Source organism: Lactuca sativa, chromosome 3, assembly GCF_002870075.4.
Source record: "Lactuca sativa cultivar Salinas chromosome 3, Lsat_Salinas_v11, whole genome shotgun sequence".
In the NCBI taxonomy this organism is placed as follows: domain Eukaryota; kingdom Viridiplantae; phylum Streptophyta; class Magnoliopsida; order Asterales; family Asteraceae; genus Lactuca; species Lactuca sativa.
Genome location: NC_056625.2, coordinates 40,141,687 through 40,213,775, shown reverse-complemented (window position 1 = coordinate 40,213,775; position 72,089 = coordinate 40,141,687). Strand labels below are relative to the sequence as shown.

Below are 72,089 nucleotides of genomic sequence, written 5' to 3'. Positions count from 1 at the left end.
GTCCAACTGACTTGCGGCTTAGGGTATCCACCACCACGTTCGCTCTACACGGATGGTAAAGGATCTCGCAGTTATAATCCTTAACCACGTCCAGCCACCTACAATGCCTCATGTTTAGGTTTGACCGATCTATAATATGCCTCAAACTCTTGTGATCTGTGTAGACAGTACAGTAGACCCCATAACGATAATGCCTCCAAATCTTAAGAGCGAAAACCACCGCTCCCAACTCAAGATCATGCATGGGATATCTCGTCTCATGCGGCTTCAGCTTTCGCAAAGCATAATCTATCACTCCCTCTCTGCATGAGGACTCCCCCCAAGCTGGTGATGGATGCATCACAGAAAATCACAAAATCCTCAATTCCCTCCGAGAGGGTCAAGACCGGGGCCTCACAAAGTCTCTACCGAAGGGTCTCAAATGTGGACTGCAGCTCAGGGCCCCACCGGAAATCCACCCCCTTCCTCGTCAAACGAGTGAGGGGTACTGCAATCTTGGAGAAATCCTGAATGAATCTCTGGTAGTACCCTGCCAAACCTAGTAAACTCCTGATATTCGAGGGAGACTTCGGAACCTCCTACTGCATCACCACCTGGATTTTGGCCGAATCGACCAATATCCAATCTTGGTTATTGAGGTGTCCAAGGAACCGAACCTCTCGCAACCAACATCACACTTCGAGAACTTAGCATAAAGACGTTCTCACCTCAAAACCCCCATAAGCTCGCGAAGATGCTCCTCATGTTGCTATCTGGTCTTGGAATATACCAAGATATCATCAATAAACTCGATAAACGAGCGATCGAGCATCAGCCTGCATACCCGCTTCATCAAATCCATAAATACTACAGGCACATTGGTGAACCCAAATGGCATCACCAAAAACTCGTAATGCCCATAACGAGTCCGGAACATGGTCTTCTCCATGTCCTCATGCCTCACCCTGACCTGATGCTACCCAGACCTCAGATCTATCTTAGAGAACCAAGATGCTCCCTGAAACTGATCAAAGAGATCATCAATACGTGGAAGGGGATAACGATTCTTAACCGTTAAATTGTTAAGCTCCCTATAATTGATGCATATCCAGTGCGAACCGTCCTTCTTCCTAACAAATAAAATCAGAGCTCCCCATGGAGAACTGCTCAGACAGATGGATTGCTTTCCTAACAGCTCCTGCAACTGAGATGACAACTCCTCCATCTCATGAGGTGCCAATCCGTATGGCGCCTTGGCAATCGGGGTCACACATGGCACAAGGTCGATCCTGAACTCGACCTGCCTCTCAGGAGGCACACCGGGTAACTCCTCTGGAAATACATCAGCGAACTCCCTAACAACCAGAACATCAACAACTGATACCTAATACCAAACCCATATATCCACCACATAAGCCAATAACCTGGACACGCGTGCTGAATATACTGGTGAGCCCTGGCTACCGAACAAAATCTTGAACCTAGCCTCGTTCCTTCTCCATAAATAACCAGTTCTCCTCACTTGGGGTTTGAACTACCACCCACTAAGCCTCGCAGTCAATTATGGCACCGAAATGGCTCAACCAATTGTAACAGCCCGGATTTCCAGGTATCTTTTATGCTTATATTTTTGGTGTTTTGTGAGGGGACTCGGCGAGTTAGAGCTCAAACTCGCCGAGTAGGATCGCGATTCTGGACGCGGGTTTGCGCTTGGACTCGGCGAGTCCAAGGAATGGACTCGGCAAGTCCGCGCTGTTTAATGAAACCCTAATTTCTCGGGTTTGGGACCTATTTAAAGGGCCTTAAGGCCGTCATTTGTGCTCACCAGACCCCTGAGTGAAACCCTAGCGAGTTTGAGCGTTTCGAGCAAAGCAAGGATCCATTATTGACCTTGGAGGTGTTATTTTGCAAGGGAAAGGAAGCAATAGCTAAGGGGAATCAAGAGGAGCCACTTCCTGAAGATTTGAGGTCCAGGACATCACATTTGAGGTACTACCTTCGAGCTATTCTCTGTTATGTTGATGAATATGTTGATGTGGGGCTTATTGAGCCCTTTTGTGGCTAGATCTAGTGCTTCCTTGGTCCCTTAAGCGAGTTAGGTTCTAGATCTGGACCTTTGGAGGTCCAGAGTGTCCCTTTGCCCAAGCTTTTTATGAATCCATGGGGGTTTTGAATTGGGGTCTTTGTGCTTAAGGTCAAAACACCATTTATGAGTCATGGGGTGTGTTATGAGCACCAAGATATGGACTTTACGTGATGAATAAGCTTTGGAGGGCCAGATCTATGAGTTGTTGGAGCGGATCTGACCTCAGAAGCAAGTTTGAGTTGATGCATGGCATGGACTCGCCGAGTCTGAAGAACAGACTCGGCGAGTAGCATGAAGATTGTCCTTAACCACTCGGTGAATGGTCCAGCCGAGTTATGAGTTGACTCAGTGAGTCAGGGAGAGTTAGAGAGGGTTGACAGGTGGATTGAGTCGAACTGGAACTCGTCGAGTTGTTCTTGAGACTCGGCGAGTTGCGTCGGGGTGGCCCCGCGATTCATACCAGGTGGAACTCGTCGAGTCAGGGGAATACTCGACGTGTCAAAAAGGGAATCCTAGAGAGTTGGTGAAAACGCTTAGACTCGCCGAGTCGCCCTAGTGCACTCGCCGAGTCCGGTCAAAGTTGACCATTAACCAGAGTTGACCAGTGTTGACTTGATAGGGGTAGTCAACCTTAGTGGTAAAAGTGTTAATTAAGAGACATATGATGTTATAGGAGGATTATAGCTCGAAGGATCGAGCACGAGTGATTTCCAGGATTCGCGAGTTATCGAGATACACGAAGTAAGTCTTCTCACTATACTTTACCTTGAGTAGGTAATCAGAGTTATGTGACAGAGTATTTGTATGCTATATGTATGTGATATGTTGCACTGCATTATTTCTATGTGATTTATGTTGTGCATGTTTATAGAGTTGGAACCGGAAGGTTCACAGAGTTAGAACCTGAGGGTTCACAGAGTTTGGGTGCACGGACCCATAGAGTTACAGCCTCGAGTGGCTAATATGTGTTATGTGTGGTATTTTGGGGAACTCACTAAGCTTTGTGCTTACAGTGTTAGTGTTGTTGTTTCAGGTACTAGCGATGACCGTGGGAAGGCGCCGGCTTGATATGTACACACGCATGGGATTTTTGATATATATATGATCTTGGGATTTTGTATGATGTGAATTGGGATTTTAAACTTAATGTTTTTATGAAAATTAAATGAGAAATGTTTTTATAATTTGTGAAAAATTATTTTGAAATTCACGGTGTTACAAGTTGGTATCAGAGTCTTGGTTTGAGGGATTCGAGTACACCTTCGGGCGTATTTGAACTCAAACTGAGGATTTGAGAAGTATTTTCAAAAAGAATAAAAGATTTTTGAAAAACGAAGAGCAGAGTTGTGTGTACGATCAGTCCGCGCCCGAACGGTGATTTCCCAAAATACCCTTATGTTATGTGATATTGATACTGATATGATGTATTCGCATGCTAGAGTAGGCTAGGTATTCCTATTAGGACTAGAGTGGCCTGATTTGTGATGCCTTAGCCTAGGAAGAGGTGAGCTGCTATGAGATGCTTGAGATTGAGTAGGTAGCAGCGAGGGGCTTATGAGAGATCTATTAGAGAGTGGTCTATGCATGATAGAGTACTTGGAATTTGGGATCCGAAGAGGAGGACTTGGGGTGTATTCTGATACGGTGCGGACAGTAGTATTGGGCCCGTACTACTGAAAGCACCGGAGCGGTGTACAGCCCAAGTAAGAATCTTTGGAATACCAAGGATCAAGGAGGAAAGATTTGACGAGTGTGAGTATGCTCGTATGGGTTCTAATTTATCGTATGTTGTATTTCAGAGGTAGATCATGGTGAGGACACGCTTGATGCCTGAGAGCAGTGGTACCAGTGATGGAGATGTTTGGGTCTATAAAGACCACGCTGATTGAGACCTTTGACGAGCGTTATGCCGCTCTTTTTTAGGCTGCTGTTGCAGCAGCCACCGCAGCGATTGCTGCCGCGAGGCCGCAAGGTGGTGATGCGTTGCTGTTCCGGGAGTTTAGCAACACAAAACCACCAGAGTTTGATGGGACCCAGGATCCGGTGGCAGCTATGAGGTGGATATCTGATATAGAGGGGTGTTTCTTCACTTGCTCATCTCCTGAGCATTTGAAAGTTCGGTTCGCGCTGAACCAGCTTCGCTTGGGAGCGAAGGACTGGTGGAAGTTTGTGACGGCGCATTTTACGCCTGCTGAGCTTGCGGCAGTGACCTGGGAGAGGTTCACTGCCATGTTTCGAGATGAGTACGTTCCCTGGGTGGAGAGGGAGCGTTTGGCCCAGGATTTTCTGACCCTCAAGCAGGGTACTAAGTCAGTTACAGCGATTACCAGGATGTTCCATGAGAGGGCGATGTTCTGCCCTGAGCACGTGTCCATTGAGCAAGCACGTATGAGCCGATATTTGAGCATTTTGAGGCGAGATATTCGGGAGTTCGCGGCGAACTCCTCGTACCGGACATTTGCTGAGCTTCAGGCAAATGCTCGGAAGAGGGAGATTGAGCTAGAGACTCAGGCCAGGGAGGAGGCGGAGTCTCAGGGGAGGGATCGACAACCGGCACAGTCTCAGCCGGCAGCCAAGCGGGCCAAGCCCACTAATCCCAAACCAGGGAGCCAGAAGGGCCGCACTTGTGGGAAGTGTGGCAAGGGTCATGATGGATTCTGCAGAGCGGGATCTTGCTACAAGTGTGGCAAGGAGGGGCATATGGCCAAGGACTGCCCCAAGGGGTTTGCGGTGTGTTTTCACTGCAACCAGACCAGACACCTGAAGGCGGAGTGTCCTCAATTGCGGGGATCAGCTCAAGGAGCACCTCAGGGATCCACCCCTTCCGCCATCAGAGCTACAGAGAGTCGGCCAGTGAAGGCCGAGGCGCCGAGGGCACGAGGGAGAGCTTTTCAGCTGACCGCGGAGGAGGTCCGCGCAGCGCCCGATGTCGTGGCTGGTATGTATTCTTTCATGTATTTTTTTGATGTTGAGATATTATGCTTATGTTATGTTATGCGTAGGTACTTTTCTTGTGAATTCTGTACCTGCCTTGGTGTTATTTGACTCGGGTGCGAGTCGGTCTTTTGTATCTTTGGCTTTTAGTCAGCATATCAGTGTTAGTCGTGAGGCGTTGAGTCGGCCTCTGAGAGTTTCCATAGCTGATGAGAGAGTGATATATGCCACGGAGGTTCTCCGAGGTTGCGTAGTCGAGATTTTCGGTGTTGAGTTCCCGATTGATCTGGTTCCTATTGCGATGGGTGATGTCTGTGTCATTGTGGGCATGGACTGGCTGAGCAGATTCGGTGCGGTTATCGACTGTGAGCGTCAGCTGGTGACCATACGAGACCCTAGTGGGGGATTTCTTTCGGTGTACGGCGAGGCTACATGATCAGGATCAGCGTTTTGTTCGGCCGCTAGGGCGAGGCAGTGTCTACAGCAGGGCTGTAAGGGTTATGTGGCGTAGGTGATGGATACGCGGGTGGTTTCCGAGAGGCCGAGTTCAGTTGAGGAGGTTCTGGTGGTGCGTGAGTTCCTGGATGTATTTCCCGAGGAGTTGCCGGGTGTGCCTCCTGTGAGGCAAGTGGAGTTCAGTATCGATTTGGTTCCGGGGGCTGCGCCTATCGCTAAGGTGCCTTATCGCCTTGCACCTCCAGAGATGCAAGAGTTATCCTCACAGCTTCAGGAGCTGCTGGGGAAGGGGTTTATTCGGCCGAGCAGCTCGCCGTGGGGAGCGCCTATCCTGTTCGTCAAGAAGAAGGATGGTTCACACCGGATGTGCATTGATTACCGGGAGTTGAACAAGCTGACGGTCAAGAACCGTTACCCGTTGCCGAGGATCGACGATTTGTTCGATCAGTTGCAGGGAGCATCTTGGTTCTCCAAGATCGATTTGAGGTCTGGATATCATCAGGTGAGGGTGCGAGATGAGGACGTCCAAAAGACAGCGTTCAGGACGCGTTATGGGCATTATGAGTTTGTGGTGATGCCTTTTGGGCTCACCAATTCCTCGGCGGTGTTCATGGATCTCATGAACCGAGTGTGTAGGCCGATGCTGGATCGGTCGGTGATTGTGTTTATCGACAACATTCTGGTATATTCGAGATCTAGAGAGCAGCATGAGGAGCATCTGAGAGAGGTTCTCGGAGTTCTGAGATCGGAGAGGCTTTATGCCAAATTCTCCAAGTGTGATTTCTAGTTGCGGGAGGTCCAGTTCTTAGGACATCTTGTTAACCAGGAAGGGATATTGTGATTTCTGAGTTGGGAGGTGCCGAAGTCACCCTCTGAGATCAGGAGTTTCCTAGGGTTGGCAGGGTATTATCGGTGATTTATCAAGGATTTTTCCAAGATCGCAGTGCCACTCACCAGATTGACCCGGAAGGGTGTTGCTTTTTCATGGGGCCCCGAGCAGCAGGCCTCCTTTGAGACTCTTCGCCAAAGGTTGTGCGAAGCCCCGGTATTAGCTCTCCCGGAAGGGATGGAGGACTTTGTGGTATATTGTGATGCATCGATTTTGGGGCTGGGAGCGGTGCTGATGCAGAAAGGGCATGTGATAGCATATGCATCGAGGCAGCTGAAGCCTCATGAGACGAGATATCCCACCCATGATCTAGAGTTGGGGGCAGTGGTGTTCGCCCTCAAGATTTGGCATCACTACTTGTATGGGGTTCGGTGTACGATATACACGGACCATAAGAGTTTGAAGTATTTGATGGATCATCCCAACCTAAATATGCGTCAGAGAAGGTGGTTTGATGTGGTCAAGGATTATGATTGTGAGATCCTGTACCACCCAGGAAAGGCTAATGTGGTAGCCGATGCGTTGAGCCGCAGGGCGGAGAGCACTCCACTGCGGGATGTATGTTTGAGATTGACTGTGATAGCTCCGGTATTGGACGTCATTCGTGGGGCACAGGCCGAGGCTGTACAACCTAAGATGCAGAAGAGGGAACGGGTTGTTGGTTTGGTTTCAGAGTTCGTTACCGATGGTCGGGGGCTTATGACTTTTCAGGGGCATATCTGGGTGCCGTTTGTGGGAGGAACGCGTACCATTTTGATGGAGGAGGCTCGTCGGTCGAAATTTTCGATCCATCCGGGGGCCACTAAGATGTATTTGGATTTGAGAAAGGAGTATTGGTGGCCCTGTATGAAGAGGGATGTTGCGTGGTTTGTTGAGAGGTGCTTGACCTGCCATAGGGTTAAGGCTGAGCACTAGAGGCCGCATGGCAAGTTGCAGCCATTGGAGGTTCCCGAGTGGAAGTGGGAATAGATCACTATGGATTTCATCACCAAATTGCCGAGGACTGCCAGAGGAGTTGATGCAATTTGGGTGATTGTGGACAGGTTGATGAAGAGCGCTCACTTCCTTGCCATCAGTGAGAGTTCTTCAGCAGAGAAATTGGCAGAGGTGTATGTGAGGGAAGTGGTATCTTGGCATGGGGTGCCGATCTCGATTGTTTCAGACCGTGATATGCGCTTCACTTCCAGATTCTGGAAGAAATTTCATGAGGAGTTGGGTACTAGACTGCATTTTAGTACCGCATATCATCCCCAGACAGACGGTCAGAGTGAGCGGACGATTCAGACGCTTGAGGACATGCTCCGAGCATGTGTGTTGGATTTCGGGGGTAGCTGGGATGCGTATTTACCCTTGGCAGAGTTTTCCTACAACAACAGCCATCATTCGAGCATTGGTATGCCACCCTTTGAGCTGTTGTATGGGAGGAGGTGTTGGACCCCTATTTGTTGGGGAGAGGTTGGGCAGAGGGTGATAGGCAGTACAGAGATCGTACTTCAGACGACAGAGCATATTCAACAGGTCAGACAGAGGTTGTTGACAGCTTAGAGCCGACAGAAGAGTTATGCAGACAGACGCCGGTCCGAGCTTGAGTTTCAGGTCGGCGACTTTGTTCTCCTGAAGGTCTCTCCTTGGAAAGGAGTGATTCGATTCAGGAAGAGGGGCAAGTTGGGGCCCCGGTATATTGGTCCATTCCGTGTGATCGCGAGGGTAGGCCGGGTAGCCTGTCGTTTGGATTTGCCAGCAGAGTTGGGGCAGATTCACGACACTTTTCATGTGTCGTAGCTGAGGAAGTGTATAGCCGATGAGTCGGCAGTGGGTCCATTAGAGGATATTCAGGGGATGCGAGCCTGAATTATGCCGAGAGACTAGTGGCCATCAGAGATTGGAAAATCAAGGTTCTGAGGAACAAGGAGGTACCCCTGGTGTTGGTTCAGTGGCAACACCGGAAGGGATCAGAGATGACCTGGGAGCCGGAGCGTGAGATGTGTGAGCAACATCCGGAGCTATTTTCAGAGCGAGACTTCGAGGGCGAAGTCTAGTTCTAGTGGGGGAAAGTTGTAACAGCCCGAATTTCCAGGTATCTTTTATGCTTATATTTTTGGTGTTTTGTGAGGGGACTCGGCGAGTTGGAGCTCAAACTCGCCGAGTAGGATCGCGGTTCTGGACGCGGGTTCGCGCTTGGACTCGGCGAGTCCGCTCTGTTTAACGAAACCCTAATTTCTCGGGTTTAGGACCTATTTAAAGGGCCTTAAGGCCGTCATTTGTGCTCACCAGACCCCTGAGTGAAACCCTAGCGAGTTTGAGCGTTTGGAGCAAAGCAAGGAGCCATTATTGACCTTGGAGGTGATATTTTGCAAGGGAAAGGAAGCAAAAGCTAACGAGAATCAAGAGGAGCCACTTCCTGAAGATTTTAGGTCCAGGACATCACATTTGAGGTACTACCTTCGAGCTATTCTCTGTTATGTTGATGATTATGTTGATTTAGGGCTTATTGAGCCCTTTTGTGGCTAGATCTAGTGCTTCCTTGGTCCCTTAAGCGAGTTAGGTTCTAGATTTGGACATTTGGAGGTCCAGAGTGTCCCTTTGCCCAAGCTTTTTATGAATCCATGGGGGTTTTGGATTGGGGTCTTTGTGCTTAAGGTCAAAACACCATTTATGAGTCATGGGGTGTGTTATGAGCACCAAGATATGGACTTTACGTGATGAATAAGCTTAGGAGGGCCAGATCTATGAGTTGTTGGAGCGAATCTGACCTCAGAAGCAAGTTTGAGTTGATACATGGCATGGACTCGCCGAGTCTGAAGAACAGACTCGGCGAGTAGCATGAAGATTGTCCTTAACCACTTAGTGAGTGGTCCAGCCGAGTTATGAGTTGACTCAGTGAGTCAGGGAGAGTTAGAGAGGGTTGACAGGTGGATTGAGTCGAACTGGAACTCGCCGAGTTGTTCTTGAGACTCGGCGAGTTGCGTCGGGGTGGCCCCGTGATTCATACCAGGTGGAACTCGTCGAGTCAGGGGAATACTCGACGTGTCAAAAAGGGAATCTTAGAGAGTTGGTGAAAACGCTTAGACTCGCCGAGTCGCCCTAGTGCACTCACCGAGTCCGGTCAAAGTTGACCATTGACCGTTGACTGTTGACCGTTGACCAGTGTTGACTTGATAAGGGTAGTCAACCTTAGTGGTAAAAGTGTTAATTAAGAGACATATGATGTTATAGGAGGATTATAGCTCGGAGGATCGAGCACGAGTGATTTCCAGGATTCGCGAGTTATCGAGATACACGAGGTGAGTCTTCTCACTATACTTTACCTTGAGTAGGTAATCAGAGTTATGTGACAGAGTATTTGCATGCTATATGTATGTGATATGTTGTATTGCATTATTTCTATGTGATTTATGTTGTGCATGTTTATAGAATTGGAACCGGAAGGTTCACAGAGTTAGAACCTGAGGGTTCACAGAGTTTGGGTGCACGGACCCATAGAGTTACAGCCTCGAGTGGCTAATATGTGTTATGTGTGGTATTTTGGGGAACTCACTAAGCTTTGTGCTTACAGTGTTAGTGTTGTTGTTTCAGGTACTAGCGATGACCGTGGGAAGGCGCCGGCTTGATCTGTACACACGCATGGGATTTTTGATATATATATATATATATATATATATATATATATATATATATATATATATATATATATATATATATATATATATATATATATATATATATATATATGATCTTGGGATTTTGTATGATGTGAATTGGGATTTTAAACTTAATGTTTTTATGAAAATTAAATGAGAAATGTTTTTATAATTTGTGAAAATTTATTTTGAAATTCACGGTGTTACACCAATCCATACCCACTATCACACAAATGTCTCCTATAGTAATAAGAATCAAATCGATCGGGAAAGATACTCCGAAAATCTCCATAATGCAACCATGATAAACCGAAACAGCAAAAACCGTATGTTCGTTGGCGATGGAAACTCGCAACGGACACTCCAACTCCCTAAGGGAAAAAAAACTCCTTACTAAAAGACTGAGAGACAAGGACCGACTCGCACCCGAGTCGAACAAAACAAGAGCAGGCAAAGAGTTCACTAAGAACGTACCTAACAGAGGTACAAACATATGAGCATAAAACAATCGTAATCAATAAGATAAGAGATCGAAACATACCAGTCACAACATATGGTGCTGCTCTGGCCTCCTCTGTAACATCCCAAATTTCAAAAGTTTGAGTTAAGGGCTTAAAGTGTAAATTGAAGAAGGGACTCGACGAGTAGGTATACTTACTCTCCGAGTCGGAGTGGGGTTTGGGTCGCGAATTAAGTGACCAACTCGCCGAGTCGGAAGCTGGACTCGACGAGTTGGTGCTGGAATGAGAAAAACCCTAATCTCGAGGGTTGCACCCTATTTATAGGACTTTATGTCCTTCTCTCAGCCTCCTTATTGCCCTTGAGAACCAAAAAACCCTAAGCTCATGTGTGTGAGGCCTTTGGAGGAAGATTGAAGCTTTGGAAGTTGTTTCTAGTGGAAGAAACTTCTAGATCTAAAGGGCATGAATCAAGAGAGTGGTGTAGATCCAAAATCTACCTCAGTTTGGGCACATCTTGGAGGTAATAAGCTGTTACCTTCCCTTTCTTGCATCTAGATCTATTCATGAATGAGATTTGGAGCAATTTTGGTATGTTTGAGATCTATTTCGGGTTTGGAGTTTAGATCTGTGGTTGCTACTCCAGATCTAGACTTGTGTTGGTCTAGAATGTCATAAAGCATCAGTCAAAGAGTTATTAGTAAAGCCCCTTTGTCTTAAGCCCTAGCCCTAGAGTGATTTGGACCTTTAACTCCTTCGTTTCACGTAAAGTTTGCAACTTTATGTGGGGGTTATGCCCCAGAAGAGCGGATCTACAGTTTGGAGCCCCTGCATGGTTCAAAAAGCCTCTGAATAGATGAAGGACTAAAGAGACTCCGCGAGTTCCTTGGGTGGACTCGGCGAGTCATATGAAGATCGGCATGGACTCGACGAGTTGGAAGAACAACTCAACGAGTTTGTTGAAGATTGCCTTGGACTCAGCGAGTCTGTTCTTGGACTCGGTGAGTCAGGTCGCAGAACCCCAACCTCTTCTGGTTAAGTCTCAGAGTAGTGAGTTGAGTAGTGATTTAGTGAGTTGGACGGGATAGGACTCAAAGAATGTTGAACTCGACGAGTCATGAGGTGACTCGGCGAGTAGAGTCAATCGGAAGGTTGACGTTGACCAGGACTTTGACCAGAATTGAATTAGTTGACCTCGGGAGGACAGTTTAGTCTAAGTGTTATTGTTGGTCTTGGTTGCTCAGGGAGATAGAGGAGCAGCATTTCGGAGAGTTGTCGGTTAGCAGCTAGAGGATTATCGGCCTAGTTCAGCAGTTCAGGTGAGTTTCCTTCCAGTAGGAACAGTTCTACGACCGCAGTGCCGACTTGTCTAGTTAGCAGTAGTTTCCGGACTTTGGTCCGATGCAGTAGTTCAGTGTGCTTGGTGTCTTTCTGATTCAAGCATGTTTTTGTGTTATGTGTTCCGGACTTTGGTCCGAAGCAGTATGCAGTATATGTTTTTATGCTAGTGGTTAAGGCTATGATATGCTATGTTCAGCCAGTTAGTCCGGACTTCGATCTGATGCAGGGGGCAAGGCCCCAGTTAGTCCGGACTCTAGTCCGATGCAGTTAGCCGGACTTCGGTCCGATGCAGGGGGCAAGGCCCCAGTTAGTCTGGACTCCGGTCCGATGCAGTTAGTCGGACTTCGGTCTGATGCATGGGGCAAGACCCCAGTTAGTCCGGGCTTTGGTCCGATGCAGTTTACGGACTTCGGTTCGATGCAGGGGGCAAGGCCCCACTTAGTCCGGATTTCGGTCCGATGCAGTGGGCAAGGCCCAGTATGTGTTTTATATGTTATTGTATGGTATGTGGTAGTTTGGGGGAGCTCACTAAGCTTTGTGCTTACAGTTTCAGTTTTGGTTTCAGGTACTTCCGCAAGCAAGGGGAAGAGCTCGAGTTGATGGCATGGCACACACCACAACTGCAATTTTATCCTGGGAGTTTTATACAGATATTTTGATATGATATTGACTTTAGTTTTGGAATTGGTTCATTTTCTATGGCATTTTCATACATATGATTCATGGCTTTATTTTATAACATATGATATTATGGTTTTTAGTAAATATTAAAATAAAAAATTTTGTGTTGTATTTTTGGGATGTTTCAAGTTGGTATCAGAGCCTTGGTTTGAGGGATTTGGGCACGCTTTCGAGTGTGTCTGAACTCAAACTGAGGAAATGGTAAAAGATTTTCAAGAGAGAAACATTTTCGAAAAGAATTTTTGAAAGAAAAAGAGTTTTCTTAAAAAGAGAAAAGGGTGTGGTGCGTGCGATCAGCCGAGCTCAAGTCAGTACTCCCAAATTACCCATACAAGTTTATGTTATGATTATCAGTATCAGTTTCAGTAGAACAACATGCTAGAGTAGGACTGAGGACCTAGGGATGATGCCTTATGTGCCTGCTATATATGTGTTTCAGTTTTATGAGAATTGCATGCTAGTATAGAGTAGACAGTAGTAGGATCGCCTATTTAGGTTATGCCTGATAGTATGAGCTTAGCATTGTATGCCAATACAGTTTCTTGATATGAGGATATAATTGCTTGAGTAGTTTCCTGTGTCTGAATGTTGCTTGCTTTGTGCTTTGTGGGACTCCGAGTGATGGGAGTTAGCCATTAGGTGAATACGTCACGTCACATGTGATTGGGGTTGTATAATCTCAGAGTGCTGGATTTTGCCCTACTACGCAGCTCTTGTTTGAGTCTAACGGTTGTAGGCATGATTCTTTTACTTAAAGGATTATCTAAGCCTCATCACATGTGATGGTATTCAGGTGATGGCTAATTAGCATTATAAGGAGGCCTTCAGCAGCTGAGGACTGGTTTGGGTAGAGTCAGAGATTTCCCGAGGGCAAGCCTAGGATGAGAGTAGCAGAGATCAGTAGTAGTAGAAGGGACTTGGTTGAGTCAAGGTAACTCTTGAGGAAAGTACGGATATATGTGGAAGGAAGTATGGGCCCGTACTACCAAAAGCAGAGGATCCGTACTCGATTCAAAAGGGGCCAAGACGAAACCATGGAATGGTGGAGTGTGTGTGAGATCCCTCAGTAGCAATGAGTATTTTGACAGTTATTGTGATATGTTTTCAGCATGGTGACGTTACACGAGATATCAGTTGGCAGTTCAGGTGTCGGGGAGGGATCTAGCTTAGGCTCTAGAGCCAGACAGTTTGATGATCAGATGAGAGATGTCATTTCCACATATATTATGCGCAACATCATTGATCAGACTCCTGTGATATTCAGTTCAGTTAAGGAGGCCATCGTGGAGCTTTTGGACATTCGTCTTGAGGCCTTTAGGGCTGAGATAGTTTCAGGGCGGTTTGGGGCTCGTCTAGAGCCCGGTTCTTATGGATCCCAGGGATCCATCGGGGAGGGGAATCCCATTTGTAGCTCTTGCCATCAGGGGATGGGAGTGAGTGGGGCACCTTGTCCCCAGGAGAGTCCTCTATATGATTGGGTCATTGCGGAGGTTTCACGAGTCGTTCGCAAGGAGCTACCCGACATCGTCAAGAGGGCCACTGATAGGTTGACTTAGGAGCTCCAGAATCAGTCAGTGGTTGTTCAGACGATTGATGGGGACAACGAGGTAACACATGAACAAGGTATTGACCAGGAGTCAGAAAGGAAGAGGAAACCGGATGAGGTTCAATGGACCAAAGGTTCGGGTAAAAGAACCAAATGGCCGAGTTAGAGATCTAGAGACTTCTAGGGCCACAGCCGATGCGGTAATTGTGGTAGGACGCACGGGGGTGCGTGTAAGAGTAGTAGAGGTGGCGATCCTTGCTGTTTCAAGTGTGCCCAGACTGGTCGTTTTAGCAGAGATTGTACTACTACCATCGCCTAGGGGCTTGACCCAATATGTTTCCATTGCATTCAGAGGGGCCACAAGAAGGCCCACCGTATGAGTTTGTATATAGCAGGGAAGGTGCCAGCTCCTGCCCCTGGAACTTCGAGAACCACTATTAGACATTAGGGTCGAGTAAGGGCGCCCACGGTTCGGAGCAGAGTATTCTGGTTGATTTCAACAAGGATTCGAGTAGCACTGGATGTTGGGGGTACGTATCTTTTACCTTCCTGTCAATTATGATTTATGATGTTGTTGTTACATTACTGCACCGATTTAGTAAGTACTTATATTGGAGTATTATATTACCTATTTGGGATTGAGTCATATGTCATCTGTATACCTTGGAATCTAGAATGATAGTTGAGGACGTTCCCCGTAAAATAGGTCACCTCAGATGCAGTAATTGTAACAAAGTGTGAGTGAGACTCGGTGGTGTCCTGCTATTTTCGGGAAGGTGTTAGTTGTGTATAGATCAGTTATATTTTCAACAGTGGTAAGCTTGAGTTCCCAGTGGAGTAACCAGAGGACGATAGGATAGTAGTTCGAAAATGTCCTCCTTATGCGTATGTTATCAGGATGCAGTCACTAAAGCAGGAACAATCGGGGATTTAAAGGTGCTCGATTATTCGATAAGATTGGTTTAGGTCTGATGAAGGGTTAGTTGAAGCGCCAGCAGAGATAAACATGGGTTGTCCAGATCAACCCCTTTAGATGATGGGAAGGATGTGGAATCCTTTTCAAGCTGTGAGATGTAAGAATTAGCCGGATGAAAGTGGGGGAGAACCCTTCAGGTATTCAGGGTCGGTAGTATGCTAAACTTAGAAAGGGTTGGTAATCTTGTGTAGGAAGGGGAAAGCAGCCCGAAGTGTCTAGTGGGTTCAGGAGTTCAAGATTTGGGAGTTTGGAAAAGTTCCTAATGTTGGTTTCATGTATTAGGGATTAGTAGACAATTGGTTTGGAAAAGCAAACTGAAGAATTTCTCGATGGAAAGCAAGTGTAGCAAGGATGTAGGACTACAAGATAGCTGTAACATTTGATAACCGAGGGCTTGTTTTGGAAATCAGGTTGAGGGAATCGCTAGCAGGACTCGGGTGAGTCAGGGTGTCCTCGGAATAGTAGTTAGTGATAGAGTCAGCAGGGAGAGTGTTGTAAGTCTGTGGGTGTAGCTATAGCATTCAATAGCATCCAGATAGTATTAGAGTGTTGTAAGTCTGTGGGTGTAACCATAGCATCCACTAGCAGCCAAATAGTATTAGAGTGTTGTAAGTCTGTGGGTGTAGTCGTAGCATTTACTAGCAGCCAGATAGTGATAGAGTGTTGTAAGTCTGCGGGTATAGCCGTAGCATCCACTAGGTTGGTAGATAGCTTGAGCACGTTGTTAGGACATGGAAGGAACATTAGCTCCCAGATTGGGCGTAGCAGTAAGGATATGGAAATCCACGAAGTGGATTTCGGAATTATCTGGATGGATTACACCTAGTTGATCTAGAGATAAAACTGTAGGAATGTCACTGCAGTTTTGAGATCAAGGAAGCAATGGATTGCTTCAGGTTACTTGTTATATAAGGCTACAATTGGTCATGTAGCAATCACGTTTAGCCGCAATTTGGTAACATCAGGATTCGACGCTTGGACCCGATCAATTGGATCAGGAGGTTGTTAAAGCCTCAGTGACATGATAACTAGTGGCAACTAGTTCCAGAGAAAGATTTTGTTCGGAAGTCATGGGAGACGACTAAAACAGGGAGTCCTTTCCCAAATATTGTCCCTTTCCTGACAGGGCCTCAAAGTCAACACATAACAACCAAGTGGCCTCAAAATAACTTCTTCTCATGTGGCATACTTGGTTGTTATGTGTTGACTTTGAGGCCGGTGGTCGGCATCGATTTTTGGCAAGGATGCCACATGAGAAGAAGTTATTTTAAAAAAGGGGTGTAGTGGTAGGGTTTGGAAGGACCTGAGTTATTTGGGAATTCGAAGTCTGCAGTGCAAGTGGTTAGTTTGGAAGCGTATACTCTTTATGTGGGGGAGAGTTGTGACATCCCAAATTTCAGAAGTTTGAGTTAAGGGCTTAAAGTGTAAATTGAAGAAGGGACTCGACGAGTAGGTATACTTACTCGCCGAGTCAGAGTGGGGTTTGGGTCGCGAATTAAGTGACCAACTCGCCGAGTCGGAAGCTGGACTCGATGAGTTGGTGCTGGAATGAGAAAAACCCTAATCTCGAGGGTTGCACCCTATTTAAAGGACTTTATGTCCTTCTCTCAGCCTCCTTATTACCCTTGAGAACTAGAAAACCCTAAGCTCGTGTGTGTGAGGCCTTTGGAGGAAGATTGAAGCTTTGGAAGTTGTTTCTAGTGGAAGAGACTTGAAGATCTAAAGGTCTTGCATCAAGAGAGTGGTGTAGATCTTGAATCTACCTCAGTTTGGGCACATCTTGGAGGTAATAAGGTGTTACCTTCCCTCTCTTGCATCTAGATCTATTCATGAATGAGATTTGGGGCCATTTTGGTATGTTTGAGATCTATTTCGGGTTTGGAGTTTAGATCTGTGGTTGCTACTCCAGATCTAGAATTGTGTTGGTCTAGAATGTCATAAAGAATCAGTCAAAGAGTTATTGGTAAAGCCCCTTTGTCTTAAGCCCTAGCCCTAGAGTGATTTGGACCTTTAACTCCTTGGTTTCACGTAAAGTTTGCAACTTTACGAGGGGGTTATGCCCCAAAAGAGTGGATCTACATTTTGGAGTCCCTGCATGGCTCAAAAAGCCTCTGAATAGATAAAGGACTGAAGAGACTCCGCGAGTTCCTTGGGTGGACTCGGCGAGTCATATGAAGATCGGCATGGACTCGATGAGTTGGAAGAAAAACTCAGCGAGTGCGTTGAAGATTGCCTTGGACTCGGCGAGTCAAGTCACAGAACCCCAACCTCTTCTAGTTAAGACTCAAAGTAGTGAGTTGAGTAGTGATTTAGTGTGTTAGACGGGATAGGACTCAGAGAATGTTGAACTCGACGAGTCATGAGGTGACTCGGTGAGTAGAGTCAATTGGAAGGTTGACTTTGACTAGGACTTTGACCAGAATTGACTTAATTGACCTCGGGAGGACAGTTTAGTCTAAGTGTTGTTATTGGTATTGGTTGCTCAGGGAGCTAGAGGAGCAACATTTTTGAGAGTTTTCGGTTAGCAGCCAGAGGGTTATCGGCCTAGTTCAACAGTTTAAGTGAGTTTTCTTCCAGTAGGAACGGGTCTACGGCCACAATGTCGACCCGTCTAGTTAGCAGTAGTTTCCGGACTTCGGTCCGATGCAATAGTTCAATGTCCTTGATGTCTTTGTGACTCAAGCATGTTTTTGTGTTATGTGTTCCAGACTTTGGTCAGAAGCAGTATGCAGTATATGTGTTTATGCTAGTGGTTATGATTATGCTATGCTATGTTCAGCCAGTTAGTCTGGAGTTCGGTCCGATGCAGGGGGTAAGGCCCCAGTTAGTCTGGACTCCGGTCCGATGCAGTTAGCCGGACTTCGGTCTGATGTAGGGGCAAGGCCCCAGTTAGTCCGGACTCCGGTCCGATGCAGTTAGCCGGACTTCGGTCTGATGCAGGGGGCAAGGCCCCAATTAGTCCGGGCTTCGGTCTGATGCCGGGGGCAAGGCCCAGTATGTGCTTTATATGTTATTGTATGGTATGTGGTAGTTTGGGGGAGCTCATTAAGCTTTGTGCTTACAATTTCAGTTTTGGTTTCAAGTACTTCCGCAAGCAAGGGGAAGAGCTCGGGTTGATGGCATGGCACATACCACAGCTGCAATTTTATCCTGAGAGTTTTGTTCAGATATTTTGATATGAGATTGACTTCAGTTTTGGAATTGATACATTTACTATCGCATTTTGAGACATATGATTCATTGCTTTATTTTATAACATATGATATTATGGTTTTTAGTAATATTAAAATAAAAATTTTTATGTTGTGTTTTTGGGATGTTTCATCCTCAGCGGTGAGCTGGAAAGCGCGACCTCGAGCCCTCGGGGGCTCTGCCCTGCCATGAATCCCTTCGGTGATCCTCAATGTAGTTGGTGCAGGAGCGTACGTCGGCCTGGTAGCGAATAATACACAGTTGGACTTCACATGGCCAACCTGGTCGCAATGATAAAAAAATCCTGGAATTGAGTGTTGGAGTCTGTTGGCGGCAATCCCTCGCCATGTGACCCTATTGGCCACAATTGTGGCACCCAGAAGATGACCGACAAGTACCCTCATGCGCCTTGTCGCACTTGCCACAAGTTTGGCCCTTCCAGCCCCTAGATCTGTCAACAGCAGTCTTAAATCGCTTTGGCGCAGGCTACGACTGCGTCGGGGCCTGCCTCTGCTCTCTTAACTGAAGCTCTATCTCAAGCTCACACCGCCTAACGGCCTCCTCAACTCCAAAAAAGTATCACAACGCTCGGTAGAAACAAATTGTCAAATATCCGTAGTGAGCATGCTCAAGTAATGGGTCATCTGAGCCTGCTCCGAAGCAAACTCAGGGAAAAACATGTCCCTCTCAGTAAACATCCGGATGATCTTCGTCACCGACTTCGATCTTTGCCTCAACTCCAAAACTCCTGAGCCAATCTATCACATCTCTATGAACTGATCCCAAGATATCGCAACCCTCTGATCATCAGAGTACGATCCCATAACAAGTCTCCACCAATCCTTCGCTCCGGACTTTGGAAGGTTCATAGTGCACCTGACCTTCTGGTCAGCAGTGTAGGAACAAGTGAAGAAACACCCCTCCACATCAGATAGCCACCTCATGGCCACAATCGAGTCTTGGACTCCATCGAAAGTCGGGTGTTCATATTATCGAAGTCTCGATACTGAAAGGCCCTCCCTGGTCCAGCACCTGTAGCAGCTATGGATGTGGAGGCTGCAACAGCAGCAATCTCGGTAATGGTTGCGTATCTCTCATCAAAAAGCTCCATCATAGCGGTCTTGATAGACTCAAACATCTCCAGAATCTAACCCATGCCGATGTTCACAACCTTCTCATGGAGGATCCTCATGATACTGGCATCCAAATCCTCTGACATCATCTGACTGTCAGCCCCTGATCTCGACCCGGATCCAATCTCAACTCACCTCGTAGTCACCATACTAAAATTAGACCAATAAGATATCGATAATCCACATAACTAGTGGGGAATCAACTCCTAGTGAAGCCCTAGGGGTTGTGACTTCCTCGCTATGTGCACAGGTCCTGTGCTTTCGTAGTATAGACTTATACTACCGTCCACACCTACCAGTGTTTGTCTCAAGGATCATCACAACACCCTAACAATACTCATAAGCGTAGACGAATGCTCAGTCCTCACTCCTAGAGGAAAACCTAAGTATCTCACTACTGGCTGACTGACCTCTCATGAATCATCCATGAAACTTCCACCAATCCTGCAGCACTCGTGTATGCTATCCACACATAACACTGGACCCTATAGACATTTGAATATCTGATCCTACCTTAAGCCCTTCATCAAACAAGAACAGGAAATAAGGCCAAAGAAAACATTCTTAGGCTATAGGATCTTAGTTATATATATAATCGTGATGCATACACTAAGCAACTATAGTAATGATGTTAATTTCATAAAAGAAAGTCCCTAGGCTATCAGGCATCATATAATCAGGCAATTCTATCATGCAACTCCTGAAGATCCCTAGCCTATCACTAGCATGCTTTTCTAACATATCACAATATCAAATAATAGTATGGTATTTTGGGGTCTACTTGCAGGCCCCGGCTGATCGTACACTTCACATCCTCCTTTAATGTTTTGAAAACCGTCTGAAAATCATTTTGAAAATCTTTTCCTTAGTTTGAGACTGGATTCACATGAGTGTTCCTCCAATTCACTTAAACCAAGGCTCTGATACCAACTTGTAATACCCATAAAATTCATTAAAAATTTAAACTTTTCAAAACATTCAACATCATCATTGTTTACAAATTGTTTCCAAAATAAGATTCATATTAGAGATATCCCAAAATCGTGAAATAAAAACACGAGGAGGTACACGATCATGCCTTTGCCTTCCCGCAATCATGAGAAGTACCTGAAACATAATCCAACAACTGTAAGCCCAAAGCTTAGTGAGTTTCCCCAAAATACCAATATATAACAAATAACACCATATAATAACAACATGCAATGGATCTACGGGTTTACCCCCGAGCCCACATCATAAGTTTGGGGCCTTACAGGCTCACATCTTATGTTTGGCTTGCTCCTCGGCCTGATCAGTCAATAGACCGAATACTGCCAAGCCCAAGGAGGTCACAAAACATCCAAATCTGTAGTTATAACTTCATGACATGCTCAAACCAATAACAAACCCAAAAATGAGCCAAAATGACAATAAACTTCCAAGTAAGAGATCTAAGCAATAGATGAGCAAGTTTTTCACTTTTTACCTCAAAAGAGTAGCTAAACTCAAGAATATTATAGATCTAAAGCTTCCCCCTTCAAGCTATGTACCACTAACTTCAATCTTCTTCAAGAGAACACTAAGGAAACACTCTTTAAGCTCACACACACACACTCAAAAATGGGAGAGAAAACACGAGGCTAGGGTTTCTGGACAGAGGAGGCGATTAGGGAGGCCAACAATGGGACTTAAGGCCTTTAAATAGGGTGCAACACCTTAAAAATTAGGGTTTCATATTCATCCACCAACTTGTTGAGTTTTCTTCTCCAACTCGTCGAGTTGGTCCAAAAAGATTTGCGGCCCACAGACTTTCAACACGTCGAGTTGAGGCCATCAACTCGAAGAGTTCCTATGAAAAATTGCCTTTTTAAATAAAATTCTCATACCTTGGAATCGGGATGTTACACATAATCGTTAAGGGAACATAGTGAAGTCTTACTATCTCCTTCACGTAGACATCTGCAAACTTATCCATAGACCATCTCTCATTGACCGCCATGAAATGTGCACTCTTTGTCAATCGATCTATGATTACCAAAATCATGGAGTGACCATTCTTTGTCTAGGGTAGTTTAGTCACAAATTCCATGGTGACGTCTTCCCATTTACCCATGGGTACCGGTAAAGGATCCAAACTCCCATACGGTTTTTGATGTTATGCCTTAACTCTTGTGCATGTCACACACTCAGCCACATACTTGCCAATATCGAGCTTCGTCATAGGCCACCGGTGGTAAGGTTTTAGATCCCTATACATCTTTTTGTTGCATGGATGAATCTAGTACATGGTCTTTTGAGCTTCTTCCATGAGAAGATCTCTCATTCTACCCATCTTTGGCACCCAAATCTTGTTTTGGAATACCTACACGCCCTTCTTTTCGATTATCTCCTTCCAAAGATTCCTCCTGAGCCTTCTTGATACTTTCAACGATTGATGAGACAATTTCAATCCTCAATGCTCTTGGCCTTTTCGTGTCCTAGTTTATCTTTTTACTCAAACCATTCGTTATGGCATTAGATTTATCAGGGTGGTAAAGTATCTCACAGTCATAATCATTGAGTAATTCTAGCCAGCGTAGTATTCTCATACTCAGCTTCTTTTGACCAAAGAGATACTAGAGACTCTTATGATCAGTGAAAAGCTTACACTTCGTTCCATAAAGATAATGCCTCCATATCTTTAATGCAAATACTACCAATGCCAACTCCAAATCATGAGTGGGATAGTTCTTCTTGTCTTCTTTCAGTTGTCGAGATGCATAGGTGATTATTTTATCTCGCTGGGTTAGAACAAAACCTAACCTAACTCAGGATGCATAACTATTAATTGTGAAGTCTTCAACTCCGTCAGGTAAAGAAAGAATCAGTGCTTCACATAGCTTTTTCTTTAGTTTCTTGAAAGCTTCTTCGAGCTTCTCACTCCATGTATATGTAGCTCCTTTATGTTTCAAAATTGTCAATGGAGTAGCTATCGAAGAAAGCCTTGGATAAACCTTCTGTAATATCCAAATAATCCTAGAAAGCTTCGAATCTCGGTGGGGCTTTTTGGTCGTTCACACTTCATCACAACTTCGATCTTTTCTAGGTCAACCATTATTCCTTCCTAGTTAACCACATAACCCTAGAATTGGGCTTGTCGAATCCAAAAATCACACTTAGAGAACTTTACTTACAACTTCTCCTTCTTCAGAATCAGAACTTCTAACACTTTGGGCAAGTGTTGGCCGTGATCTTGATGACACTTCGAGTATATGAGAATATCATCTATGAACACTATTACAGATTTTTCGAGGAAAGGTTTACAAACCCTATTCATCAAATTCATAAATGTTGCTAGAGTGTTGCTTAGTCCGAATGACATAACTAAAAACTCATATTGTCTCTTGTTCTGAAAGTAGATTTCTCTATATCCTACTATTTCACCTTTAGCTAATGATATCCCGACCTAAGATCGATCTTTGGTAAATAGTTCACACCATGCAGCTGGTCGAATAGGTCATCAATCCTTGGAAATGGGTACTGGTTCGTCACCATTTCCTTGTTCAACTCTCTATAATCTATGCACATCCTCATTCTCCCATCCGTCTTCTTCATGAATAACACCGGATCTCCCCAAGGTGATGAACTAGGTCTGATGAAACCCTTATCCAACAACTCATGAAGTTGTATCATAAGCTCCTTCATCTTATTTGGTGCTAATCGGTAAGCTCCTTTTGCTATAGGTGTGGTTCCTGGTAACAAGTTTATCCTAAACTCTACTTGTCTATTAAGGGGAAATCCAAGAAGATCTTCAGGAATGACTTCCAGAAATTCGCACACCATCGGAATACGCATCTCCTTCTTCTCTATCTTTGCATCAATCACGAATGCTAGGTACGATGTACATCATTTGGACAAACACTTACTTTCTTTCATAAGGGATATGATTATAGAATTTACTCTATGTTTGTCCCTATACACCAAAAATTGTTCTTTTCCAGGTGATGTCGGCATCGTTTACTGTAAGCCAATCCATTCCTAAAATATGTCAAAGCTGTTCAACTAAATGGGTAACAATTCCTCGTGGAATTTATTCCCATTCAAATCCATGACGATATTCCTAATGCAATCACTAATAGGTACGAATTTTGCCACTAGCTACCTCTACTACTAGAGTACTATCTAGTTTATTTACTGATAATGTGTTGGGTCAAAATATGGTTTATACTTTGCTTTTCTGGGCAATTGTATTTTTCTGTAATATTTTTGGAGTTTACGGTCATGTTTAGGGTTGAGTTTACGGTCGTAAACACCTTACGGTCGTAAACTCATTTACGGCCCATTTGTTTCCGGCCCATGTTCCCCTAGTATAAATATAGGTATTAGGGTGTGAGGAACAGATTGATGAACCCTAAGGAGTTTACGGCCAGAGAGAAAGGAACGTTTGTGTGGATGAATCTTGTGTAAGGAACTTAATTCATATTATCAATAAATTCAAGATTCATATTATTCTTCTTCTCCTTCTCTTCTATTTTATCTGACATCATCCGTTTGATTGGGATTTCGCACCATCAAACGGATATGATTGATACACGGGCAGATTAGGGACTTACAATTGGTATCAAAGCCAAGTTATATCAGTCAAATTTCTCAGATTTGGGGCATTATTTGATCTTATTTTCGAAATATTTTTGCGTTTTTGGATAGATCTCGCAAAAATAAAGGGGGTTTGTTCTTTGTGTTTTTCATAAAAAAAAGGTTTTTGATCGAGTTTTGGAGCAAAAAAGTCGAAAAATCGGTGTTTTTTGCGAGGAGTTTGCGGCCGGCGGCTAGGGTTCCGAAGGTTCACGGTCCGAGCTTGCGGCTCGGAGTTTATGGCGTCGGACTCGGCCTCGGTGGTTTACAGCCTCGTCCTCGCAACCTGCTTCGCTTCGCTTATTAAAAAAAAGATGGGATTGATTTTTAGGGCTGAAAAGGATCGAACACGCAACCTCTAGCTCCTCCCTTTAGCACTTAATCAACTCATCTATCTTGCTAGATGATAAACTCTTTCCGAATTTAATTCATAAAGCGACTTTCTCGGTTCAAATTTCTCATTTTTTACACTTTTAACCCCAAAACTCAATTTCTTTTAATTCTAAATTCTTTTTCATCCAAAATAAAAATAAAAAATAAAAAATAAATTATAAAAAAAATAATAAATAATAAAATAATAATAATAATAAATTGTTTTTATTTTTTCTTTTATTTTTGACTTTTTATTTCAAATTTTGATTTTGACTTTCAGGTTTGACCTTTGATTTTAAACTTTGACTTTTTCGTTTAACTTTTAAAATTTCAAATTTAACTTTTCGGTTTGACTTTTAAGTTTGACTTTTAAGTTTGACTTTCGAGTTAAATTTTTTAAATTTGACTTTTAAGGTTGACTTAAAAAAAAACATTTTAAATTTGACGTTTAATTTTTATCTTAGCTTCTAGTTGTGCTTTTTTAATTGATTTTAAGGTCTACGAGGGAGTTGAAAACATGAAAGAGAGTCGTCAGGATATCTTAAGACAAAATTTCAACATGTTCGATTATATCCCTGGAGAAACCCTGGAAGCTCAGTTGCAGCGATTTACCACACTCACTACTGAGATGAATATTGCTGGGATTTTTTTGACCAAATCTGAGATAAACAAAAGGCTATTGAATTCACTTCCAAAATCGTGGGATATGAATGTAGCTGTTATCAAGAAGACAAATGATCTCAATCGTCTTAGTATTGTTGAAGTAATTGAAGAGCTTGACGCTTTAAAGAGTTTTGTAAACCTTTCGGTCAATGAAGTGTCATGTTCTCATTCATGTGAAGTTTCATGTTCTCAATCATGTGAAGATATGATTAAATTTCTTCGGGATCAAATTGATTTATTTAAAAGAGAAGTTGAAGACCTGAGATATGAAGGATATCAACTCAGGAAAGGACAGAAACCCCTGAAGGCTGAATTAGAAGCAAAAACCAAGGACTTTAGGAAACTTCAGGAAGAGTATAGCAACAAGTGTGAAAATTATGATTATGTTAAGAGACAACTTGCTGCTGTAACTGAAGAACTTGACGCTCTCATATTCATAGTCCCTCCAAAAATGTGATATGCAGTAAAGCGTAGAGGATCTGTAGGCCCTAACTCAAGAACCTCTAACTTCTATAAACATTGAGGAATTGTATACACTTTAGTCAAATGTTGTAGAGATTTTTTCATTTCAAATGCTAAATCGTCAGCAGTAATAAAAGGTTCGTCGAGTGAGGCACTAGGAGCTCTAGGAGTTGAGGGTTTAGCCCTTTTGTTGGGGTTACCAAAGGGTGAAGCAGCAGAAGGTGGCGGATCACAAAAAGGCTCACTAGCATGATGGGAAGTGTAGTCATCATCATCATCATTTATTGGAACAAAAGGGGTGTTCGTAATCTGAAGTGGTGGAACATGACACGAAGATGATCCAGCTCCTGATGATGTTTGGATTGAGTAACACTTGAAATTACCAGTGGAACTATTTCCATCAAAAGAACGTACACAAAGATCTAGAAAAGGCAGTGGAATTGTTTTCAATGAAGTCGCCTTTGGATGCCCCTAAACCGAAATGTAACAAAAACTAGTATAAGGACATTTGGCAACTTCAAATGTTTAATATATATATATATATATATATAACTTCTTAAAATATTTCCACTCCTCGGCTGTTAAGCTAAAAGTGTTTGTTTGAGAATTGTATATATTGTCAGTTTTATTTTTTAAACATAGTCATCCTGTGTATTTGGCTTTCAGATTGTCATATGCATTTTTCATTTGTTTTTTAGACAAATCCACGTCAAATTTTTCCTTAAGAACTCTTTCAAGCCTAATCCACGAATCTTTGTGCAAACTCAATCATTTTCTACCCACATTCTCTACTTCTTCAATACACGTATCCAATAAACATTTTAAATGCTCATTGGTCCATTGTTATTTCTCTCCCATTTCTAATAACAATTATATCGTAAGAACAATACATATCATGATTGTCAACAAAAAAAACAACATATATCATGCACATTTCACCAATAATAGCCCATATCATGATGTTCAGCAAAAAAAAAAAAAAGCATATATCATATATTTTTCAACAAAAACAACACATTTCAGCAAAAAAAAAAACAAACAAACAAACAAACAAACATAAATCATACCCATTTCAGCAAAAACAACACAAATCATACATATTTCAGCAGAAAAAAAACAACATATATCATGCACATTTCAGCAAAAACAACTCATATCATGCGTTTCAACAAAAAATATATGATACATATTTCAGCAAAAACAGCACAAATCATACACATTTCAGTAAAAAAACAACACAAATCATACACATTTCAGCAAAAAAAACAACATATAATGACTATTTTCAATAGTGTTTTCAGATTTCCAACAAAATACATCAAAGAACATTGATTGTCAGCACATACTTTCATATTTTAATCAAGAAAAAGCTTGATTTCACCAATGTTATGGAATTTCCAACAAAATACTTAAAAGAATATTAACAAGAAATTTAAGCAAGTTATTTTCAACAATATTTTCGAATTTCCAACATCTAACAACAAATTTAAGCAAGAACAAACATTTTCAGCAAAATTAGACAACATATTTCAATAAATTAGAGACTTTTCCAGCAAAAATATCAATTTCATGTTGGAACTGAAAAAAAAAACGAAACAAAAGAGCAAACCTTTTTCAGATAGTGTCATCGTCTGGTTGGCATCTGGTCGTTCGGTCGATCAGATATGACGTTCGGAGAGGGGGATACGGCGGATGAAGAATATCGGTGGTGGAGTGAGGCAGGGAGCAGTCGAGGGTAGGAGGCATTGAGTAATCACAATCAAACATAACCTAAACATGTCATCATATCACTGAATGGGCAGTACTAGCATGCAAGTCCACAAGCTCATATAGTAGGCATACAAAGGCATCTCTCCTAGCATTTTATCATGCATATCCTGAGCAAATCCTTATCCCTAACTAGCATGCGATTCACAGATACTTTAATCAAAGCATATCATAAAACATGTATGGGTATTTTGTGAAAACTTACTTGAGCTCGGTTGATTGCATGCACCACACCCTTTTCTTTTATTAGAAAACCCCTTTTTATAAAACATTTATTTTTGAAAAATTCTACCAAACCCTCAGTTTTAGTTCCTACACACCCGAGAGTATGTCTGAATACCTCAAACAAAGGCTCTAATACCATCTTGTAATGTCCCAAAATTAAGACTAAAAATTTTCATTTTTAAATTAATAAAACTATTATCCAAAACATCATCATAGAAATCATGGTGAATCAAAGTGTATCAAAAACATCCCAATACATCAGAGTAATATAAAATGCGGAACGAGGTGGTGAGTGCACTGCAACCCAACTATTCAAAAAGCTCAAATTCCTAAATGGCAACCTGAAGCCCAATATGGCCCAATTTTCCGAATTCGGCTCAAAACCCATCATGGGCATAATCCAAGAGATCCCAATATACTAACAAAAGCGCAAAATTCAAAAGTCTAATGGCCCAACAAGGCCCAACATTAAAAGTCCAAAGCATGGCCCTATCCGTAAACGTCAAACCCAAGAGTCTATCTGCTAAGTACGCGGGGTGTACTCAACTCGTACGCTTAGTGTACTCCGTACGTGTCACACCCCCGAACCAGACGGCGGAAACGTCCGGGGGCTGTCGTGACTCAATTGCATACCATAACATTGAATATATATGAAACATAACAACATTCGTCACCATTCATTACATAGTACAACCAGCAGTGTTTACATTGTCATACATTGTTTACACATTACATTCCCAAAAATTAATTTGTTCCATTCATTCAAAAATAAACTGCAACCGTCACTGATTATGATTTCCCTTGATTCACTGGTTCCCTGAGAATACAAGTATTTTGAAAAACGTCAACATATGAAATGTTGGTGAGTTCATAAGTAGTGTTTGAAATCGAATGTTTGTATTGTTTGAGAAACCACCAGAAAATCCGATATTTTCTGAAAAGAAAAGCTTTTGAAAACATTTGTGAAGATCCATAGGTATGCTTGTTTGTTTCTATACTTGTAAAAAAAAATGTTCATTGAGGATGTATGCATTTCAAATCTGTATGTATTGAAAACCCTAGGAAAACCCGATGTTCCCCTAGTTCCTTTGGAATCCATTAAGTTGCGTTGAAACCATTACGAAGATAGCAGTGTCAGTCCCAGGCGACGTTGGAAGGTTCTCGAGCAGGATTATTTACTACAAGCCCGCGTTACGCAAACGCCCAGTTTGTAGATATACTAACGATTCCCGAAGGCGTCGTCAGTACTAATCGCGTTATCCAATCGCCCTGACTAGGTGTAGCCCCACATCCGAAGAGAAAGAGGTCACGAAGACCCCGGTGACTCCATTAACCGGTTGGGGAAAATATGCGTGCGAGGGGTCCCCGACCCGCCTCGTAAAATATGCAGACTCTTCTAGCAATACCAAGGACCCTTGGGGACCAGTGGTACAAGCCATTGAAAGTCACTCTACGTTGTGCCGAGTCGGTGAAACTCAACACTTCGTAGAAAATATGTGTCTTCGGGCCTTAAGATCAGGTCATTGGGCTAGCTAGGCCCAACAAGCAAGATTTTACACTTTTGGGGCCCGAAGATGGTGCGTAGACGTCTGTGCACACTCGTATGTATATGTATTACCAAACGTTATTTGTGTGAATCGTAGTATCGAAGAGTTAGTAGTTGTAGATTTCCATTGGCTCGAGACCGAGCCAATTCGTTTAACAACGACTTTTGGTATTGTAATGAGTTGTATTTCATCGATAGTCGCGGTGCCATTATTTGATCAAATTGTACATATTGAATTAGTCTTGAAATATTTCTGTTTTTCAGCCCCTCATTGTTTGTAAAATTTACATTTTCAACCCTTTTATTAAATACTTCCCGGTTTGGTCCTTGAACTATTTTTCTTGACATTTTAACACCAAAAATTATTGAAATTAATATTTTTCAGCATATTTTTCATAGAAAACAGTTTAAGTCCCTGAAAATGCAGTTTTTCTCGGTTTTAGCCCTCCTTTTCGCAATTTTGACAATTTTGGCCCAAATTGGAAAATTTTTGCAACTTTGGCCCTTTTTAAATTTAAAAAGCATTTTAAACCTTTGAAAAGGATTTGGGACACTTATAGTCCACTGTTTTACAGAAATTCACAGTTTTGGCCCTCCAAAACAGAAAAATTCTCATAATGGGCCTCATTGGGCCGAAATTTTCATTTTTAGCCCATTAAGCTTGAAATTTATGTTTTTAATCCTCTAATTGAGTATAATTCCAGAAATAGTTTTATGGAAACTGTTTTGGCACACTTCGTCCATCAGAATCTGTGAAATGTCAATTTGGGCCCTTAATTTTGTATTTTTCACATTTTTGGCCCAAAATTTGTGTTTTTAGCTTAAAGAAAATTGTTGCTAACCACTTAGCTATTTTTCTTGTATCACTTTATATGTAGAAATATATTTGAAGCTAAAATCATAAAACATAAGTTATATCTCGGTTTTGAGGGGTTTTATGGCTAGATCCAACATTAAAATACATAAAAGCATACATATAAGCATGGAAATCATACAAGGCATACAAAACACATATAGATCTACACTTTCACTTGTATTCCCCCCCCCCCCCCATAAAACGCATAAAAACAGAAAATAGGGGGTATGAAGCTCACCTTGGGTGTTGATTCGGTTTTTGAAGAAAGATTGGAAGAAATGAAGTGATTTTTGGCCTTTGCACTCCTTGATGAACTTTTCGAGATTATGGGGGTTTCTAGAGTGCAAGATCATGATTTTTGCATGGATTAGGAAGAGATGTTTGGTAAATAAGGAATACAAGTCATAGATCCAAGCAAAACCTTACCTTAGATGATGATTTTTGTGGAAGAACCTTCTTGAATGCTTCCTAATTTTCGAGATTTTGGATGGAGGGGGAGAGTTGTTCTTGAGTGATCTAGAGAGGATTTGAGAGATTTTTGAGTGTGTGTGTGGGTGTATGGCCGAGAGTGAGAGAGGAGAGAAGGAAGAAGTGATTTTGAAGTGATGTTGCATGGATACATGGACTATATTGCATGGATACCCTATGGACAATAATGAGGTGGCGCACTTAAGTCAACTCTTCCTTATCTTCTTGGGTTTGGGCCTTTGGGCCGAGAATGGTGGGGAAAAAAAAGATTTTTGGGCCTTTTGGCCCTTAAGCCCAATATTTGAGGTAGTTTGGGTGATCATTGGCCTTATAAAATAAAATTGTGATTTTTATGCTTTATTAGGCTAGGTTAGGTTAAATTATGGATCAAAGCTTGTGATTTATTTCATTCTAGGTCCAACATGGTCCAAAATGTTGAAATAAATAAGTGTGGGTCCAATTAGAGCCCAATTAGGGTTCTAAGCCCATGATAGTCTAATTGGAAGCTTATTGGCCCATTTGGATCCAATAAGGAAGTTCTAGTCTAAAATAGACTTAACAAGAACTTCTAGGGTCTCCAATTGTTTGATGACTATTTGTAGTACTAGCATGTTGTGTTTGATTGAAGTTTTTGATTCACATTAACTTGAATGTATAGATTACATGGCTCAAAATTTTCAGTTGTGACATCATCCCCCCGTTAGAGGGAATTTCGTCCCGAAATTCTGTTTGAAAGCTAGATTTGAGAATGCTAGAATAGGTGAGGGTACTTTTGTCTCATTTGATCCTCGCGTTCCCAGGTGAATTCTGGCCCACGCTTTGCGTTCCACCGTACCTTCACGATCGGGATGCGGCTCTGCTTAGTACGCTTCACTTCCCTGTCCATGATTTCGATTGGTTCTTCGACGAACAGGAGATTCTCATTAATTTCGATTTCGTCAAGAGGAATGACGAGGGTTTCATCTGATAGGCACTTTTTCAGATTAGAGACGTGAAACACGGGGTGTACACCGTTTAGCTCCGCGGGCAGTTGTAGTCTGTAGGCTACCGGACCTATTCGGGCGACGATTTCGAAAGGTCCAATGTATCGCGGGTTCAGCTTTCCCCGCTTTCCGAAACGTATAACCCCTTTCCAGGGTGAGACTTTCAACAATACTCGATCACCGACCTGGAATTCTAAGGGCTTTCGTCGTTTGTCTGCGTAGCTCTTTTGTCGGTCACGCGATGCTTGTAATCGAGCTTTGATCTGGACAATCTTTTCTGTGGTCTCGCGAATGATTTCCGGTCCTGTTATTGCCCTATTCGACGTATGCGTTCTTGCTAGCTGGGTGTCACCTACTTCAGCCCAACATAACGGTGATCTACATTTACGCCCGTACAGTGCTTCGAAAGGGGCCACCTTGATGCTCGAATGATAACTATTGTTATATGAGAATTCGATCAACGGCAGGTGTGTATCCCAAGACTTTCCAAAGTCTATCACACATGCACGAAGCATGTCCTCGAGCGTCTGGATGGTTCGTTCGCTCTGACCGTCCGTTTGTGGGTGATATGCGGTGCTCATATCGAGATGAGTCCCCATTGCCTTGTGGAGTGATTGCCAAAACCGCGACGTGAATCTACTGTCCCTATCCGAGATAATAGATTTTGGCACTCCATGGAGTCTTACGATCTCTCGTAGGTACAACCGTGTCAATCTCTCCATCTTGTAGGACTCTTTGATTGGCAGGAAATGGGCAGATTTCGTTAGTCGGTCGATTATTACCCATATGGTGTCTAATCCGTCCGACGTCTTGGGCAGCTTGGTCACGAAATCCATAGAAATCCCTTCCCATTTCCACTCGGGAATTGCCGGTTGCTGTAACAATCCGGAAGGTTTCTGGTACTCCACTTTCACTTTGGCGCACGTAAGGCACTTACCAACATAAGTCGCGATTTCCGCCTTCATGTTAGGCCACCAATAGTGTTGCTTGATGTCCAAATACATCTTGTCCGAACCGGGATGAATGGAGTATCGTGTCTTGTGGGCTTCCTTCATAACGGTTTCCCTAAATCCTCTGATTTTTGGGACCCAAATACGGTTCATGAAGTAGTATACTCCATTCTCCTTGACTTCTAGGTTCTTCTCCATTCCGCGCAATGCCTCGCTAGTTCTATTTTCCGCTTTCATGGCCTCTGACTGGGATAATGCAATTTGAGTGGCCAGATGAGACTGAATGGTTATCGAGTGTGTTTTCGTACGGCGATTTGAGTACTCCTTCCGACTTAAGGCATCGGCTACTACGTTGGCCTTGCCTGGATGGTACTTGATCTCGCATTCATAGTCGTTTAACAATTCCACCCATCTTCGTTGTCTCATGTTCAGCTCCTTCTGATTCAAGATGTGCTGGAGGCTCTTGTGGTCCGTGAAGATGGTGCACTTTGTACCGTATAGGTAGTGCCTCCAAATTTTCAGAGCGAAGACCACGGCTCCCAGTTCTAGGTCGTGGGTCGTGTAATTTACTTCGTGCGTCTTTAGTTGGCGGGACGCATATGCTATCACTCTTCCACGTTGCATGAGAACGCAACCTAAGCCTTGATTTGACGCGTCACAATAGACTACAAAATCTTCCGTTCCTTCGGGTAGAGATAGTACAGGAGCGCTACAGAGAGCTTGCTTCAAGGTTCGAAACGCAATCTCTTGTCGGTCGGTCCACTTGAACGGCACGCCCTTTTGCGTAAGCAAGGTAAGCGGCTTGGCGATCTTAGAGAAGTTCTGGATGAACCTCCTATAGTAGCCTGCTAGGCCTAAGAACTGACGAATTTCTGTGGGCGTAGTCGGAGTTGCCCATCCCTCCACAGCCTTGACCTTAGAGGGGTCCACATGAATTCCGTCTTGGCTAACCACGTGGCCTAGAAAATTCACGCTCCGTAGCCAAAACTCACACTTAGAGAGTTTGGCGTAAAGCTTTTCCGATCGCAGCGTCTCTAGGACTTGTCGGAGATGTTGGCCATGCTCCTCTTTGCTTTGAGAATAAACGAGAATGTCATCGATAAACACAATGACGAAGTTGTCCAGGAACGGTCGACAGATTCGATTCATTAGGTCCATAAATGCGGCGGGTGCATTTGTTAGACCGAAGGGCATTACGACGAATTCATAATGTCCGTAGTGGGTTCGAAAAGCGGTTTTAGGAATATCCTCTTCTCGGACTTTGAGTTGGTGGTATCCAGACCGTAAATCTATTTTTGAAAAATAGCTAGCTCCTTGGAGCTGGTCGAATAGATCATCGATTCGCGGGAGTGGGTAGCGGTTTTTAACAGTGAGTTTATTTAACTCTCTGTAATCGATACACATTCTGAAAGATCCGTCTTTCTTTTTGACGAAGAGCACCGGGGCTCCCCATGGCGAGTAGCTAGGTCAGATAAATCCCTTGTCCAGAAGCTCACTGAGTTGGCTGGATAATTCCTGCATTTCAGCAGGTGCCAACCGATATGGTGATTTAGCGAGGGGAGTTGCTCCTGGAACGAGGTCGATTCGGAACTCAACCTGTCTCTCTGGGGGTACTCCTGGAAGATCTTCGGGAAACATGTCCGGAAATTCACACGCTACCGGAATGTCTTGGATGTTAGTTTCTTCTTTGGTCTTGTCCACTATGTGAGCCAAGAACGCCAATTTGTTCTTTCGCAAGTGTTTTTGCGCTTTGATGCACGAGATGAGGCGGAGATTCGTACTGGGTTTGTCTCCATAAATTACTAGGGTTTCGTGATTTGGGAGACGAAGGCGAATGGCCTTCTCATGGCACATAATCTCAGCATGGTGGGGGCTTAACCAATCCATGCCGATAATCACATCGAAACTCCTAATTGATACTGGCATCAGATCTATTCGAAAGACGTGCTGGTTAAGGGTTAGGGTACATCCGATGTAGATCTCCCTAGTGGATTCGGTTTTCCCATTGGCCATTTCCACCGTATAGGTTTCATTTAGCTTCTGGGGTTGTTGTTTTAATAAATGTTTAAACTTCTCGCTTACGAAACTTCGCTCCGCTCCGGTATCAAATAAGATGCATGCATAAGTGTGGTTTAGGAGAAACGTACCGGTCACAACTGCGGGATCTTGAACTGCATCATTCTGACCCATAGTCAGCATTCTTCCTGCCCCTCTGTTTCCTGAGTTGTTGTTGTTGCCAGGGCAATCTCGACGGAAATGCCCCGTCCTTCCACACCCAAAACAGGTGTGGCTAGGCCCTGCGTTGTTGCCGCCGGCATTGACGTTGTTGGTATTGCGGTGGTTGTTGTTGTTGTTCTGGTTGTTTCCCTGACTCTGGTTCTGAGAAGGATAAGTCTTGCAGAACCTTGCAGTGTGTCCCCTTCGGTTGCAGCTGGTGCAATGGAACTCCTTACATTCTCCATGGTGATGGAAACTGCACTTATTGCACTTGGGAGCATTACCGGAATAGGGTCTTGAAGTATTGGAAGCAGCTGAGGCTGGAGCATGTGAGGTGACTGGAACCGGTGCGGTGACAGCGTTAACTGCCACGGTTTGCTGCCTTTTAGAGGTCTCGGGGCCCTGACGCCCCTTTCTCTTGTGGTTCCATCCTTTCTTACCATCACCCTCCTTCTTCTTCTCAGTCTCCACTGGTTTTTCGCCCTTTTTGTGGTTATGATCATATAGCCTCTTTGCCAATCTCTTCGCACTGTCAAAAGTTTCAGGGTTCGCAGCTATCACATTCCCTTGAATGGGGGATGTCAGTCCCCAGATGAATCGTTCAATCTTCTTTCCCTCTGATGTGATCATACCCGGGCACAACAGGGATAGTTCGCTGAATCTCGATATGTAAGCATCGATGTTCCCATTCTGCACCGTGAGATTCCATAGTTCCTGTTCCATCTTCTGTATTTCGCCTCGGGGGTAGTACTCAGCCGTTAACATCTCTTTCATTTCCACCCAGGGTATAGAGTTGGCGATAGGGAGTGTCATAGCTTCTATGTGACCATTCCACCAAGTGAGTGCTTGGTCCACGAAAGTGCAGGCCGCGAACTTCACCTTCATCTGCTCGGGGCACTCGCATATCTCGAACACCGACTCTACCTTCTCGATCCATCGCTTTAGAGCGATCACTCCCCCAGTGCCGTTGAAAGTTCGGGGTTTGGCGTTCGCAAAATCCTTGTAGGTGCACGTTTTAGTGAGTCCTTGGTTCGTCCCGTTGTTCGAACTTCCGGAGCCTTGACCATTGCCTCCTCCGTTGTTCCCTCGGTGAAGTTGTGCCATAGCTGTCGTGACCGCAGTAGACACGGCTGCCTGGAAAGCAGTGGAGTCAACTTCGGGCGGGGTTGGTTCGGGATTTCCGCGAGTAGCTGGACGAGGCATCTTTCTGTCATGAAACGGAAAGATGTTGAGTGTACGTGGTTTCGGTGAGGTTGCGATCCTACTAACTAGGTGTATGGTACGAACCTAAACATTACTATCATCAAGCATACAATCATAACGCCTCAACACATAACAACTGAGAATATCATAGCAAAACACACAAAAGTTTATTAATATTTTCCGTGTTTAATACAAGAAAATTTGCTCGTAAGAGCATACATAAGTAACACTAATTCGACAGCATAACGGCTCCATGAGTAGTGTAGTCACTTAAACATAGAGCCGGAGTACATAACATAGTTCCTAATATCCTACTACGATAGGTCTATCCCTAACCGCGATGAGCTGCGTCAGGAGGTGGTGCCGAGGTCATATGCCGAAATGTTGCGCCAGTAGCTGCGCCATCTCTGCCATGTCTCCTATAACTTCATCCCTCTCGTGCTCTGCTCTCACTGCCCGAGCCTCCATAGCATACAGCTGTTGTCGCAGTGCGGCGATCTCAGCTTCGAGGGAACGGTTCTCTCTTGGGGGTTCACTGGTGGAGCGGGGTGATCTGGTTGTGCCTCGTCCTCGCATGGCGGGATGGGGTCCTGGCCCCCGACCTGACCCTCCTCGTCGTCATCGTCGACCTCTCCAAATTCGTAGTCGGTGTCTATATATTCGTCGGGTTCGACATCGTGTGCTTCTCCTGGATTCTCTCCCGGCTCATCCGCAAGCATCCTGTGAGCTACTAAGGCCTGATGAAACTGGATACCCGGCTGCTCCTCCTCAGGCTCCTCCTCCTCCTCTAGCCACCCGTTGTTTCCCTGATTAGGGAAGTAGGGGTCTCCAGGGTGATGAAAGCCAGCCATGCTGTCTGCGCGAGTACGTAATTATGCTACATTATTCCTAGGGTACTATGACTATTACACAGACTAAGCAAACATTCTTTGTTTGGGTGATAAGGGTATAGTTTTAGGTTCCCTGGCTATCCCGATCTCATCAAGACGTGTGTTAGTTTTACCTTGGAGAGAATGTAGTTGATCAGGCTACATTCACTCCTTGGTATCCCTAAGAACAGTCTCGAATGAACCGAGATACCAGCATTATTGTGTTTGATTCAGCGTTAGGTCCTTATTCCTAATGCAAGCAAGTGTATTTTATTTACTTGTTTTGTTCAGAGTTATGTTAGTCCCTCTTTTTGGTTTATAGTTGCATATCAATGTATGGCTCGACATGCTAGTTCACTATAAACAAAGCTCTGATACCAACCTGTCACACCCCCGAACCAGACGGCGGAAACGTCCGGGGGCTGTCGTGACTCAATTGCATACCATAACATTGAATATATATGAAACATAACAACATTCGTCACCATTCATTACATAGTACAACCAGCAGTGTTTACATTGTCATACATTGTTTACACATTACATTCCCAAAAATTAATTTGTTCCATTCATTCAAAAATAAACTGCAACCGTCACTGATTATGATTTCCCTTGATTCACTGGTTCCCTGAGAATACAAGTATTTTGAAAAACGTCAACATATGAAATGTTGGTGAGTTCATAAGTAGTGTTTGAAATCGAATGTTTGTATTGTTTGAGAAACCACCAGAAAATCCGATATTTTCTGAAAAGAAAAGCTTTTGAAAACATTTGTGAAGATCCATAGGTATGCTTGTTTGTTTCTATACTTGTAAAAAAAAATGTTCATTGAGGATGTATGCATTTCAAATCTGTATGTATTGAAAACCCTAGGAAAACCCGATGTTCCCCTAGTTCCTTTGGAATCCATTAAGTTGCGTTGAAACCATTACGAAGATAGCAGTGTCAGTCCCAGGCGACGTTGGAAGGTTCTCGAGCAGGATTATTTACTACAAGCCCGCGTTACGCAAACGCCCAGTTTGTAGATATACTAACGATTCCCGAAGGCGTCGTCAGTACTAATCGCGTTATCCAATCGCCCTGACTAGGTGTAGCCCCACATCCGAAGAGAAAGAGGTCACGAAGACCCCGGTGACTCCATTAACCGGTTGGGGAAAATATGCGTGCGAGGGGTCCCCGACCCGCCTCGTAAAATATGCAGACTCTTCTAGCAATACCAAGGACCCTTGGGGACCAGTGGTACAAGCCATTGAAAGTCACTCTACGTTGTGCCGAGTCGGTGAAACTCAACACTTCGTAGAAAATATGTGTCTTCGGGCCTTAAGATCAGGTCATTGGGCTAGCTAGGCCCAACAAGCAAGATTTTACACTTTTGGGGCCCGAAGATGGTGCGTAGACGTCTGTGCACACTCGTATGTATATGTATTACCAAACGTTATTTGTGTGAATCGTAGTATCGAAGAGTTAGTAGTTGTAGATTTCCATTGGCTCGAGACCGAGCCAATTCGTTTAACAACGACTTTTGGTATTGTAATGAGTTGTATTTCATCGATAGTCGCGGTGCCATTATTTGATCAAATTGTACATATTGAATTAGTCTTGAAATATTTCTGTTTTTCAGCCCCTCATTGTTTGTAAAATTTACATTTTCAACCCTTTTATTAAATACTTCCCGGTTTGGTCCTTGAACTATTTTTCTTGACATTTTAACACCAAAAATTATTGAAATTAATATTTTTCAGCATATTTTTCATAGAAAACAGTTTAAGTCCCTGAAAATGCAGTTTTTCTCGGTTTTAGCCCTCCTTTTCGCAATTTTGACAATTTTGGCGCAAATTGGAAAATTTTTGCAACTTTGGCCCTTTTTAAATTTAAAAAGCATTTTAAACCTTTGAAAAGGATTTGGGACACTTATAGTCCACTGTTTTACAGAAATTCACAGTTTTGGCCCTCCAAAACAGAAAAATTCTCATAATGGGCCTCATTGGGCCGAAATTTTCATTTTTAGCCCATTAAGCTTGAAATTTATGTTTTTAATCCTCTAATTGAGTATAATTCCAGAAATAGTTTTATGGAAACTGTTTTGGCACACTTCATCCATCAGAATCTGTGAAATGTCAATTTGGGCCCTTAATTTTGTATTTTTCACATTTTTGGCCCAAAATTTGTGTTTTTAGCTTAAAGAAAATTGTTGCTAACCACTTAGCTATTTTTCTTGTATCACTTTATATGTAGAAATATATTTGAAGCTAAAATCATAAAACATAAGTTATATCTCGGTTTTGAGGGGTTTTATGGCTAGATCCAACATTAAAATACATAAAAGCATACATATAAGCATGGAAATCATACAAGGCATACAAAACACATATAGATCTACACTTTCACTTGTATTCCCCCCCCCCATAAAACTCATAAAAACAGAAAATAGGGGGTATGAAGCTCACCTTGGGTGTTGATTCGGTTTTTGAAGAAAGATTGGAAGAAATGAAGTGATTTTTGGCCTTTGCACTCCTTGATGAACTTTTCGAGATTATGGGGGTTTCTAGAGTGCAAGATCATGATTTTTGCATGGATTAGGAAGAGATGTTTGGTAAATAAGGAATACAAGTCATAGATCCAAGCAAAACCTTACCTTAGATGATGATTTTTGTGGAAGAACCTTCTTGAATGCTTCCTAATTTTCGAGATTTTGGATGGAGGGGGAGAGTTGTTCTTGAGTGATCTAGAGAGGATTTGAGAGATTTTTGAGTGTGTGTGTGGGTGTATGGCCGAGAGTGAGAGAGGAGAGAAGGAAGAAGTGATTTTGAAGTGATGTTGCATGGATACATGGACTATATTGCATGGATACCCTATGGACAATAATGAGGTGGCACACTTAAGTCAACTCTTCCTTATCTTCTTGGGTTTGGGCCTTTGGGCCGAGAATGGTGGGGAAAAAAAAGATTTTTGGGCCTTTTGGCCCTTAAGCCCAATATTTGAGGTAGTTTGGGTGATCATTGGCCTTATAAAATAAAATTGTGATTTTTATGCTTTATTAGGCTAGGTTAGGTTAAATTATGGATCAAAGCTTGTGATTTATTTCATTCTAGGTCCAACATGGTCCAAAATGTTGAAATAAATAAGTGTGGGTCCAATTAGAGCCCAATTAGGGTTCTAAGCCCATGATAGTCTAATTGGAAGCTTATTGGCCCATTTGGATCCAATAAGGAAGTTCTAGTCTAAAATAGACTTAACAAGAACTTCTAGGGTCTCCAATTGTTTGATGACTATTTGTAGTACTAGCATGTTGTGTTTGATTGAAGTTTTTGATTCACATTAACTTGAATGTATAGATTACATGGCTCAAAATTTTCAGTTGTGACAGTACGCGGTCAGTACGTACAACGTACCAGCTGGGTACGCCCAGCATACTCCCCAGACTACCAATTCACTCCATTAAGCACTTAATCGGTTAAGATAACATGCCAAACTCTCATATTTGGTTCTAGAAGGTAACTTATCACGTAAAGTTGGCAACTTTACACCCATGCATGGATTAATGGGACTCAAAGCTCAAAAAGGAGCTTAATAAGGATCTTAATACTTGCATGGAACAATATCCTCCATAAAGTTTGCATTTTTATGAGCAAGGGACCTCCGTGGAGCTAAGATCTAACATCCATAGCTTGTGGAGTAGATTAAAAGCTCAACTTTAACTCAAAAGACTTAAACATGAATAAATAACACCATAAAATGGATCTAGCACAAAGGACCATCAAGGTGAGAGCTTTTTACCTCAAAATGCTTGCTAAGGTGAAGATAACTCTAGATCTATAAGCTCAAGCTATTCACAAGCACCATCCAAGTGTTCCTCTTCTTCTTCTTCACCAAAAAACACCAACAAACACACTTTCAAGCTAAAATATCACCAAATACACTTAGGGTTTCGATATTCGGGCATAAGGTGATTGAGGTTGATCAATAGAGTGTCTAAGAGTGAGAAATGTTGCTTAAATAGGGTGCAACCCATAAAAATTAGGGTTTACCCCTGCCTCGTGTACGTCGTACATACTCTACGTACGCCCCGCGTACGTGGATGAGTCTAGCGATCCGAAAAGGGATAATATGCTAAGCGTACTCCTAAAGTACGCCCCGTGTACTATCTAGAGGACCAAAATGTAAAGTTTTTGCATTAAGGGCTAAAAGGGAAGCTTTACCAAAATACGAATGTTACGATTACTCATTTTGATATTATTCACTTTGATGTGTGGGGTCCTCCACCAGTATCCATAAAGGGTGGCTCGACCTATTATGTATCTTTCATAGATGATTATACCTGTTATACATGGGTTTATCTTATGAAACACATATCTGATTTCCTTGGGATTTACAATAATTTCAGAGCGCTTGTTAAACCACAACATTCGGGTGTGATAAAGTTTTTTAGGTGTGACTTAGGATGTTAACGTCCCAAAGTCATTAATGAATAAAATTTTCATTTTCAATTAATCGAAATCCAATCAAAACAACCATTCATTCATTTAATTGTCAAATCCATCAAGTATAAAAATAGTAGCAAAACCATCAGAGTACAAATCGAGTCATAAAAATACAGAACACCGGTAGATGCCATGCAATCATGTTGATCTCTTCCCATTGCGACAGGAAGTACCTGAAACATAAATTTAAATTATAAGCACAAAGCTTAGTGAGTTCCCCAAAATACCACATACCATACAATTAAAGGGCCCCGTCCACTCAGTTTAACGAGCCTCGCCCTAACTCGCATAACGGGCCCAGCCAAACATACAACACGCTCATTTTCGTAAGTTTGTGGTGGTTTTGAAGGAAGAGGAGGAAGAGTTGGTGTGTTGGTTCAGAAGAAGAAGAGTTGGTGTATTGGTTCAAAACCACCACAAACTTACAAAAATGAGCACAAGAGCTACAAGGAGGATTAAGGTTAGGGTTTTAGGGGTTTGAGAGTGATGGAGGTTGAGGATGAGCAACCTAACCTCCCAGTTTCCTTTAAATACCTGGAAAATTAGGGTTTTCCTTCTGCCAGATGCCACACTGTGGCCATATGCTTCCACGTCGTGGTGGCTTTAATGAAACACGCAGATGAATCGAGCATCGTCACGTCGTGGTAGTGCCTCCACCATTCCATGGAAACTCTAAAATGCCACAATTGAAAAATAATAAGGTATCTCAAGATCCGGGTGTTACAACTCTCCCCCACTTGAATCAGACTTCTTCCTTGAAGTCGGTTGCTTCAAATAACTCAGGGTAATGCTTATGCACCTCATCCTCGGACTCGCATGTCCACTCTGAACCCTTCCGGTGATGCCATTGCACCTTTACCAGACCCACAACCTTGTTTCGCAGAGCTTTAGACTCCATGTTGAGGATTGCGACCGATCTCTCTATATAATTCAGACACTTGTCCACATGAATGTCCTCCAAAGGAACCACTGCGAAATCATAAATCAAACATTTCTGCAGCTGAGAGACATGAAAAGTATTATGGATCTGACTGAGCTCCTCGAGTAGATCCAAATGATACGTAACCCTATCCACCCGAGCAATAACCTTGTAAGGACCAACCAACTTGCCCGCTTCCTGAACCGAATAACACCTTACCAGGGTGACTCCTTCAGGAGTACCATATCCTCGACCTAAAACTCCAAATCTGACCGACATCTTTTAGTATAACATTTTTGTCGGTTATGTGCGGTCTGAAGCCTGTCGCGCACTTGCCGAAACAACTCTGTAGTCCTAAGTACCACCTGCGTACTCCCCATGAATCGCTGATTGACCTCACCCCCAACAAATCGGGGTCTGACACTTACTCCCATAGAGCACCTCAAAGGGAGGCCAATCGATATTTGCATGATAACTGTTGTTATACCAGATACGGGTCAGTTCTATGTTGTAGGCAAGTGGGAGGCGGACCAGTTATTGAAGGTCGTTGTACGTATGCGTGTATATATATTGTGGTATATGGTATTTTGGGGAACTCACTAGTGGCAGAGCCAGGATCAAAGTAAAGGGGTATCCCAATTTTTTTTAGGGTAACCTAATTTTTTTCCCGAGGTACTTGGGTTTCCCAGGTTCGGTTTCGGTTTTAAACCCAAATCTTAATCAAATCCTTAGCTAACCTCAAGTCTTGTTATATAAACATGAAGTTCAAGTATATTTTGATACTTTAATGGATGTGGAACTCAAAGTAGATATCAAATAAAGCATGAGCATAACAGGTTTATATAGTAGAAAAAAATGGTTGAGTTTACATGTGATTAGTGATGTGGGATAGAATAGCTGGGAAAATAAAACAAGGAATATGTAAGAAGCAAGAATAGAACTCAAGACCTTTGCTTGAATAAATCAAAGTCTTAACCATCAGACCAACTGTTTGTTTGTGTTTATAAGTGGAGGAATGCATATATATACACTATACCGAATTTTTTTTTTTTTTTTTGAGGGATACGTAAACAAGAATTGCACTGCCGAAAGTAACCAAAGTAATGGAATGATACTTCCCCACAGACTTGATGATTGTTAAAGATTTACCGAGAAAAAAAAATGATAAATATCCAACATAACTTTTCAACAACTTGTATCATATAGTGAAACATTTGTTTGTGACACTGACATTGATTGTAAGATATGAGTAACCATTGAATGGATGCAATTTAAGCAAGGATACATAAGAATTCAAACTTGATGTTGAACAAGAACTCCAATAAGACCCTCAAGAAAGAAATACAAGATATATTTTGTTACGACGAACAGAAAAATAGAATCCAAACTCTGACTAAAAAACCACACACCTGATAACATACAACTCCTAACAAGTTAACCATAACTAAAAGAAAACCCTCCTAATTCTCTCAATCTTCCAAACACAAATAAAAACCGAAACTTGTTACAACTAATATCTACACTAAATTTCAGGTTTCCCAAGACCCTGTTCCAAGCTTCAACAAAGATGCATATAACAACTCGTTCCAAGTGTCTGGTACACCTGGCAAACACCAATGGCTGCAATCTTGTGATTGCTCTGCAGCCATTTGTTGCTCTGGAGACAAAGACTTGGTGTACATCCGTCTGTAAATTGATGGGTGACCATCTTTTCTGTAATCTGTAAGCCTGCTAATATTGAGATATATCACAGGAGTCTTCATCATTCGCACCACATTCTCAACAGATCGCATCTTTGATGGGTATTTTGTTAGATGACTTGTATTGAAGATTGGTTGGGTTTCTTTGTGACATTGTCCTCCAGAATTCCACTGCCCTCCCCTACAATTTACAAACATGTGCAAATAAGACCCCTTAATTATGATGAAAATAGTCAAAAGAACCATTAACATTTACATACCTAAAATGAGTTAGCGAATAGCCTCTAAAGAGAACTAATGTTTTCTGGGTGTCGATGTTCTTATCTACCCATCTTGCCCATGTTGAAAGAGCCCTGGTGTACGCATCCAGAGCCTTGAGTCTTGGGTAAACATGCTTGCCTTCTTGGTAATAATCTTCCCTGTTAATATGAAAAAAAAAAAATGAACATTTTATCCTTATGTCTTAAAGAAATAAGTGTAAAAAGTGAATATGGCATTATACATATATGTACATATTAAGTCATGTCCCAATTAAGTCAAAAAGCAAAAACTTACACATAACATACAAGTTTTTTTTTTTACTAAAAGTAAAGTAATGATTCTTTTTTTACCCTCGAGAAGTTTTGTCATGAGTCCACCAATGTCCGGTGTTGAAGATCAAAACATCAGCATCATGATACATTGAAGTTGTCCGATCCATTAAATCCAATCTTAGAGTTTCAAAAGAACCATTTCTACCTTTGAAAGACGATTCTCTCACTAGAAATGGAGAACCCACAAAATCCACAGTGCAGTTGTAATCCTACACAACATCATATGCCTCATTAGTTACACATTCTCCAAAACTAGTTTGACTTTAATTCGAGGTCAAACGGACAAAGTTTCAACCTCTAGATTGGTATGAAAAAAAAATCGAGAATTAGGGAAAATGTTTGGAATACCAAATCTGAAATTGAATGCTACAAGGTTTGAACTCAAAAGTCAAAAGTGTATGGAATTTGGAGTATTGTAATGAAAGCTTGCCTCAAATCTGAAGGCATAAATTCCTTTTTTCTTGAATTCACTTTTTCCTGATATCTCATACACCCTGTTTTTGTTCTTGAGAGAATGTCGAAGTATGCAAACAAGTGACTCCCACATGTTCCTATTTAAAGAGTCTCCAACAAAAACCAATTTCTTCCCTCTCAGTCTTTCCAAAAAATCAGTTGCATTCAAACTGAAAAAAAAAATAATCATAAAAAACATGAAGTGGATGAGGGCAATAATACTCATATAACCTAATCAATAAAATCACTAGTTACAACCTTTTTACTACCCATTTCGTTCACACAAAAGATGTAATGAACTTTTTTGAAGATATAACTATTTAGATAGCTTTACATGTAGTTGAGTGCAATTAACGTAATGATTCTATTTTCTATCTACATAAAAGGAAAGGTTAAAATTTATCTCAAACGTTAAATTTTGAAAGAAAAATCTTTCTAAAACAAGTGTAAAGCTGATTCTACGTTAGAAATAGGACAAATAGTCTCATTAAATAAATAACTAAAAATGTCTTCATAGTATTGACAAAATAATCTTAGTCAACCAAATAACCGATTGACTATTTTAGTCAAGGGTTTCTAAATGGGCATTATTCCAAATTAGTAATCAGAAAGCCATCAAATTAGCATGCAGCTTCCGGTTTTTTAAGCAATTGCAATTTGCAACTTTATAATCATTCGATTGAGAAACCAAGAAAGTTTAAATGTTTTAAAGAAATTATAAATAACATTACCTTGGTATTTCGCATCCAAACGGCTGCCACCTCCATTTTACAAAGTCATCATCTGGCCGATGATTAAGATGGCAATTAAAATCTCTGTCTACATAAGGGCAAGAACCCGCCGGATAATATGGTTTACTATCATCTTTCACCCATCTTCCATCAAATATGTCGCATTCTTTAAAGGATCCACTGTAACTCCTCAAAATATGAGAATTCGTACCAGTATCAGCGTCCACAAACCCCACTTTCTTCGAAATTCCATCACCTTTGTCGTCGCTCGTGTTTCTTGAAGTCAAATTTAGATCTAAACCATCTGATTTAACACTCGTATCTGCGTTTTCTTGAGCAATTGCACTACTAAAGGTTCCATTTATCAAATGGGTATCCTCATATTCAACAACTTTTGCAGAAATTCCATGAAAGCTTACATTTTTTACGTTATCGGTGAAATTTCCCAAATGGGTATTCGCTTTATCATCAAAACCGAGCAATTTAAGACTGATATCCACGTTAGAACTATTTGATTCAGTCCTATTCTCGGTAACCAAGATTTTAGGGTTTTGGGCTATTTGTGTGGCATTATCAACAAAAATTGCTGTTGTTGAAGAAGAATAAGTGGAATTGAGAGAGGATGTACTACTAAAAGAGATAGACCAAGCGATAAGAGAAGTATTGTTACTGATGGTAAACCCTTGGAAGAAAAGTTTATTTGAAATTGGGCTTATGAAAGAAAAATTAGAAAATAACATAAATAAGAAAATGAAAAATGAAACGAACCCTAACCCAAATCCAGAAACTACCTTCTTTCGTGGAGATGCACAATTTGGAATGAGATCTAAGAGTGACACAAGTTTCTTTAGGTTCATGGCTAGGACCCCACAAGAACACCATGAACAAGTGAAAGAGCTTCCAAGAATCACACACACTCTGACTGTGATTTTGTGTGAAAAATCAAGAAGAAAAAGTTTAAAGTTATTCAAGGATTCCAAGAGTGAATATGATGTTAATGTTGTTGATCTAAATCAAAAGCTTCTTTGAAGGTATGAAACAGAGTCGTGTGTTTGTGAAGGCTTTCTTGGAGACACTTTGCAGAGTGCAGGAGCGTAGATTGGCTGCACCACTGCAAAATGCATGCGAGAAGATGATGGAGGGATGAATTACAATAATGCCCTCAAGGTTGATGTCGATATAGACAACGAACCTCTATAACTGCTCTTGAATGGGTTGGTTTAATGAAATTTCTTAACTATATCTCAAGAATAACTTGAATTATGGCGTAAATGTATGAAACAGTCGTCATTCAAAAGTCGCCATTCAAAGATCCCGAAAAAACATCCTTTGAACAATTGAATTCAAGGGTGACAAGTGTCGTCTTATTCATGTAGTAATATAATATCCGGGCTAATTGTATTTCTAAAAATTAAATCTCTTATTTATGAAGATTATAACAACAACAAACCCAAAATTCATAATAATAGCGTAAGAAGCAATGTATGAACATTACATATTTGTTACTATTATAATATCACACAATTTATAAATTTATTACAATATAAGACTTGGTTATACGTTTTGTTAAAAGGTATCGCAAAGAACACTATAAAAAAGCTTGTCTAAATGACTAAATTTAATTATTAAGAGATCTTAAACTTAAGAATCTACTGTTACTTTAACATAACTTGTATGAATTAAAATTATTTTTTCTATAATTAAAGAGAAAAAACGAGAGGGGTATTTTTGGTATTTTAATGCAATAAACTGAAAATAGCTCGCGGCGGGCCGTCCCGAATTGGGGACACGTGGACAGTAGGACATGAGGGTAAAAGACATATGCTAACGTGCGCATGGAGTTGTGTGCCACACCGCCACATGTCGTGTCACTTTGCGATACTTACACCGACTGCCGGTGCCCCTTCTTAGAGACAGTTACAGAAAAGCCCTCAAACTATTTTCTAACTGCAGCTTTAATCCATGTAGAAAGAGTTTTGTCATCACATTCACCAAACTGTGAAACAACCAAAGCCGTAGAAACAACAAAGTGAAAATTATATACGAATCGAAAATATATTATAGACAAACGAAATCAAACAGTTGTAAAAATATACGAAATGATAGATGTGAGAGTGAAAACATCATCTACGAACTATACATGTGGATTATAAGGTAATTGTGAAAAAGGAAATATAATACAGTTTTATCATCTAATGTAAAAGTGTCCGTTTTTACCATTCGATAATGTAACAAATTTACTATTTGTTGTCAGAAATTATACTGCATACCAGTTATTTGAAAACATATTTTGAAAATTATATCTAAGCTTTTTACATAATAATAATAATAATAATAATAATAATAATAATAATAATGTTAGATTTTTTAAGAATCATGTATTATGTATATATTTTTCAAAAATTGTGATTTAGATTCTATTATGCGTTACTAAATCTGATTTGAGATAATTCACGAACAATTGATTCAGAATTCATTCAGGCTTCTTCCAAATCCGAAACACAAATATACCGGTTGTTTTTGTGTTTTCAAATAGACAAAAAGATGCAGAGAAAAATATTATTTTAACATTGCTAATTCATTTCTTCTATTTATGGATATCTATTATCATATCGTTTGCACATATAATTATGTTCCCACACTTTTTTTTCCCTATTTTGGACTTCTTCAAAGCTCTGCATAGCTTTGAAATATATACCTTATGAAAATAGTTCATCACAACAGAAGTCCAAATGATCTAGGCCCGCGTCATGGAATGGGTTAAGCTTGGAAGAAAGACTTTCAATGATAGCCACATTTGACAGTATCGAAGGAGCTTGCATTTTTTAAAAGCAATAACACCCTTAATAAATGTCTTATGTAGAAAAATATATGTGAACCATCAGCATCCTATCTAATAAATAAAGATTTTTTTGTCATATGTTACATTCTCATTTATTTTGACACATAAAATATTGTGGTTATTTTAAAGACAAAATTGCAAAAATGGTCCCTATGGTATGCAAATTTTTGGGGTTTTAGTCCAAACGACGACTTTTTTGGATTGGTGCTTCTTTTTGAGCTGGTTTCTTTGCGTTTTTAGTCTTTCAGTAAACTGAAAAGACTATTATGCCATTCTGATATATTTTTTTTTATGATTTTTCTATTTAATTTAAATGAAAAATAAAATAATTACCTAATTTGGGGCCCACCTCTCTCTCTCTCTCCCCCTCTCTCTCCTGTGTAAACCCACCGCTGACCCAAACCTCGTCCATATGCCTCTCTTTCTCTCTATATCACTCTCTGGCAGAGTTTGTACCTTTAAGTAATCTGTTGTTGATCTTGTTAGTATAATTGTTCAATTTTATCTTTAAATTGTTTTCTGAAGAGGGATCAGGAGTCAAAACGAGGGAGAATGTGGGGATTTGGGGGCAGACTCGACTGGGGGACGACAAAAGAATAAGAAAGAAGAAGAGGACCAGACGAAGGTGGTGGTTGGACTGCAATGACGAGTTTGGTACTCCGATTGTTAATTTGTATGTGTTCTCCAACCCTAATTAGATTCTTCTATATCCTAATCTTCATCTGGTGTTATTCCCAATTCCCGGTTTTAGATTGGTACTCCGATTGTTACATAATTAATATCAGATCGATGGTCCTGTATCCCTGGAACGTTGTTTCCTTGATCAAATTCATGGTTCAACCTTCAAAGTATCTGGGTGGTGGCTGGACGGCAGTGAAGAAGGTGGTGGCTGGACTACAGTGATGAGCGGCGGTGGTATATGGCAGGAGGCTGATCCGGTGGCCTTCTGTTGCTCCGTTTTTGTTTATGTTCCGGCGAGTTATGAGTTGGTCATGAGAGGATGGGTCGGGAAGGATGTTTCCGGCAACAACGGTGGTAATGGGTGGATGTGGTTTGCGTTGGCAGCCCAAGGGAACACAATGGTGGATGTTGGCGGCGACTTCTGGTGGTTCCCGGTGGCAGTGGGTGATCAAGGGTGGCAGTTCTTGGCCACTCTTGGTTCCCTCTTCGGCTCTTGATAGAATTCAACGATAGGAAAGGGGGAGAAGTGAGGTGGTGGTGGTTTTTGGTCCAACAATGGTGAGGGAATGGTGGTTTATGGCAGCAACGACTTAGCTCAAGAACAAACACCCATTTCAGTCTCTTTCACTCTTCCAACGTACCTCCAATCTGGTTTAGAGAGAAAGAATTTCCAGCACCTCTTCAATGGGGAAGGTTGACTTTTACAAAGTCCATGATAGAGAGAGAGAGAGAGAGGTCCTCTATTATTTTTTTAATTCTTAAAATAAATAAATATTAAATTTTAAGAAAAATGAAAAATAAATACCCCAAGGGTATTATAGTCATTTCAATTTTCGGATGAACTATTTTCACATACATAAATCCAAAAAACTCGGAGTTTGGACTAAAACCCCAAAAATTTGCATACCATAGGGACCATTTTTGCAATTTTGTTTATTTTAAATTAATTTTTATTTCACATGTCATTTTTTGGTCTTTTCATTTTATTAAATTGTAGATAATATTTAAATTTAAATGCATATCAATTTCATTAATGAACTTTCCTTCTAATTTCAATATTACTAAATTAAAGATTTATTAATTTTCTTTATTTATTTATCTAAATTATTTATTTAAATTTAAAAGAGAAAAAAACACTTTAATTTTTATAATTCAATATTTTCTCAATTTTCTTATATATTCTTACTTCTCAAATGTCTAAACTTTTGTATTTAGTTTTTCTTTTAAATAAACTCATATAATACATGAGTCTCACATCTAGTTTGGTTTAATATAAACATTAACTTATAGACTTAATGTAATAGGTTAATCCCAATTACTTTTTTTATTAATGAAACTTAGTCTTCATCGTACAACGAATGAGAAGGCAAATAGATAACAAGTTACGCCGCTAAGTTTTTTTGTATGGTAAAGTCAATTTTTTTGAAGACTACATCCATAGATCTAGCGGATATAACATTGATATGCATGATCCGTTTTATTCTATTAAAAAGTTCTACCACATCTGGCGTAAGGAAATCAAACGTATCATATGCAAATGATATGAACACATATTGATTTTTCATGCACGATTTCTTATGTTTAGTGACCTTGCATGTAGTAGCTTTTAATGCAGCTTGTCCCACCGTGAAACCCCCGTCTCTCAATCCTACAAGAGGGGATACCCTGTAAGGTCTACACATGTGTTTTTTCCTCCAACTCATCTAAAAATCAAAACGTTAGCCGGTCTAAGGGTTGACCTTCATTATGTCGGGTCAGTCAAGAAATTCACAGGAGCCTCTTTCTTGGCAGAAACCTCGACACGCTTAAATATGTCGCTAAAGACATCCCTAACCATATTGTGTCTGTATTTGAAACCTGTGAGTTCTTTGCAATGAGCTGTATGCTCTCCAAAAGAGGTCAAACATGTCTTGCGGCACACCGGACATATCTCGTCAGCTGAGAATATTGGAATAATGAGTCGATATTTGAGGATGATACGATACTCCATAGAGACTTATAATTTGTAAATACAAGTTCATTTCAAAGAGTATCAATTACTATAATATAGTTAGGTTAGTTGATATAATAATTATGTGGGTATTACTTGCAAGTTTATTTGTCAAAAAAAAGTACTAACATCACTAATTACACAACCATTTTCACTTCACCTTTTTAGGGGCTTTTTAGGGGGTGTTTGGGATTCTGTTTCAAAATAAAACATTTTTTGGCAAAAATGTTTATGTTAACAAAATTAAAAATTTAAACAAAGGTTTGGATATTGTAAAATGACAAAATAAAATTTAGAATAAATTTTTTTTTGAGGTTCATCAAGATATTATGCTTTTTTTTTATCTAAAAAAATCGATAAAAAGTTTCAAAAAATTAGTAATAGAAAATGACTTTTTGAAAACACATTATTAACACTTTCTTCTTGAGCTTTTTTTTTTTAAGAAAGAAGTTGAAATGAAGGATATGGAAGAAAAGCAATATAGTAACATTTTCTTTCCTTCCCTTTATTTCTTCCTTTTCATTTCTTTTTCTTTCACTTTCAATCATCCTAAAAGTAAAAGGAAATCTTTCGCTCTCTTAAATGAAATTCAAGAACAACATTACTTCCATATCCCCGTCACCTTTAAAAAAAAAAAAAAAAAAAAAAAAAACCTCTTTTCTTTTCTTTAAGAACGTCTATTTCCTTCCATTTCCTCAACTTTCCTTCCTTCAAAAAAAACTTGAACGGGTGAAAAAGGTGAGGAAAATCCATTTTAAAAAAACTATTTTCTATCACTCAAATACTCAATTTAACTTACTAGCTACTACTTAAAAAACCAATAAATCATTTTAAACAAACTTCCCCTTAATTAATTAGTAGACAAGATTTAACAGATGATCCTTAAGTTTTTCTATTTGTCCCTAAAATAGTCCCTGCGAAATTTTTTTTGCATGGATGATCCCTACGGAGTATCAACTTGCACATAAATATTAATTTAGTTTTAAATTTGTTTCAACATCGATCCTTTTGATTAACTTTATTAAAAATTTTGTAGTTAAACCTATGTGAAATTACCAATATACCCTTAATAAATTTTTTGTTTTCTTTTTAAATTGATACATAATAAAACCTTATACATTGGTAGTCTCTCTCTCTCTCTCTCTCTCTCTCTCTCTCTCTCTCTCTCTCTCTCTCTCTCTCTCTCTCTCTCTCTCTCTCTCTGGTCTTTACTATATAAACATTATAAACCCTCATCCTTTATCCGTGCTTGGGACCGAAATAATAAACTAAAAAGTTATAAATAGAAGAGTTATTTTTTTTATTATGTATATGTTTTTTGTGAATCACCAAGACAACTACAAATGAACAAACAGATTACCGAAAGTAATGGATTAATGAAAATACATGTTGCTTGACTCGTCGACTGCTTCCTTGAGTTCATTCCAACCCAAATTTGAAAATTCCAAAGGCAAAATTTACATAGAAGTATTCAAGACTTGACAATTGAAATTTTGTATTCTGTAATCAATGGATAACTGAAAATAATTAACCCCTAATCGGCTAACCCTAATAGATCATGGAAAACTTGAAAAAATGTGAAACACATACCGTTTGGTGTTAATGATCTGAGCAATTGAGAATTCGAGATAGAAGAATAGAAAAATAAATGTGGCATTTAAGTTTTGAAGATCGCACTGATGTGTCGCACGCGTTTTGTCTTCAAAAATCAAGATTGCTCACGGTGATTTAGCCTATCGGACAATTAGTAATGGACTAACTGAGATTTGAGATATATTAATATTGGGTTAAGTTTTGATAATTAGGGGCCTTAAGCCCTAACTTAGAAAAATATAAGGTTGAGTATCCTATGTGTATCTTCTCTCTCATCATTAATAAGTTTTGTTATTTCATCACAACTTTGTAATTTGCCATAAAAATGGTGGTAGCAATTCAATTATATACCACCATCACCATATTTGAAAAACGACGCACCTATAAAAAATCGCCACATACACATATACACACGTGGAGATCAAATCACACACACATTGGCAATCCAGTGAAGTTAGGGTTTCTTGAACTTGAAAAACGAGCTTGGATAAACAATAATGACAAATCTGATTCTCAAACAACAATGGCAGATCTGATGAAAACGAGATTGAACTTTGAAAAGTTAGGACTTATCTTGAACTCAAAAATCAAAAAGAAAAAGTCTCGATGCTTGAACTCGAAAATCAAAAGCTTAGGATGATGTTTTGAAGTTTCAAAGATGGTAAAATATAATCGAAAACGTGATTGTTCTTGTAAAGGTTTCTTAAGGATTTAGGGGGAAGGTGACGGTATAGAGTGTGTGTGTGTGTGTGTGTGTGTGAGAGAGAGAGAGAGAGAGAGAAAGGCATCAATGAACCAAGATCTAAGGAGTAAAGGTTTCTTCCATCAGATATGCTTTGGTGTTTGTAGGTTCCGGTGAACCAAGATCTAAAGAGGAGATCGGTGGTGGCTCAATACAGATCTGATGGTGGTGGCAGAAAGAGTAGGTGGTGGTGGCCCGTGGCCATAAGCGGATAACGGTGATGGACAGTGGTAGCGTATGGTGGTGATGGGCAATGGCATTCGTAGGTGGTATGTTCTTGAGAGGGTGTATTATGATAACTCAAATTAAAAAAATGTATAAATATATACAAATTGGTTATATTATTAAAATAATATAATTGATGATTAATTAGGAGTAATTGGGTTTAATTAGGAGAAATAATGAGGTTTAAACCCTCAAAACCACCACCTGTAATGATGTAGTAAATTCGAGCATGTGAAAGAGTTTTAGTAGTTAAAATCTTAGGCATTATATAAAGCTCAAGAAACCATGTGAAATCCCCACCATAATTGTGAAAATATGTGTAGAATCGAGTAAGAAATCAGAAGTAGGATGTCTTGAAAATTCGGAGTTGGTTTTAGGAAGAAATGTATGTTTTCCTAAGTAAAGCTCAAATTAGTTGTACATATAGATGTAGATTATGTATTTCATGGTTTGGGTTGATCATATATCTCTTATTCGACCAATAAAATGGTGAATTTTAAAAAAAAATGAATATGAAGTTTTTGGTATCATGGTGAATTTAATATATTAATCTAAGGTGTTGATCGTTTATTAAAAAATATTTTTGGGTTTATGTTAGTAGAAAGTGGAGATATTCAGAGAGATGACTTTTATATATTTAGTATATTTAGATAAAAATAAGAGTTTCAAAATCTTAAAAATGACAAAATGATCATGCTTTTTCGAGTTAGGAAGATAACAAAATCAATAATATGAATGTTTTTTTTTTCAGAGTGGTGGGTGTTGGCAACGCCCCACACACGTTACTAGGAGAAAAAGAAGGAGATGGCATTAAGAGATGTTATGGTTGTAATGAGAAGCAACGGAGATGCCTTTAACATGAAATAACATGAGAGGGGACGGTGTTCATTGGTGTTATTAGGTGTTACTAGGCATAACAATGGTTCGAATAGCCTCATAAAGAAACCAGCGGACACAGCCACATAAATGGTCCCTATAGATAAGTTCTCTTTTAAAACAAATACGGACGGATCTTTTGGAAATAATAATTAAATTAATACTCCTTGCTTTGTGATTTTGTGATAAGTTGCTAGTTTTTATTTTAATTTCTTTTGTAATTAAAATCACAAGTTACAGAACGACTCCTGTGGTTTGTTAATTTAAACTTCTGCCTATCTTTAAATTGGATTAGTTTGGAGTAATAAATTTGAAGGGGGAAATTTTATTATTTGGAAATGTTGACTTTTACTAAAGCTATGAAGAAAAATATAATTAACAAAATCTTATAAAATTATTGGTTGTCCGAACGAGACATATTAATAGTTTAAAACCATGAGCACATATTATGTTTTTCAGGATTGTAGCTTTAGAAAACATATTGGTTAAACATAGGATGCATGTATGCAAGTAGCGTGAAGACATCCGGTTAAGACCTTGTAACATCCGGATTCTCAGGTATTATATTTTATTCTTTTATGTTTGGAAGTTGTGAGGAGACTCGGCGAGTTGGTGTATAAACTCGCCGAGTATGGTCACGGATTCGTGTACGAGTTCACAGCTAGACTCGGCGAGTTCATGAGTGGACTCGGCGAGTCCACGCTGTTTAATGAAAACCCTAATTTCCAGGGTTTGAGACCTATTTAAAAGCCCTTAGGGCCGTCATTTGCGGCCACCAACCCCCAGAGAGAAACCCTAAGAGATCTAGAGCGTTTGTGAGAAAGGAGAGGCCATTCTTAATCCTTTTATGGGTGTTTTTGCAAGAAGGAGGTGACCAAGGCAAGAGGAGGCTGAAGGACGATTTTGGTGATTTCTTAGTTCTTAGAGATCATATTGAGGTATTTTGCTCGGACCTTCTTCAGTTTTGGTGTTGATTCTTAGTGTTAGGGTTTTCTAACCCTTTTAGAGGTTGAATAAGTGGAGCATTTGGTCCCTTCTCGAGTCTGTGTTCTGGATCTGGACCCAAAGAGGTCCAAAGACCTTAACCCTTGGAGCTTTATGAGTCATTTTGGGAGCCATGAGCTTGGGATGTCTTTTTTTGGGGCTAAATCACCAAGTTAGACCATTTAGATGTTATATGAGTGTCAAGGTCTGAACTTTACGTGATTATCATGCATGGGAAGGCCAGATCTATGAATGTATGGAATAGATCTGACCTCAGGAAGCCTATGGAGTTTGTGCATGGCATGAACTCGCCGAGTCCGAAGAACAGACTCGGCGAGTAGGATGAGGGTTTCCCGTAAATCACTCAGTGAGTAGACTTGTCGAGTTGGGGAAGAACACGGTGAGTCAGGGAAAGTTAGGGGGACTGGAGTTCAAGGCGGAACTCGTCGAGTTGTTCTTGAAACTCGGCGAGTTGAGTCGGGGTGGCCCCGCGATTCATGCTAGGTGTGACTCGTCGAGTCGGGGGAAGTACTCGACGTGCCAAGAGAGAGACTAAGAGAGTTAATGGACACGTGTAGACTCACCGAGTCGCCCTAGTGCACTCGACGAGTCGGGTCAAAGTTGACCGTTGACTTTTGTGGACTTTTAAGGTTCAGTATTGGGGTATTTATGAGAGTATTTACTTTGTGTGATTAGGCGGAGGCTAGATCACATTTCTACTGAGTCAGAGACTTACCGAGACAACCGAGGTGAGTCTTCTCACTATACGTTACCTAGAGTGGTATTATGTCTGGACCAGAGGGTCTTATGTGTTATGTATGAGATTATGTGCTATGTGTTATATATATGTTGTATGATGTTATAGACCGGACCGAAGGGTTTAACAATACAGACCGGGCCGGAGGGCCTAACCAGCTATGACCGGACCAGAGGGTCCAACGAGCTACGGGACTGGTGGGTCCCGTTGAGACACATCGACCGGAGGGTCGTATTATAGCCTCAAGTGGCGTATGTGTTGTATGCGGTATTTTAGGGAACTCACTAAGCATTTATGCTTACAGTTATTGTGTTATGTGTTTCAGGTACCAGTGATGAGCGCGGGAAGGCACCGACATGATTCGTACACACGCACATTGGAGTTTATATATCATGATCTTGGGGTTCTGTACTGATACAATGCTGATACAATGTTTTTAAAATGATTGTGAATGATATTTATGGTTTTTTTTCAAAAGTGAAAAATTGTTCAAATTTTTTCGGTGTTACAAGTTGGTATTAGAGCCTTGCTTTGAGGGATTCGGATGCATCTTCGGGCGTATCTGAACTCAAACTGAGGATTTGAGGAAAATTTTGATAATGAAGTAAAATTTTTGAAAAGAGTAAAAAGAGAGTTTTGAGACAAATAGAGCAGAGTCATGTGTACGATCAGCCAACGCCCGAACGGTAAATCCCCAAAAGTACCCTTACATTATGTGTTATGAGATATGTTATGTTACATTATGCATGCTAGAGTAGGCTAAGTATGCATATTAGGACTAGAGTGGCCTGATTTGTGATGCCTTAGCCTAGGAGATTTCTGCTGCTGAGATGCTTTGAGAGCGAGTAGATAGCAGTTAGGAGCTCATGAGAGTAGAGTACTCGTAATCCAGGATCCAAGGAGGAGGACTTGGAGTGAATGTTGATGCGGTGTGGTCAGTAGTATTGGGCCCGTACTACTGAAGACACCGGATCAGTGGGCATTCCAAGTAAGAATCTTTTAGACAACGGAGGACGAGTAGGGTTGCGTCATCGAGTATGAGTATGCTCGATCGAGTCTCTGATAATTTGTAACGCCTATGTTTCCGGGCTTGCCATTTTTAGCAATGTAATAGTTTAGGTTAACCTTTGTAACCCGTTTTGACATAATAAAAGTGTATTATTTGAATATTATGTGTTTTGTGCTTAACTGCTTAATTATGTGGTTTGATTAGTTAAGAATAAAAATAAGCGTCAAAATTAAAGTGTGAGATAAGCCCAATATCTTTTCATAAAGTTGTAGTGGTCGAAACAAGGATTCCAGAGATATAAGGAATGCCGAAATCCGAGTTATAACGAAGAAGTTATGACCTGTCGAAGTTTCGCGACAGAACCGGCACGACCCAGCGCGACGTAAATAGTGAATTTAAGGTAGATAGATATTTATCCTTAGTGATCTAAATGAGAATTGAAGATCTCATCGATAGTAGTGCAACGACGGAAAGACAGACGGAATCGGAGTTCAGATGAAGGAGTTATGAATTTCGAACGGAGTTTTCCTGTCCCGGCCTACTAAAGATAATATATAAGTAATATACTTATAATATATTAAAAATAAAGTCAAAATTAGCCAATGGAGTCTAAACGAGAGTTGTAGATCATAATCTCACCTTTGCAGCGATATAAAGAACGTCGAAAACGGAGTTCGTATGCGAAAGTTATGAAATTTTGAAGTTCAGGGTGCGAAACCCCAAATCTGTCAGAGCCCACGACGTGGAACAAGGTTGCCACGACGTGGCAAGTGTCCTGTCACCTCCGGAAGGCCCCCAGATGCAACTTGGGATGACGCATGCAGTGACGACCAAGCCCACGACGTGGAACAAGGTTGCCACGACGTGGCAAGGGCCAAATTTGCCCTATAAATAGATTTGAAGGGCCAGCCGTTTAGGGTTGCTATTTTCTCTCTTCTCTCTCTTGTTTTGCATCGATTTGCGTGCCAGAAGTACCCCGAAGCCCCGATAATATTCCCAAGTCCCGAAGCAAGTCCCGAGATCCCGAAGATCCCGAGAAGTGCGGTTCCCGAGCCGAAGCTCTCCCCGCGAGAAGTTCGATTTTTGAAGAGATCTTCCAGATCTGCTGAGGATTACTACTTTTGCAAGTCGTAGTGCTGTCCGATCATCTTCTGATCAAGTGAGTGTGTAGTTATTTTCTTCCAAATACAATAATATGAAGTATTTTATATAAAATACGTGCTATGTGTATATATTTGGTTGTGTTATGTGTGAATGTGTATTCACTCTCTTCTATCTTATAGATCTGATTATTTCTCTATGAGATATGTGTTATGTGTGTGTGCCTCATCTGTTATGTGATATATGTGTCGATTAAAGCATGCTATACAGGTTTTTAAACTATGTATACAAATGTATATTTTTATCTACTAATATGTTGGGTAGAACATGGGTAGATAGTTGGTGTGTAATAAACAGATGAGAGGCCTCGTTGTTGTTTGATTAAGTCATCTAGCGGACTTTAGATGACGACCACATACTTTTCTAGATAGTCTTGTGGAAACATTAGCAGGTTCGCCACCTGTAGGTGTTAATGAACTTGGGTGTTCATTCGCTGTACTCCATCCCCCTCATGGTTGCCTTATTTGACTTATATTGCTGAGGTACCCCCGAAGCATGTGTTGTCGCCCCGATGAAATATTCTTAGACTAGGTCCCTTGTGTTAGTTGTTTTAGGGACATAAAGTGAGAATAACGGGAATGGGTAATTGGGTTATTGTTGGTTGGTGAAAATTAAATATGATATTTATTGTGGGTTGAAAACCCTATATGCTCACCAGGCTCCCAAGCCTGACCCACTCAGTTTTAAATTGTATTACAGGAAGTGGTGGAAGGGCATGAGATGGATGAACCATCAAGTTGTTTTGTTTACAAGTCTGCATATGTTTATATTTGTTATATGACTTGTAATGTATGCGTTTATGCTTATTGGTCTGTATCAGAACATGACACCCCGAGTTTTGATTATAATGAAAATACATTTCTTTTATGAAATGCTTCGGTAAACGTTGTTTTATCATGTTTTGTTTTTGGGAACAAATTCCGCAACTCTTTCAAATCAAAAGGATTTACTCTTCAAATATTTAAAAGCATAAATGAAAATCGGTCTTTTCTGGCCGAGATTTTGGGGATGTCACAGTTGGTATCAGAGCATTAGTTTAAGCGAACTAGGAATTTGTAGGATTTCTAGACTTAAACTTAGAATGTTAAGTGAAGTTTTGAGATGTGTGTCTGTTATGTTTTAGACACGAGCACTAGTTTATTTTAGGAAAGTTGCCTAAAATGCTTTATGTGCTAAATGTTATATGTTGCCATATATGATATTATTTGTTCGGATCTATGGTCTGTTGCCGACCGGATCTAGAAACCTTATGTGTGTAGGATTCTAAGCGTACGTCTACGATATTAGAACTAGCATGTAAACGTTTCGGAGTGATAAAGATGATTTGAATATCTATCATGATTGAGGATCTAATTTCACCTTATTCGGTGTAGATCAAAATGGTGAGAACAAGAAGTGGAGTTGGAAATGCTGACGAAAACAGGAATCAACCACCAGTGATTGAGCCAATACCTGTCGTAGCAGCAGTACCTGAGCCAATAACCATGGCTGGTTTGCAATTGATGATTCAGACGATGTTGGATCGTCAGATGGATGAAACTAGACGGTTGCCTCAACAAAATCGTGAAGAACTGTCGATTCGTGTGGAAGAGCCTGAATTAAATGAAGGGCACTCAGAAGGTGGAAACTTCAGTGGGTCTGTTGGTCCAGCCAACCCACCGATAGTTAGGCAAGATAACCATGAAGGAAGGAATGATGGAATGGGATGTAAGTACAAGGACTTTTTGACTTGCAAACCATCGACCTTCAATGGAAAGGAGGATCCGATTGGGGTTATGGATTGGATCTCCGAAATGGAGCTAGCCTTCATGACTTGTGGCTGCAGAGGTAAATTGCAGACTATCTATGCCGTGCGTCAATTCCGAGGTGGAGTCGTTCGTTGGTGGAACACTCTAGGGAAGACCTTAAGCCCTAATGAGCCACTGCAATTGTGATGGGCAGAGTTCTTGGTGCAGTTCAAGCGCAGATTCTGCTCGGCTCAAAATTTGTTGGAGTTAGAGAACAAGTTCCTGACATTGACGAAAGGCAGCATGTTAGTTGATGAATACACCAATAGCTTCACCGATAAGATGGAGTTTGCCTTGCGTATCGTCCCAGACGAGTTGACAAAGGTGGACCGGTATGCGAAGGGACTCCCATGGGAGTACGAGGTGCCAGTATGTCAGGCACTTACCCTAGAGGCAGTTATCTGGGCTGCCAAGTCTGTGGAGAACATGATCAAGGGGAGAACCACCGACAAGGTTGATGTTGGTGAGAAAAGAAAGTTTGAGGGAACATCTGGTTCCGGTAAGAAAGGAAAATTTTTGAAATCTGATTCGAAAAAGTTTGGAGGAAAAGGAAGCGAAGCAAAGTGGTGTGATAAGTGTAAGAAAAAGCACTTTGGGAAATGTAGCGAGGATGTGACCTGCTACAAGTGTGGAAAGGTAGGACATTTTTCCAATGAATGTCCGAACAACAAAAGGATGTGTTTTGGGTGTAATGAAGAGGGGCACATTTTGAAGGACTGTCCGAGGAAGAAGGAGGCAGCAAAGCCCAACATTCCACCAAAGCCAAAGGCGAGAGCATTCCAGATGACACTGGAAGCTGCGAAAGATGAAGCTAATGTCGCTTCAGGTACCTTTCTCGTAAATGATTTACCTGCTCAAATATTGTTTGATTCTAGAGCCAACTACTCCTTTATTTCGCATGAGTTTGGTAGAAAGCTAGCTTTGCCTATTGATAGACTAGATGATGCTTTATTAGTCGAAGTAGCTAGTGGCAAGTTTGTACCTGTTAGTTATCATATGAAAAGCATCTTAATTGATCTGAATGGGAATAAGTTTCACGAGGAATTATTGCCTATCGAACTAAATGGTTTCGACATCGTCTTGGGAATGGATTGGCTTAGCGCCAATGATGCCGAAATTTTATGCAAGAAAAAGATAGTTAAAGTAAACCCGCCTGGGAAAGATTCGTTTATGGTGTATGGGGACAAACGCAGAGTGAATTCTGGGATCATTTCTCTAATGAAAGCCAGAAAGTGTTTGACCAAGGGATGTACATCATATTTAGCATTCGTGATTGATGCTAAGAAAGAAAAGAAGGTGATGCAGAGTATTCCAGTGGTGTGTGATTATCCGGAAGTATTTCCCGAAGATCTTCCTGGATTACCACCTGATAGACAAGTAGAGTTCAGAATAGACTTGTTACCAGGAACCACACCAATAGCAAAAACACCTTATCGATTAGCACCGACGGAGATGAAGGAGCTAATGATGCAACTTCAGGAGTTATTGGACAAAGGTTTCATTAGACCTAGTTCATCGCCCTGGGGAGCTCCGATGTTATTTGTGAAGAAGAAAGATGGAAGTATAAGAATGTGCATCGATTACAGAGAGCTAAACAAGGCAACAATAAAGAATAGATATCCGTTGCCGAGGATTGATGACCTATTTGATCAATTGCAAGGTTCGAGCTATTTCTCGAAGATCGATCTTAGGTTAGGATATCATCAGCTGAAGGTAAGAGAGCAAGATATCGAGAAGACTGCATTCAGAACTAAATATGGACACTACGAGTTCTTGGTTATGTCGTTTGGACTAACCAATGCTCCAGCAGCGTTCATGGATTTGATGAATAGGGTTTGTAATCCTTTCCTTGATAAATCCGTGATAGTGTTTATAGACGACATTCTGATTTACTCGAAAAGCCAGGAGGAGCATGGCAGACACTTGCGAGAAGTGTTAGAAGTTTTGAAGAAGGAGAAGCTTTATGCGAAGTTCTCCAAATGTGATTTTTGGATTCGTGAGGTCCAATTCTTGGGTCACGTGGTCAACCAAGAATGGGATAATGGTTGATCCAGCAAAGATAGAAGCTGTGACGAAGTGGGAACAACCGAAAAGTCCCACGAAGATTCGAAGCTTTTTGGGATTAGCCGGATATTACCGCAGGTTTATCCAAGGCTTTTCTTCGATTGCTACTCCATTGACAGCTTTGACCCACAAAGGAGCTACTTATGCTTGGAGTGAGAAGCATAAAGAAGCAATCGAGAAGTTAAAGAAGAAGCTATGCGAGGCACCGATACTATCTCTACCCGATGGAGTTGAAGACTTTGCTGTTTATAGCGATGCGTCTGGTGTTGGATTGGGTTGTGTTTTGACCCAAAGAGAAAAGGTGATAGCATATGCGTCTCGATAGCTGAAAGAGCATGAAAAGAATTACCCGACTCATGATTTGGAGTTGGCAGCGGTAGTTTTTGCTCTGAAAATATGGAGACATTACCTCTATGGCACGAAGTGCAAACTTTTCACTGATCATAAGAGTCTCCAATACCTCTTTAATCAGAAAGAATTGAATATGAGGCAACGAAGCTGGCTAGAATTAGTTAAAGACTACGACTGCGAGATACTTTACCACCCCGGTAAAGCTAATGTTGTTGCTGATGCTCTCAGTCGGAAGGTCAATCTTGAAAGGAAGAGGCCAAGAGCGTTGAGAATTGAAGTTGTCTCGACCATTGTGGAAAGTATAAAGAAAGCTCAAGAGGAAGCTTCTGAGAAAAATGACCGAAAGGAGGAAAGTTTGGGTAAAACGTTGGTGTTTGGTACTAACGGTCATGGACTGAAGGTATTCCAAGATCGTATTTGGGTACCTAAGTCAGGAGGAATTAGGGATCTTCTGATGAAAGAAGCTCACAAAACCATGTACTCAATTCATCCGGGTAGCACTAAAATGTATAGGGACCTGAAACCCTACTACTGGTGGCCGACGATGAAGCTTGATGTTGCAAAGTATGTGGCCGAGTGTGTGACTTGTGCGAGAGTCAAGACACAACATCAGAAACCTTACGGGAGTTTAGAACCATTGCCTGTGCCTATGGGTAAGTGGGAAGACTGTGACATCCCCAAAATCTCGGCCAGAAAAGACCGATTTTCATTTATGCTTTTAAATATTTTCAGAGTAAATCCTTTTGATTTGAAAGAGTTGCGGAATTTGTTCCCAAAACAAAACATGATAAAATAATATTTATCAAAGCATTTCATCAAGAGATGCATTTCATTATATAATCAAAACTCGGGATGTCATGTTCCGATACAGACCATAAAGCATAAACGATAAACATTACAAGTCATTTAACAAATATATACATATACAGACTTGTAAACAAAACAACAAGATGATCCATCCATCTTACGCCCTTGTGCCACTTCCTGTAATACAAATAAAACTGAGTGGGTCAGGCTTGGGAGCCTGGTGAGCATATAGGGTTTTCAACCCACAATAAATAAGTTATATTTAATTTCACCAACCAATCACTATCCCGATTACCCATTCCCGTTATCCTCACTTTACGTCCCTAAAACAACTATCTCAAGGGACCTAATCTAGGATTTTCATCGGGACGGACATCACTGCGAAGGGGTTTCCTCAACAATAGATATCCTAAAGGCAACCATGAGGGGGATAGAGTACACCGGTGAACACATCGTTCACAACACCTACAGGTTATGAACCTGCTAGCGTTCCACTGGACTGTCTAGAAAGAGTCCGTGGTCGTTATCCATACTCCGCTGAATAACTAGATCAACAACAACAACAACATCGAGGCCTCTCATCTGTTTATTACACACCAACTATCTACCCATGTTCTACCCAACATATTAGCAGATAAAAATATACATTTGTATACATAGTTTAAAGAAAACCTGTATAGCATGCTTGAATCAACACATATATCCCATAACAGACGAGGCACACACACACATAACCCATATCTCATAAAGAAATAAGCAGATCTATAAGATAGAAGAGAATGAATACTCATTCACACATAACACAACCAAATATATACACATAGCACGTATTTTTATATAAAATACTTCATATTATTGTATTAGAAGAAATAACTACACACTCACTTGATCAGAAGACGATCCGACAGCACTACGGCTTATAGAAGTAGTAATCCACAGCAGATCTGGAAGATCTCCTCGAAAATCGAACTTCTCGCGGGCAGAGCTTCGACTCGGGAACCGCGCTTCTCGGGATCTTCGGGATCTCGGGACTTGCCTCGGGGCTAGAGTATGATACCGGGACTTCGGGGTAGCTTCGGCACGAAAAACGATGCAAAAGACTAGAGAGAAGAGAAGAAAATGGGCAAAATGGCCGGCTGCCTTCGGATCCTTTATATAGAGGCTGGAGCCTCGGAGTACGCAGGGCGTAGAGGCGTACGCAGCGCGTACGCGTCCGAAATCGTCATTGCATGCGTCATCCAAAGTGTCGACACTATCGGAGTTACGCGATAGCGTAACCTCGTACGCGGGGCGTACTCCGGATTACACCGGTGACACGGCTTCGGATAATGCCTCCAATTTTGAATTAAATAAAAATACAAAATGATTAATAAACTTCGGAAATTCATAACTTCTTCATACGAACTCGGTTTTCGACGTTCTTTATATCCACGGAAAGGTGAGACCACGCTCTACGACTTTTGTTTAGACTCCGTCGGCTAATTTTGACTTTATTTTTATTAATTATTTTTAAAAGGCCGCGACAGAAACTTTCGTTATAAATTCATAACTTCTTCGTTTGACGTCCGTTCTCGCCTAACTTTTTATCGCTTCGATACCAACAATGAGATCTTCGATTCTCATTTAGATTGCTTCGGCTAACAACCGCTCGATCTCAATTCGAGTATTTCAGGCTGTATACCGCTAAGCCGGAACTTCGATAAATCATAACTTCCTCATACGAAGTCAGATTTGGGCGTTCTATATATATTCGGAAACCTCGTTTCGACTACTACAACATTAACCAAAGATATTAAGTTTATTTTACACTTAATTTTTGACGCTTATTTTTTTATTCTTAATTAATCAGACCACATAATTAAGCAATTAAGCACAAAACACATAATACTCAAATAATATATTCTTATTATTTCAAAATGGGTTACAAAGGTTAACCTAGACTATTATATTGCTAAATATGGCAAGCCCGGAAACACAGGCGTTACAAAGACATTGCTATGGATTTTGTCACTAAACTGCCCAGAACAAAGAATGGTCACGACATGATTTGGGTGGTCGTTGATCGATTCACTAAGAGTGCGCATTTCATAGCGGCCAAGGAGAAATGGTCTATGGAAAAGCTTGCGAATTCTTACGTGAGGGAAATTGTGAGGCTTCACGGTGTTCCATTAACGATTGTATCGGATCGTGATAGCCGTTTCACCTCAAGGTTTTGGAAAAGTCTACAAGAGGAAATGGGTACCAAGTTATGTTTAAGCACAGCTTACCATCCGCAGACTGATGGTCAGAGTGAAAGAACAATACAAACACTTGAAGATATGATGAGAGCATGTACCTTGGAATTCCTAGGTAATTGGGATGAACATTTACCGTTGGTAGAATTTTCCTATAATAATAGTTTTCACTCGAGCATTAAGATGGCACCTTATCAAGCTTTGTATGGACAGAAGTGTCGTACGCCGTCTTGTTGGCTTGAGGCTGGGGAAAAGCAGTTTATGGGACCGGAGATGGTTCATCAAACTGCTGAAAAGTTGAAAATAATTAGGGAAAGAATGTTAGCAGCTCAAGATCGTCAAAAGAGCTATGTTGACAAGAAGCGAAGACCGATGACTTTTGAGGTTGGAGATTCGGTTTTGCTTAAAGTCTCGTCGTGGAAGGGACTTATAAGATTTGGTAAAAGGGGAAAGTTGAGTCCAAGGTTTATTGGACCGTTTAAAGTCCTTCAGAGGACTGGGAACCAAGCTTACAAGCTCGAATTACCCGAAGAACTGAATGGAATTCACAACACCTTTCATGTGTGTTATTTGAAGAAGTTCACGGGAGAAGTTCCCGATATAATTCCAATTTCTGAATTGAGAATTGATGAGAACAAAAGGTTGATTGAAGAACCAGAGGCAATTGTTGACCGAAAGACTAAGAAGTTGCGACGCAAGATGGTCGAATTAGTGCTTGTCCGATGGAAACACGTGAATGGGCCGAATCTCACCTGGGAGACGGAGAGTGGCATGTTGAGTCGCTATTCGCATTTGTTTGTTGATGTGTGATTCCGGGGACGGAATCATTCTAAGGTGGAGAGAATTGTAACGCCTATGTTTCCGGGCTTGCCATTTTTAGCAATGTAATAGTCTAGGTTAACCTTTGTAACCCGTTTTGAAATAATAAAAGTGTATTAATTGAATATTATGTGTTTTGTGCTTAATTGCTTAATTATGTGGTTTGATTAGTTAAGAATAAAAATAAGCGTCAAAATTAAAGTGTGAGATAAGCCCAATATCTTTTCATAAAGTTGTAGTGGTCGAAACAAGGATTCCAGAGATATAAGGAATGCCGAAATCCAAGTTATAACGAAGAAGTTATGACCTGTCGAAGTTTCACGACAGAACCAGCACGACCCAGCGCGACGTAAATAGTGAATTTAAGGTAGATAGATATTTATCCTTAGTGATCTAAATGAGAATTGAAGATCTCATCGATAGTAGTGCAACGACGGAAAGACAGACGGAATCGGAGTTCAGATGAAGGAGTTATGAATTTCGAACGGAGTTTTCCTGTCCCGGCCTACTAAAGATAATATATAAGTAATATACTTATAATATATTAAAAATAAAGTCAAAATTAGCCAATGGAGTCTAAACGAGAGTTGTAGAGCATAATCTCACCTTCGCGGCGATATAAAGAACGTCGAAAACGGAGTTCGTATGCGAAAGTTATGAATTTATGAAGTTCAGGGTGCGAAACCCCAAATCTGTCAGAGCCCACGACGTGGAACAAGGTTGCCACGACGTGGCAAGTGTCCTGGCACCTCCGGAAGGCCCCCAGATGCAACTTGGGATGACGCATGCAGTGACGACCAAGCCCACGACGTGGAACAAGGTTGCCACGACGTGGCAAGGGCCAAATTTGCCCTATAAATAGATTTGAAGGGCCAGCCGTTTAGGGTTGCTATTTTCTCTCTTCTTTCTCTTGTTTTGCATCGATTTGCGTGCCAGAAGTACCCCGAAGCCCCGGTAATATTCCCAAGTCCCGAAGCAAGTCCCGAGATCCCGAAGATCCCGAGAAGTGCGGTTCCCGAGCCGAAGCTCTGCCCACGAGAAGTTCGATTTTTGAAGAGATCTTCCAGATCTGTTGAGGATTACTACTTTTGCAAGTCGTAGTGCTGTCCGATTATCTTCTGATCAAGTGAGTGTGTAGTTATTTTCTTCCAAATACAATAATATGAAGTATTTTATATAAAATACGTGCTATGTGTATATATTTGGTTGTGTTATGTGTGAATGTGTATTCACTCTCTTCTATCTTATAGATCTGATTATTTCTCTATGAGATATGTGTTATGTGTGTGTGTGCCTCATCTGTTATGTGATATATGTGTCGATTAAAGCATGCTATACAGGTTTTTAAACTCTGTATACAAATGTATATTTTTATCTACTAATATGTTGGGTAGAACATGGGTAGATAGTTGGTGTGTAATAAACAGATGAGAGGCCTCGTTGTTGTTTGATTAAGTCATCTAGCGGACTTTAGATGACGACCACATACTTTTCTAGATAGTCTTGTGGAAACATTAGCAGGTTTGCCACCTGTAGGTGTTAATGAACTTGGGTGTTCATTCGCTGTACTCCATCCCCCTCATGGTTGCCTTATTTGACTTATATTGCTGAGGTACCCCCGAAGCATGTGTTGTCGCCCCGATGAAATATTCTTAGACTAGGTCCCTTGTGTTAGTTGTTTTAGGGACATAAAGTGAGAATAACGGGAATGGGTAATTGGGTTATTGTTGGTTGGTGAAAATTAAATATGATATTTATTGTGGGTTGAAAACCCTATATGCTCACCAGGCTCCCAAGCCTGACCCACTCAGTTTTAAATTGTATTACAGGAAGTGGCGGAAGGGCATGAGATGGATGAACCATCAAGTTGTTTTGTTTACAAGTCTGCATATGTTTATATTTGTTATATGACTTGTAATGTATTCGTTTATGCTTATTGGTCTGTATCGGAACATGACACCCCGAGTTTTGATTATAATGAAAATACATTTCTTTTATGAAATGCTTCGGTAAACGTTGTTTTATCATGTTTTGTTTTTGGGAACAAATTCCGCAACTCTTTCAAATCAAAAGGATTTACTCTTAAAATATTTAAAAGCATAAATGAAAATCGGTCTTTTCTGGCCGAGATTTTGGGGATGTCACATAATTATTGTTGTATTTCAGAGGCATCATGGTTAGGACTCGACACACACCTAAGAGCAATGGTGTCAGCGACGAGGAGATCCGTCGATTGATTCACGAGGAGGTGGATGCTGTCATCCGGGCTGAGATTCCTGATATGTTTGGGGACATCAAGACCACATTGATTGAGACTTTTGATGAGCGGTATGCAGTGTTGACTGAGGCTGCTGCAGCTGCAGCTACTGCTGCTATTGCTGCTGCCAGACCTCAAAGAGGTGACTCGTTGTTGTTTCGGGAGTTCAGCAGCACGAAGCCACCAGAGTTCGACGGGACGCAGGACCCGATTGCCTCTATGAGATGGATCTCTGACATCAAGGGATGTTTCTATACGTGTTCTTGTCCAGAGCACTTGAGGGTTCGGTTCGCCCTAAACCAGCTCCGCTTGGGAGCGAAGGATTGGTGGAAGTTCGTAACGGCGAACTTCACTCTGGCTGAGATTTCTGAGGTGACCTGGGAGAGGTTCACCGCTATGTTTATAGTGGAGTATGTTCCCCCGGTGGAGAGGGAACGGTTGATTCAGTAGTTCTTGACCCTCAAGCAGGGTACTGATTGTGTGGCAGTGATCACCAGGAAGTTTCATGAGAGGGCGATGTTTTGCTCTGAGCAGGTGTCTTCTGAGCAGGCTCGTATGAGCCTTTATCTGAGTGTTCTGAGGAGAGATATTCGGGAGTTCATGGCAAACTCGACTTACCGGACATTTGCTGAGCTCCAGGAAAATGCTCGGAAAAGGGAGATTGAGTTGGAGACTCAGGCCAGGGAGGAGGCCGAGTCACAGAGGGCGGATAGGCGACTGGCTCAGTCTCAGCCGACAGCCAAGCGGGCTAGACCCACTGATTCGAGATCTGGGGGCGTGATGGGCCGCACTTGTGGGAAGTGCGGTAAGAGTCACGAGGGGTCGTGCAGGGCTGGAGTATGCTACAAGTGCGGGAAGGAGGGGCATATCGCGAGGGATTGCCCCAAGGGATTTTCGGTTTGCTTTCATTGCAACCAGACCGGCCATCGGAAGGCCGAGTGCCCTCAGCTTCTTCAGGGGTCAGCGTAGGGATCTGCGCATGCTGCTAGGGCTACCGAGGTGGTGAAGGCCGAGGCCCCGAAGGCTCGTGGGAGAGCATTTCAGTTGATTGCGGAGGAGGTCCGCACGGCGCCAGATGTTGTGGCTGGTATGTATTCTCTATTCATCTTTTATTTGAGTTGAGTTTTTATGCTTATATGATGATGTGCGTAGGTACTTTTCTTGTGAGTTTTGTGCCTGCTTTGGTATTATTTGACTTGGGTGCGAGTCGGTCGTTTGTTTCCGTAGCATTTAGTCAGCTCATTAGTATCCGTCGGGAGGCGTTGGATCGACCTCTGCGAGTTTCCATAGCTGATGAGCGAGCAGTCTATGCTTCTGATGTGATTCGAGGATGTGTCCTTGAGATCTTTGGTGTGGAGTTTCCGATAGATCTGGTTCCGATCGCGATGGGGGACGTGTGTGTTATAGTGGGTATGAATTGGTTGAGTCGATATGGAGCGGTGATAGACTGCGAGCGTCAATTGGTGACGATTCGAGACCCTAGTGGGGGAGTTCTTACGGTGTACGGCGAGGGTACACGTACGGGTTCAACATTTTGCTCGGCCGCCAGAGCGAGACAGAGTCTACAGCAGGGCTGTAAGGGATTTGTGGCATATGTGATGGATGCGAGGGTTGATTCAGAGAGGCCGAAGTTAGTGGATGAGGTCCCGATAGTGCGTGAGTTTTCGGATGTGTTTCCAGAGGAGTTGTCGTGTGTGCCTCCGAAGAGACAAGTAGAGTTCGGTATGTAATTGGTTCCGGGAGCTGCGCCTATCGCCAAGGCGCTTTATCGCCTTGCGCCTTCGGAGATGCAGGAGCTATCCTCGCAGCTCCAGGAGCTACTGGGAAGGGGTTTATCAGGCCGAGCAGTTCACCATGGGGGGCTCCTATTCTTTTTGTCAAGAAGAAGGATGGTTTGCACCGAATATGCATTGATTATCGTGAGTTGAACAAGCTAACGGTCAAGAACCGTTACCCGTTGCCGAGGATCGATGATTTGTTTGATCAGTTGCAGGGAGCATCTTGGTTCTCCAAGATCGATTTGAGGTCTGGGTATCATCAGGTGAGGGTGCGGGAGGAGGACGTCCAGAAGATAGCATTCCGGACTTATTATGGGCATTACGAGTTCGTGGTGATGCCTTTCAGACTCACCAACGCACCGGTGGTGGTCATGGATCTCATGAACAGAGTGTGCAGACCGATGTTGGATCGCTCAGTGATCGTGTTCATCGACGACATATTGGTGTATTCGAGATCTAGAGAGCAGCATGAGGAGCATTTGAGGGAGATCCTTGGAGTTCTGAGATCGGAGAGGCTTTATGCCAAGTTCCCCAAATGTGAGTTCTGGCTACGAGAGGTTCAATTTTTGGGGCATCTCGTTAACCAGAATGGGATATTGGTCGATCCGGCCAAGATTGAGGCGGTCATGAGGTGGGAGGTGCCGAGATCACCCACCGAGATCAGGAGCTTTTTGGGTTTTGCCGGCTATTATCGGAGATTTATTAAGGATTTCTCCAATATCGCCATGCCACTCACCAAGTTGACCCGGAAGGGTGTTGGGTTTTCTTGGGGTCCAGAGCAGCAGACCTCGTTCGAGACACTTCGCCAGAAAATATGCAAACCCCCATTATTAGCCCTTCTGGAAGGGATGGAGGATTTTGTGGTATATTGTGATGCATCGATATCCGGATTGGGAGCGGTGCTTATGCAGAGGGGGCATGTGATAGCATATGCATCGAGACAGCTTAAGCCTCATGAGTCGAGGTATCCCACTCATGATTTGGAACTGGGAGCGGTAGTGTTCGCCCTCAAGATCTAGCGACATTATCTGTATGGGGTTCGGTGTACGATATACACGGACCACAAGAGCTTGAAGTATTTGATGGATCGGCCCAGCCTGAATATGCATCGGAGGAGGTGGTTAGACGTGGTCAAATATTATGATTGTGAGATACTGTACCACCCGGGCAAGGCTAATGTTGTAGCCGATGCACTGAGCCGTAGGGCGGAGGGCGCCCCAATGCGAGATGTTTGTTTGAGATTTACAGTGATGACCCTGGTGTTGGATGCTATTCGTGGGGCCCAGGCTGAGGCTGTGAGGCCAGAAAGCCATAAGAGAGAGCGAGTTATCGGGCTAGTATGGGAATTCGTTATCGATAGCCGGGGGCTTATGACATTTCAAGGCCGGATATGGGTACCGTCCGTGGGCGGAACGCATACCATTTTGATGGAAGAGGCTCATCGATCGAAATTCTCGATCCATCCTGGGGCCACTAAGATGTATTTAGACCTGAAAAATGAATATTGGTGGCCATGTATGAAGAGGGATGTCGCATGGTTTGTAGAGAGATGCTTGACTTGTCGCAGGGTTAAGGCCGAGCACCAGCGTCCACATGGTAAGCTGCAGCCATTAGAGATTCCCGAGTGTAAATGGGAACAGATTACCATGGATTTCATCACCAAATTGCCAAGGACCGTGAGGGGTGTCGATGCAATTTGGGTGATTGTGGACAGGTTGACGTAGAGTGCTCACTTCATGGCCATCAGTGAGAGCTCTTCCGCGGAAAGG

General features: G+C 41.6%; 2 protein-coding genes across 2 annotated transcripts; both read right to left on the bottom strand.

The window, feature by feature from the left end:
- Positions 1–25,450: 25,450 nt before the first annotated feature.
- On the bottom strand, positions 25,451–33,208 carry LOC128132739 (uncharacterized; the record flags this gene model as incomplete). Its single annotated transcript, XM_052769666.1, has 3 exons — positions 25,451–25,873; positions 31,304–32,338; positions 32,528–33,208. Coding segments are annotated over 3 exons (2,139 nt in total), but the record flags the coding sequence as incomplete, so codon positions are not given.
- A 9,977-nt stretch (positions 33,209–43,185) lies between these two features.
- LOC111881592 (protein trichome birefringence-like 2) lies at positions 43,186–46,593 on the bottom strand. Its single transcript, XM_023877999.3, has 5 exons — positions 45,364–46,593; positions 44,610–44,802; positions 44,198–44,388; positions 43,847–44,005; positions 43,186–43,767 (listed from the first exon to the last, which is right to left on the bottom strand). Exons 1-5 carry the CDS (start codon positions 46,218–46,220, stop codon positions 43,416–43,418), a joined length of 1,752 nt encoding a protein of 583 aa, XP_023733767.1. The 5' UTR covers positions 46,221–46,593; the 3' UTR covers positions 43,186–43,415.
- Between the last annotated feature and the right edge of the window lie 25,496 nt (positions 46,594–72,089).

Coding starts and splice junctions, on each gene's coding strand:
- LOC111881592 (XM_023877999.3), bottom strand. CDS start 46,220: ATGAACCTAAAGAAACTTGTGTCACTCTTAGATCTCATTCCAAATTGT. Junction 44,803..45,363: donor TTTGGATGCGAAATACCAAG/GTAATGTTATTT, acceptor TTTTTTTTTCAG/TTTGAATGCAACTGATTTTT. Junction 43,768..43,846: donor TATTCGCTAACTCATTTTAG/GTATGTAAATGT, acceptor TGTAAATTGTAG/GGGAGGGCAGTGGAATTCTG.